The sequence below is a fragment of the Lygodium microphyllum genome, unplaced genomic scaffold (genome assembly GCF_053477565.2).
Source record: "Lygodium microphyllum isolate KBCC unplaced genomic scaffold, Lygodium_microphyllum_v1.1.10 scaffold_32, whole genome shotgun sequence".
In the NCBI taxonomy this organism is placed as follows: domain Eukaryota; kingdom Viridiplantae; phylum Streptophyta; class Polypodiopsida; order Schizaeales; family Lygodiaceae; genus Lygodium; species Lygodium microphyllum.
The window spans coordinates 3,020,226-3,092,314 of record NW_028229515.1 but is presented as its reverse complement, the minus strand read 5'-3'; the positions used below and the strand labels follow the sequence as shown (position 1 = coordinate 3,092,314).

General features: G+C 40.9%; 1 pseudogene; it reads left to right on the top strand.

The window, feature by feature from the left end:
- Nucleotides 1–31,362: 31,362 nt before the first annotated feature.
- LOC148009230 (mitochondrial succinate-fumarate transporter 1 pseudogene) lies at nucleotides 31,363–39,764 on the top strand (annotated as a pseudogene).
- Nucleotides 39,765–72,089: the final 32,325 nt, after the last annotated feature.

The window sequence follows — 72,089 nt, the reverse complement described above, 5'->3', positions numbered from 1 at the left end:
GGCACCTAAATCAAGCCATTGGCACTTGAACTCTTTGATTATAGCACTTCATCTCTATAAAGACTATGTATTCAATACAAAGATCTCTCTATTTAACTCCCTGATCTGTCATAACATGCATACTATGTGTTAGCAAGGTATGTTCAAGTGATACCCTGCCTTTCTTATGTGACTTTTCTTTTAAAATTCATGAATTTTCAATGGCCAAAGCTTGATCTCTTCTTTCCCTACTATGATCTACCCTATTCAATGTGAGAAGTGCCACACTTTGTGAGCACTACCCTCAAGGAGTTAACACTAGTATCCCACTTAATCTTTAGCAATAGAAACTTTAAATTGTTTGCTACACATTGTCAATAGTCTCTACAACTTGATTTTGGTCCTGGAACTTAACTTTGGTTACTTATCTTGTTTGGCACGTAAGTTGACATTTAAACTCTTGTAATCCCCATCAATATACACTTGATGTGTTGCGTATATGCACATGCATAAAATACTCTACGTTTGATCAACTCAAATGTTTTTCTCTCTATAGAGATGGAGTGTCTCGATAGTAATGCAATGAAGGTGAGACTCTGTGTGTGTGTGTGTGTGTGTGTGTGTGTGTGTGTGTGTGTGTGTGTGTGTGTGTGTGTGTGTGTGTGTGTGTGTGTGTGTGTGTGTGTGTGTGTGTGTGTGTGTGTGTGTGTGTGTGTGTGTGTGTGTGTGTGTGTGTGTGTGTGTGTGTGTGTGTGTGTGTGTGTGTGTGTGTGTGTGTGTGTGTGTGTGTGTGTGTGTGTGTGTGTGTGTGTGTGTGTGTGTGTGTGTGTGTGTGTGTGTGTGTGTGTGTGTGTGTGTGTGTGTGTGTGTGTGTGTGTGTGTGTGTGTGTGTGTGTGTGTGTGTGTGTGTGTGTGTGTGTGTGTGTGTGTGTGTGTGTGTGTGTGTGTGTGTGTGTGTGTGTGTGTGTGTGTGTGTGTGTGTGACTCTATGTGTGTGCGCGTGCGCGTGCGCGTGCGCGTGCGTGTGCGTGTGTGTGTGGGTGTGTGTGTGTGTGTGTGTGGGTAGGGGGGGAGCCTCCCTTGGGGAAAATTTCCTCTCCCCTTGCCCTCAGCCTCTATTGTTTCCCCTTTATCATACTTTACTATCATCTCTATTCCACAAGAGTCAGATTCAAAGAAAATGAGAAGATGAAATTAGATGCTATAATAATAGATCCCTACATTTAATGTAGAGGAGAATATAGGCTAGGGTTTGGCAACCCTCTCATAAGTAAGATTTCAAAGGTAAGCCACTCACAAGGGGATTGAAGTACTAATTGTGTAAGAACTCAACCCTTGAAACTTGAAGATAAGCATAACTATTGTCAAGGTTTGGGAAAGAGCACAAAGAGCTTGGGGTGTGTGATGGCTCCCAAGAGAAGCACCTTAGATATAAAGCACACAATTGTGGTTATGGCATCCATTCCTGCTGTGTTGCAAACTTTTCAAGTGACTTCATATAAATCTCATAATTCTTGCACTAGGAATTTTGATTGGAACACATGTAAACCTTTAGAAAACATAAAGCTATAGATAAAATAGGATAATTAGTATTAGATTCACCTTCAAGTGAGTTTAAAAGGACATAGGTATTTAGTGTATAGTCAAAAGGGAGTAACTCTTGCAAGTTTTACTCAATAGAAGTGGTTATGATAAGATAGTAAAAAGTGTAAAGGTCAAAGCATATCTATATCTTTGAATTGTTGTAGATCATGGTTGGATTTCTTGGCAAGGGTTACTAAACCATATCTTAAATTGCTATTAGAAATGCATGAGAAAAACTAGAGATAAAAACTTAAGACTCTAAATCCATTAAGTTGTGTCATGAAAAATAGGATGAATCCACAAGGGACTTGGAAACCCTAGGATGTGAATAGTTAAAAATTTCACTTGAAGTAATTATATAAAATAAATTAATAAATGTATACATATTTTATTAATAAATAAGTAATTTAAATAGTAAAAATTAAAAGTGGATTATTAAGTTGCATTAGAAAAGATGTCACACTTTAGAATAATCATAGTAGTTGTAAGTTTAATTTTCTATGTTAGAGATTTTCTCACACATCAAGATAAACTTAAAAAATTTAGAGTTTTTTATTGTTCTATTGTGAGAGTATCTCATAATTTACTATTGTAGTGCTAGTATGAGTCTCAATCATTAGCGATACAAAGTCCAACTGAGTCTTTTGCTTATGTTATAGCAAGTCCAACTAGGTTAATCCTTGGATAACTATAGATTGTATTATGATAGAGGATAAAACATATGTGACTAGATGTTATGCCCTATTCTACAAAAGAATGTATGATTCTGTTATCCTAAGATGGGAATACATAAAAGCAATCGCTTGAAAGTATTAAGACACTATGTTGATAGCTTGGAAAGAGATGATTTCCTAGTTTGAATATAGGCTATTTTCCTTTTTTTAATTTGAATCTTGAAAATCTCCTAGAGGGGGAGATCTATACTCATTCCAAGGGATCTAAGAGACGAGGGATTGACACATGGGTGGATCACCTCCATGATCTCACTACCAAAAATATATCGATAAAGGCAAGAAATTGGGAAGTTTATTCCCCCTTACATTAGCTAAAGAATGAGTTGTACAAAGGCCACCACAGGAACATTGGTTTGCTCTTAAGGCAACATATAGATCTAGGAGGCTTCAGATACTCCATGCTAGCCTATGATAGATATGGAAAACCTCCATGACCTAACACCTATAGGCATTGGAAGATCCTGTTGTAGATAAAGGGTGGATTATGGATTATATTGATAGGAGTTGGACATGGGTATCCAAATACCTTGGATTAAGAGATAGAATATTGACTTAGAATTGCATCTTAGAGAAGGTGTGGATGAACTTATCATTGAAACTATTTTCTAGCTATTGTTATGTGTTGAAGTAATTAGCAAATCCATCACAAAAAGGGAAGTCATAGAACACATCCTTGACGGATCATTCTATTGTAGGGGGTGGTCTCAATGAGTTGAGATGTTTCCCTAATAATGATAGACTAGTAGTAAGTAGGAATAGCCAAAATGTTGGCCATCATAGGAACATTATCTTAGAATGTGACTTTCTATCATTTTAGGAGCTAGGATGAGAGTTTGCCTCATATTCATAAGGATCGACACATTAGCTTCCCCTTATTCCTCACTCTCTTTGAACCAACTGTGACACAACTCTATTTTGGTTCAAGTTTATTTTCTCAAGCAGCTATAGTTTTGGTAGAAAAACTTCTGAATGACCTTAGTACTATTTAGGAACCTTATCTATGACTCAATCCTTATGCTAGGAATAGGGAAATAGACCTTCTCCTATGAGGTAGACTCAAGCAATCCTAGATTGCAAAGTTTATGATATTCCAAGGGAGTTTCGGATGGTGTCACTTAAATATTTGGGCTACTAAAATTGTGCCATCAAGGAAGTGTTAGATAGGCCATTACAACCTTCAAACGTACATATAATATAATGGATCATCAACTTACTCCTCAAGGTTTTCTTCTTCTTCTTCTTCTTCTTATAGCCATATAAGGTCAAGTGGGTGGCATATTATCTTTTCAATGGGGGCTTTAAGGGCCTTGATCTTTTTTTAAGATTTTCAACCACTATCCTTGGATAATTTTCTCTATTTTTTGGACATCTTGTTGTTAGAATATCGAGCTCACATTACTCTTCAGTCTGTCTATCTTTATGTGTGTGACCGACATTAGCTGGATATAACTGTACACCTATGTGAAATTCAATAAGTTGGTGTAGTCAGTGACTTAGCCACAGTTAGTCTTGGTTAGTCATACTTATGTGTGTAAGTCTCTTTCAGTTAGTAGGATGGAAGAATAATGGAAGAAGAACAATGAGCTGAGGCTCATCTTCCGCTCCACTCTGTCTCTCCCCCTCTCTTCCAACATGGTATTAGAGCTTGAACGCCTAAAGCCTGAAGGCTTGGCAGTGGCAATTTGACATCAAGACATCAGATTTGAAGAAAACGTCATCAAAGGAGATTGTGCTTGCAACCCATTTTTTTGAAGAAGCTATATCTTGCTACAAAAATAGTTTTTGGAGAAATGGCCCGCAGTTCCTCACCATTTTGATATGGTCTACAACTTTGCAACATAAAGTTTTTTCAAATTCCTCAGATTTTGAGATATTCAACACAGACTTGTGCAAACTTGTTGTTTACTGCAGTAAACAGCAGGTGATTCCAGGGCACTAGTGGCTTTCATCCTAACAATGTATATGCCCTTATTATCATGCATTTGAGCATAATATTGGAGTGTTAAATGCTCAATTTTGGAGCTTATTTGCAGGCTGGAAACAATGAACTGGTTGCTATCCTGAATTTGGAAACAATATATCTACAGGGTTGAAGTATATGTGATGCTTATTTGCTATTGACAAATGCTTGGATCATATCACTTGAGTGGTAGATGCTTTTTGGGATATTGTGAGTGCTAAAAGTCCAAAGTTTGAATTGATTTGTTGTTAGTTATACTAGGGTATTTACTGGTTATTGTTTGTAGGAAGGATACATATCATTTTCACTTGACATACATGCAATATATTCTAACTAGTTGGGCATGTATCAACTCATGCATAGAGTGGCAATTGAATGAGATGTTTTGGCACTATTTTTAGGTCTAAATAATATTTTTTTAACATAGAAAATAATGTTTATTATAGAAGTGGGTTGACTGTATTTGGTACTACTACTTGCATACAGTACAAACATTAATACTTGTATGGATATAGTTTGTTGCTGGAATATTTTGCCACTACCATAGAATGTTTTGAACTTATTTGAGCTTGGTTTATGCTCAATTGGCTATGTTTTTTCATTTCTGGAATATAGTTTACAACAAGTAGATTGTCAGGAAAACTATCATGAATTGCAGGGAACTGTCCTGAATAGCAGAAAACTGGTCCTGAACTGTAGAAAAAGGAGTCGGATACTTAGATTGTATAAACCACTAAATACCTAAGCTGCAACTATGGAAAATACTCAAGGCACTGACAATATCGCTCAAATTGTGGTAGAAAAGTTAAAATTTTGCTTTATGGAAGTTCCGTATGAAGAATTTTTTGGTTGGCAGAGGTTATTGGGACTTATGTACAGGTGATGAGGCTGAACCTAAAATGCATGAAAGGAATCCAACAAATTATCATAAAAGGGCTCATAAGCTATAGACTAAGAGAGCATACAAGGTGTTACATTGGTTTTCCTTATGTATATCAGATGCTATGGTTATACAGATTACTAGATGCATTTCTCCAAAGGATGCATGGGACATACTCATGAAGAATTATGGAAATGTAACACATGCAAGAAAGATTCAATCAAAGAAATAGTTCAATAACATGTCTAGGAATGGCAGAAGTATTCAAGCCTACACTACAAAGATCAAGAATGTATCAAATCAGCTTGCCGCCATTGAATCTTCAGGTGTCTGAGGATGATATGATTGCAGTGACATTGAATGGACTTGGCAAAGAGTATAAAGCATTTGTTACATCTATTTTTGTGAGAGCCGAATCCCCTGATTGGGATAAGCTGATTGCTTTGTTGCTGCATGAGGAAGTTAAGCTTGAGCTGAGTACAGGTTCTAGTATGTCTCAAAGCAGAGACATTGTTCTTTACTCTAGCTAGTGTGGTAGAGGCAACAGAGGCCGTGGCTCTTTTTGAGGTTGAGGAGACACTCAAAACACTTATGGACAGCATCAGCAGAATGCCTAGCATGGCACAAATACATAGGGCCAGCATGGATATGGCGACTTTAGAGACAAGAGGAGATCACCCCATGGTAGAGGTGGTGGATCTGGTTCATGGCAGTCAAATGATCAATCAAACAGAGATAAGGATTGTCATTACTGCGGCAGATATGGACACATTGCAAAGAATTGCTACAAGAAGCAGGGAGATAAGAAGGCAAAGGGCAAACAGCATGGGCACTATGCATCTTCTAGCAGTGCTCATGATGAGCAAGTTGATAGATTGTTTGCCATGCAACATGTGTCTAAGAATATATCTAGGCAGAACAAAGATGAGAGATGGTACATTGATTCAGGGGCTTCAAATCATATGACACCCCATGGAGAATGGTTTGATGAGATGGTTGCAGGTTCACAAGGTTATGTATGTACTGGGGATGACACCCAACATGACATTCAGCACACAAGAATTGTTCCGTTGTTGATGCCTGATGGCAAGAAAAAGAGCTTGCATGATGTACTACATGTATCTACAATAACCAAGAATCTTTTGTTAGTTGGACAGATGACAGAACAAAATCTACATGTGAGATTTAATAGAGATGGATGCTTTGTTGAAGAATATGGTAATGGCTGCAAATTGATTGCTAGAGGCCTGATGGGACCAAAAATGGGCCGGCACTAGCTATGGCACTAGCCGGACCTCATGCACATAATAGACAACTCCACCACCACATGGCCTCGCGGGCCAGGAGCATCTATAATAACTAAATGCACACTAGATACTTCTAATATTGCATTTGCAGCTCCAACAGCACCTTTCCCAAAACCCTCAAAGGGGGTATCCCACACATATTGGCAATAAGTGCCATGTATCACAAACATAGGAGGCACCCCATCGACTAATTGCCGTGATCCCACTGCAGCTCTCCTACATCTTGAGGATTGGCCCCTCAATGCACTGTTTTTACATATAAACACATTCGCACAAGACTCCTCTCTTTGTTAGCGAGATCTAGGAGATACCATGTTTCCTCACCAATAATTTCTCCCAAGAAACGAACGGCTAACCTACGAAAAGGGGAATCTCACCCTCTCAAGTGTGGCCAACTGTAATTCAAACAACTGCTATGCATTTCCAAGAATTGATACCACATGTATTATCAATGCAATAGTGGATGTCTCATCATGCACAAACAGTTATGTTTTGAAATAAGAAGTTGCTCTTACTAATTTATAGGAACCATGCTCTTACTAATAGGATAAGTATCGTATGGGTCATATGTATAAATAGGATGGTTGCTCTTATTAATATCCTATTTATAGGAACCATCCTATTACTAATTTATATGATACTTATCCTATTTATAGGAACCATGCTCTTATTAATAGGAACAACATCTACTCGAAATCATGACTCATTTAAAGATGGCAAAGGTCTCTTTAGAGCCTTTCCATTGGCAAAACCAAAACCACCCATACGATACTTATCCACACTCACAGGCCCAATGGTTCTATCAATGTTATTGTCACAACTACCTCTCATGGGAGCATTGCAAGCCTTGATGGGACTTACTGGGCTTGGAATCTTTTTATCCCCCAGGGGTATATTATCCCTACTATTGCCATTTTTTTCTTGGAGATTTTGGCTACCAAGGTTCCCCTCATAGGCTACCTTGGTGTTAACAAGCGAGTTATCTCCTTGTAGAAATGGTTGGAAGCTAGGATGCACTTGCACTGAGTGGGGAAAACTCCAAAAGTTTCCCCAACATCTCTGAATATGTCCCTCATAATCAATGGCATGCATCTTTTCTTCCCTTAATGACTTAGGATTTTGCATTCCCACTTGGATTTGCATGTTAATCTCCAAGCCACTCAAAAGGAGCTCACATAGCACATCACCTGGCAATGTAGTAGCTCTTCTTAGCCAAAGCCTCAAAATATCATCAAAGGCTCTAGCGTATTCTTTAACAGAAGGATAGGACTCATGCCTAATCTGCATCAACTGCCCTAAAACTTGGGTACACCTTCTTCTCATATTCATCTAAAAATTGATCACTCAACTTCTTAAAGGATTTAATAGACCCCCTTGGGAGGCTCCAGTACCATTTTCTAGCTTCTCCCTTCAGGGTGCTAGAAAATACAAGCATCCAATGAATATCATTGAACCCACTTGCAAGGCAAGTTAGGCCATATTCTTTTAAGTGCAACATTGGGTCCTCATTTATCAACCCATTAGATACTGGGAGATCCCTATAAGGAGGAGGGCATTTAGTCCTTTCCTTTGGGATTAGCACTAAGCCATTAAAATCCTCGTATTCCTCTTGACATGGATGGACATAGCCAAACTACAAGAGATGATGAGACGACCAATGCGCCCACACATCTAATGTGTGTATTGTGGCAGAAACCACTTGCAAGTTGAGTGTCAGGACCCTAGGTCACGACCTTATGCTAATTGTGGTAGGTTTGGCCATGACACCATGCATTGTCGATCACCTCGGAGGCTCCCATACCCACAACTTTACTGTCAACCCCTCCTTGCGAAGAGGCCACTGAATGTCTTTGGAAGGGAGCCCTGTTGGTCCTTCTAGCACCAAATGATGCTAAACCAACCATCCCTAGGATGGAAATAAATCCTACTGGTATCCCTAGACCACCTGAACCCTACGTGACCCATCCATTGAGTAACACTCCATTCCACTATGTGGACAAGCCTAGCAACAATGAGCCTCATGTAAACCCGTAGTACGGGTTGTACAATGAGGAAGGCAATGTTGTCCTCATGGACTATCGACCAGTACCGGTGATGGTATTGGGTAGAGGAAGAGGCAGAGGCCTAGGAGGGCAAACCCAAGAACCAATCGTGTGTTGGAATTGCGGTCATCAAGGACATTTTTCTTCGCGCTGCCTCGAGAAAGGGAACAAGCAAACAGAGATAAGGCTCACCTGAAATGTTCTGAGTGTGGAATCACTCATCTCTTTGTTGACTAACCTAGGCGAAGACGATCCTCTAGTTTGGCAAACAAGCCATCGGTTCCATTGGGATTATTCAGTGTCGAGACACTTGACGGGGAAGCCACACCTATCCCGTCACATGTCTTGACCCATGCGCAAATGAAGTAGACCGACATATCATTGCCAGGGCCTAGCAACCTTGATGCAACCTAAGTTGGAAAGAGGAGCTGAAGACAAAGGAAGAGGAGACTAGATGCTAATGACAGCCTCAAAACCGAAAGTACCACGACTCTGCCGGTTGGAGGCAAAGCCATTGACGCAGAAGAAGAGATGTTGGTGCCTTAAACAACTCAAAAGAAAAGTGCTAAGGTTGGGGAGTATCCCAACCCGAAGTGCCAACTCGAAGCCATCAATAGGGTGAAAGAATGGGTAAGGGAGGCCCAGGAGCACCTAAAGGACGCTGAGCCCAAACTCAAGAACGATTTCACGAGCATAGGCACCCTAATCTCTCCCCCACAACCAAAACCAAGAGATATAATGGAACCACAAGCTAAACCACTGGACAAAGTCTAACCGCCTCAAGCTAGCAAAATAATCAAGGCCATTGGCTGAGAACCACAGACCTAGAAGAGAGGTGAGTGACTAGAAACCTCCTCAATACATTGGTGACCACTCCAGTAACTCTGAGCTTAGGCAACTTGCTTAGGAAACACCCAATGCTATGGCGGGAGCTTAAGTAGTGGGTTGAAGAACCAAATGAGCCAATTGCCATAGACTTGCCTAAGCATGATGTAGAAACTCAAATATCAAGCTTGACTCTGCACTCGATACCTAAATCCTTGCATGTCAATGCCTTTTGGGAAGGCATAGAAATGCATGCAGTCCTGCCAGTCCTAGCATTGGGAGACATCACTAGAAAGGAGATTGTGGACACAGGGGCAGCAATGAGTGTACTAAGCCATGTTTGAAGTGTGAGAGTAGTTGGAGCCAACAGTACTGAGTAGAGAGCTCACACACACTCTTCTTAAATTTTCATGTGCATTAATCATCACTAAAAACAAGAACTACAACCTTAGGTCTCAATAGGACCATTCACATCAAAGACATAGAAGTAGAGCTTGAAGTGCTTGAAGTCTAACACTCCCCCTCAAGCTCAAGATAGCATGTGTACACCAAGCAACTGTCTAAAAAAATTGAGTTTATCTTTGCCCAAAGACTTAGTAAAGATATCTGCAACCTGTTCATCAGTCTTCACATGCATGAGATCAACTCTTCCTCCAAGAACCCTCTCTCTGATGAAGTGGTAGTATACCTCAATGTGTTTTGTCATGGCATGGTATACTAGATTCATGGCTAGGAGTACACTACTAAAATTTTCACATAGCAGAGTCACTAGAGCATCCACTTGTATGTCCAAATCAGCCATAAGCTTGAGCAGCCATGCAATCTCACATGCTGCCAATGCAACACCCTTGTACTCTGCCTTGGTACTCAATAAAGCAATTGTAGGCTAATTCTTACTGCTCCAGCTGATCATTCCACTTCCAAACCCAAAAGCATAGCCACTCGTAGATCTACGGTCATATGAGAATCCTACCCAATCTGCATCCATGTATCCAACCAATTTCAAGGGCTTATCTCTCACATAGAACAGCCCATAATCTACAGTGGACTTAACATATCTCATAATGCGTCTAACTGCATCCAAGTGCGGCTTTCTGGGCTTCTACATAAACTGTCTTCTTATGAGCCCTACAGCATAGCTCAAGTCAGGCCTAGTGATGGTCAAGTAAATCAGATTGCCAACCATCTACCTGTACATAGTCACATCCTCAACTTCAGCCCCAGTGCTCATGTCTAGCTTTACATTTTGATCAAGAGGTGTATCTAGTGTTTTGCATTTAGCTATGCCATACTTCTTCGGCATTTCCATGGCATAGTGCTTCTGCATCAACCATAAACCATTTTCAGCTATAACCACCTCAATGCCCAAGAAATACTTCAAATCACCTAAGTCTTTCATGGCAAATTCAGTTTTCAGCATCTTCATTACATGATGTATGCCCAAGTCATCATCACCACTGATTATCAAATCATCAATATATATGACCAGCACTACCAAGCCACTGTCAGCCTTTTTTGTAAATAGGCTGTGATCAACTCTGCCAACAACAAATCCCAAGCTTTGCAAGTAGTTACTGATCCTTTCATGCCAGGCTCTCGGAGCCTGCTTCAGCCCGTACAATGCTTTTTTCAGCCTACATACATAGTGCAGAAAATCAGAGTGTACATACTCTTCCAGCTAATCCATATAGACATCCTCTGCTAAGTCACCGTTGAGGAATGCATTCTTCACATCCATCTTCTACAATTTCCAGCCTCTAGCAGCATCCAAAGCAATCACAGTGCGTATGGTTGCCATCTTAGCAACAGGGTTGAATGTTTCCTCATAATCAAGTCCATACTGTTGGTCATACCCCTTAGCAACCAGCCTGGCTTTGTATCTTTCCATACTACCATCATTTGATTTTGTAGACCCATTTGTAGCCAATGGTCTCTTTCCCTTCAAGCAGTGACACAAGATCCCATGTTTTATTTTCAGCCAAGGCATTCATTTCTTCATCCATAGCTACACACCAATTCTTATCTTTTATTGTTTCAGCATATGTACTTGGTTCTTTGATCTCCATCACTTTTGTCATGTAAACATTGTGCTTTGCAGAGTAGCCACTATACGTCAACCTGTCAATAGGATATCTAACCCTCTATGAGCATCTAGGCTGTGGTACACTATTCGATTCCCCTCTCTCATGAGGCAAAATGTACTTGTTGTGCCTCATGCCCAGGCGTATAGACAGTCAGAATACCAAGCTCATTGTCTAAAGTGTCAATAGACTCATACCCAGAAGTCATCCTACCAGGTTTCATCATACCAGATGCATCCTCAATAGCTTTTTCTTTTCCTTTGCTATCCAAGATATCATATCACCCCCTCACTGACATACCAGTGACAGTGGATGGTGAGCCAAAGCTCCTCAATCTACCTATCCAAGGAGATACTGTCTGACCACTAGAACCTGTCATAGCAGTACTCTGCTATAAATCAGCTGTAGATACATGAGTAAAAGGCATATCCAATGGCATTGCAGCCGATGATACATACCAAGAGGCCATCTCATCAAAGATAACATCCATGCCCACCAAAGTCTCCCTGGTAGAGGGATCATAGCATTTATATGCCTTCTTCTTCTTAAAATATCCAATGAAAACACACTTAAGCACTTTTAGATCCAGCTTCTTCCTTTTCTCATCTAGGATGTGCACATAAGCAAGATAGCCAAAGACTTTCATGTGACTTACATCCGACTTATAGCAATACAGTTTCTCAAACAGTGTCATCTCATGAATACCTGCAGTGGGAGTATGATTCAAGATATACATGGCACAAGCAGCTTCCATCAATACCATGTTCTTATGTTCAGCCACTCCATTCTACTGTGGAGTATAGCTGCATGTAAGCTACCTATGTATGCCATTTTCAGCCATTTGACACATACTCCCCACCACTGTCTGATCTCAAGCAAGAGATATAGCAGTCAAATTCCTTTTCAACCTACTTTTTAAACTGTTGAAAAACAGCAAACACCTCATCCTTTGTCTGCAAAATATACACCCAAGTATAACGATTGTAATCATCAATGAATGTCACATAGTACTTCAAGCCTCCCATAGATGCATTATGCGCTAGCCCCCAGACATCAGAGTGCACTAACTACAATGGAAGTGTACTCTGCTTTACATGCCTAACAAATGGCAACCTCGACCACTTACCAAACTGGCAAGCATCACATACATGACCAATGTCTGTGTATTGGAACTTGGGTAAACCTATAACAAGCTGTTTTTTCTGCATAATTTGCAGCCTCTGCAAATTCAGATGTCCCACTCTCTTATGCCAATTTTCCAAATCTTTGACAGTGCTGCCAGAACCATGGGCAAACATAGCTGAATTCAACTCTGGCAAAGTGGCATCAAGAGTAAACATTCTTCCATTCCTGTGACCGTGAGCAATCAACTTGCATCCATTTCCAAACTCTTCAATAAAGCAACCATGCTTGTTGAACCTAACCTGCAAGTTCTGCTCCCGTCATCTGACCGACAGACAGTAAGTTCTTCGTTATCAATGGGACATGCAATACATCATGCAAATTTTTCTTTCTGCATCATGAACCACAAGAGACACTTTGCCTTTATGCTGAATGCTATGCTGTGTGTCATCACCTATGCATACATAGCCATGTCTTTCAGCTCTACCATGTCAGTGAACCAATCACCGTGAGGGGTCATGTGGTTCGATGCCCCTGAATCAATGTACAATACTGCATCATTAGTGGATTTTTCAATAGCCATGTCTTTCACATACTGCATGGCAAATAATCTATCTCCTCAAGCATCATCTGCCTGACTGAACGTAGCAAAATGTCCATGCTATTTGCCCTTTTGATTGCCTTGCTTCTTCCAGCAATCCTTGGCAATATGACCATACTTCCCACAATAATGACAGTACTTATCCTTATTCCGATTGTTAGGTGGATGCTGCTACTGCTACCAGGAGCCTTTGCCTCTAGGGCTAGATCTCCCCCTACCTCTAACATTTCCACCACCGCTTGCATTCAATACCTACTGGTTGTTATTGCCATAGGATGCATTTTGATGGCCTCATCTGCCAGAACCATAGCCTCTACCATGGCTGCCATGACCGTGTTGATTAGAATAAAAACTACATCCTTACTTTTGAAACTGCTTGACCCTATAGCGAAGCCAAGTTTAACCTCCTTGTAAATAAGCAATGCAACCATTTCATTGAAATCGGGCATTTCAACCCACACAGACACAGAAGTATCAAAAGACATACTCATGCCCCAAGCCATTCAAAGTCACAGCAATCATGTCTTCATCTTCAACCTGTGATCCAACAGATGCCAGCTGATCTGCAATGGTCTTGATCTCTGTGACATATTCCTGTATAGATCTGCTCTTTCTCTCCATATTGTTAAATTTCTACTTTAATTGGATCTTTTTGGCACTTGTGGTCATGCCATAGTACTTGACTAGGATGTCCCTGTCAAGATTGTGGGAGAGAAGGAAGGAGTCTCACTTGTAGCTTTCTTACTTGCACAACGGGGGAATACACACATAGGTGGAGGCTGAAAACAGTTTTTCCTCTTCTTAGTTGTGTAAGCCAAAAAGAACTCAAGTACATAGAAATAGAAGAACCCTATATATGGGTCTCAAACCAAACTCAACTAACTAAGGTGGCATACTAACTGAGCCAAAAACTAGAATAGATAAGGATAGATGTCATCTAGCTATTATTCATGGGCAGTGTACCAACCGCATTTGCAGCTAACAAGTCGATGACATAAATGCACAACGGCCACCCTGGCATATCACGAGTGGAGCTCGATATCTCAACACTCCCCCTCGAGCTCAATCCCAATTCCTGCACACCAAGCAGGTATCTGAACTTGCTCAGCTTCTCTGCACCCAATGCCTTCGTGAATATGTCAACTACCTAATCCTCTGTGCTGACATAAACTAGATCAATAAGACCTAGTAAAACCCTCTCCCGCACATAGTGATAATGCACCTCAATGTGCTTTGTTCTAGCATGATAGTCTGGGTTATTTGCCAAGTGTATACAGCTCATGTTGTCACAATAAATGACAACTGGCCTATCTGTAGGCTGATGCATATCATAAAGTAGCTTATGCAACCAAGCTTCCTCACATGCAGCCATTGTTGCACCCCTGTACTCAGCCTTTGTGCTCGACAAGGCAACTGTAGGCTGTTTCTTGCTGCTCCAAGTGACTACAGCACTCCCAAAAGAGAACACATATCCATTGGTAGATCGTCTATCAGAAATACTACTAGCCCAATCAGCATCAGTGTATCCATGCAACTGTATCTGAACCCCAATCTCATAAAATAGTCCATACTGCAATGTGGACTTCACATACCTGAGTATGCATCTAGCCGCATGGTTTCCTTGGAGCCTGCATAAACTAACTTACCAATCCAATAGCATAGCTCAAATCTGGCCTGGTAATAGTCATATAAATCAAACTTCCTACTATGCGTCTGTACATAGTAGGGTCTTCCAGAAGCTCACCTACATCTACGCTCAGCTTCACATTCTACTCCAAAGGAACTGAAATAGGCTTATAGCCTATCATCCCATATTTGGACAGCATGTCCAATCCATACTGCCTCTGCAAGAGCTATATTCCACTTGGTGATCTAATCACCTCAATGCCCAAGAAATAACGCAGCTCTCCCAAATCCTTCATCTCAAACTTCTGCTTTAGTAGCATTTTCACATGAAGGATATCTTCATCACTATCACATGTCATAATCAAATCATTAATATAAATGACAAGTAGCATAATACCTTTCTCTGTTTTTCTCACATAAAGTGAGAAATCTGCCTTGAAAAGCCAATAGTGACAAGATATTGTCCTATCTTGTCAGACCATGCTCTAGGTGCTTGCTTCAAGCCATACAAGGCTTTCTTCAACCTGCAAACAAACTCAGGATGAATAGTATGCACATAACCTGGTGGCTGCTCCATATAGACCTCTTCTTGCAAATCACCATGTAAGAAGGCATTCTTTACATCCATCTGATGTGAAGACCATCCCTTTGATGCAACCATAGCAATGACTACTCTTACGGTTGCCATCCTTGCAACCGGACTGAATGTTTCTTCATAATCAATGCCATATGTTTGTGCATACCCCCTGACTACTAATCTTGCCTTGTATCTATTCACAGAACCATCTGCATTGTGCTTCACCTTATAAACCCACTTACAACCAATTGCATTCTTATCTTTAGGCAAAGGTACCAATTCCCATGTAGCATTTGCTTCCAAGGCATCCATTTCTTCATCCATGGCTTTCTCCCATTTTTCTTTTCCCATGGCTTGCTCAAAAGAAGTGGGTTCTGATTCCTGTATCACTTTGACCATATAGGCATAGTGAATGGCTATATAAATCCATCATATTTCAGCCTATCCACAGGATACCTAGCTCTGGTAGACCTGCGCAAAGTAGGTTCACTCCCAGGTGCTCTCAAAACATCCCAAGTCTTCCTTACTCCAGGTGTAACAATAGAAGGAATACCCAACTCATCATCAATGCTCTATTCTGAGCCACTAGATTCACCATCCACATAAGAGTGACCTGCATTCACATCAAACATGGGCTGATCTAACTTCTCTTTTCCTTTTCATGAAACCTGCATACCACTATCTACATTGTTTTGAGGGGATTCTCGTGATCTCAATCTACCTGTCCATGGTGAAGAATGTGAACCACTGCTAGAGGACACTCCAGGTCCACTAATATTTTGTGACTGCTGCTGTGAATTCTATGCAGCATTACCATTTTGTGCATCTACATCATCAATCACATTTCCTGGTTTATACCAGCTACTCATCTCATCAAAAACAACATCTCTGCTCACTATAAACTTACGAGTAGAAGGGTTATAGCATCATACCCTTTCTGCTATAGAGAGTAACCAATAAAGATGCACTTCTCAGCTTTTGGATCTAGCTTAGACTCAAATCATCTGGCACATGAACATAGGCAATGCAACCAAAAATCTTCAAATGAGAAATATCTGGTTTCCTACCAGTATACCGCTCCTCTGGAGTCATCCCATATATTGCTGTAGTGGGAGTCTTGTTCATTATGTAGACTGCTGTAGCAACTGCTTCAGCCCAATCAGGCAAGTCTTTTTCGTTGAGCATAGCATGAGATACCTCTCCAATATGCATGTGTTTCCTTTCTGCAATTCCATTTTGTTGTGGGATATGACTGCATGAATATTGTTGCTTTATGCCATGCTCCTGCAGGAACCTTGCAAACTCACTTGAGAGGTACTCTCCCCCTCCATCTGACCTTAGGCATTTTATTTGCAAGCCTCTTTCTTTTTCAACCATAGCTTTAAGAGTTTTGAAATGCCCAAAAACTTCACTTTTCTTTTTCATAAAATACACCTAAACTTTTCTGCTATAGTCATCAATAAAAGTGACAAAATAATGACAGCCTCCAAGAGATGCAGCGTTAGTAGTCCACACATCAGAGTGGATTAATTCCAATGGCTTCTTACTCTCTTGAACATGCCTAGGAAATCGTTTCCTTGCCTGTTTTCCAAACTGACAAGCTTCACATACCTTATGCATTTCTACAACCTTGAATTTAGGCAATCCTGCAACAATATTTTGGGCTTGCATTGATTTAAGTCGATCTACATTAACATGATGAATGCGTTTATGCCAAATATCAATATCTGCAACTACACCGGTCCCATGTGCAAACATTGTTGCACTCAATTCAAGCATGTATGCATCCAACGTAAACATTCTGCCCTTCTTCTTTCCTTTTGCTATCAAGCGACCTTTATTTTTCATATCCTCAACAAAGCATCCATGAGAATTAAATCTGACCTGCAAGTCGTGCTCAACCATTTGACCAACAGAAACCAGGTTCTTGGTGATATTTGGGACATGAAGTACATCCGACATGTATTTCTTTTTCCCATCCTGCATCGACAAAGGAATTTTTCCAATCTGCACAATAGGATGTGCAGTATCATCACCAGTCTCCACAAATCCTGATTTTTCCATTTTCCTTGCATCCTGCATCCATTATGCATGACCAGTCATGTGGTTTAATGCACCTGAGTCAGCATGCCACACATCGTTGCTTTTTTCTATACTCGTCACAGAATTGGTCATGTGCTGCACCATAAACAAATGCTCATTTCTGTCATCACCCTCTCTACTACAAGATGCATAATTCCCTTGTTGCAATTTTCCATTCATGATGTCATTCTGCTTTTTATAGCAGTCTTTAGCCATATGACCCATTTTACCACAGTAATAGCATTCAACATTGCCGTTTGCATTTTGGCCTCTTTGCCATCCACCACGACCTCTTTGGCTCCCCTTGCCTCTAGAGTTACAACGTCCTCCTCCATAGGACTGGTTTTCTTGAGTTTGTTGCATATTCTGATTTCTACCACGGCCTCCAGATCGGCCTCCTCTAACTCTGCCTCTACCTCTTCCAGCATTTGAGTAGAAGATAGCTTCTTTTGAAGTTCCTCCTGAAGAAGATGCATCACCATTTCTCCGCTCCTCAGATATTAGAAGAGCAATCAACTCCTCAAAATCAAGAAATATTTCACACATGAAAATGGATGTTCGGAACTGTGCATAATCCTTTCCTCGACCATTCAAGGTCACAGAAACTAAATCATCATCTTCCACTAGCGACCCAATGGAAGCAAGTGCATCTGCAATCTTCTTCACCTTCATGTGGTAGTCATTGATGCTCATACATTCTCTTTGCACATTGTGCAACTCTTGCTTGAGCTACATTTTCCTGGCTTGTGTATTTGTGCTATACATTTTTGACAAAATATCCCATGCCTCCTTTGTCGTACTTGCATCCTAAATATGCACAATCATAGAGTCTGAAATACTGATAGACATCCAGTACATAACTTTTCTGGCTCTCTCATGCCATCCTTTAAATGCCTGCATTTGTTGTTGATTGGGAACATCAGGAAGAACTAGTTCTTCTTCATTTCATGCAACAAATTCCCAATATCCTTTTCCCATAAGGAAATTCATCATTCTAAATTTCCATGCTTGGAAGTTGTTCTTGTCAAGCTTTTCAGTGACAATCTGTGAAAGAGAATCAGACGCCATTATAGAACACTGCAAAAAATTCTGTCACTACAAAAAACACAACTTCAGCCTCACAAGGGCAAATCTGCAAAACTGACAAAAGTGGTATTTGACCATACAGTCACTTCCTAGTGATGATTTTGCATCAACAGACAACAAGGACGATTCTTAACTCCCAATATCTCTGTGCGCACAGACATACGATGCAATTTCTACGGTAACTTTTCACCGACCTGTAGAACAGTGGTCGCACAGCAAAAAACAGGGCCTTTTCCTGAGTGCATGTGGAAAACTTCCGCCTCCAAAACAGGCCCCGAAATGGCCTCAAATCAAAAAAACAGTGTAACTGAGGGCTAAAGCCTACACCCATAGCATATCTTGCCCTCTTGCTCCACAGTGAAGGGCGTCTCAATCTGAGACAATGCACTCTTGCACTTTCCGACTGTGCTACCTGCAGAGACTTGCTCCCAAACTCGAAAAATAAAAGCAACACTGGTCCTCTTACCAGAACGCCGCGAAGTTGGTTTGCTTCCTTGAGCTCCTTACCACGAACCAGGATTTGATACCATGTCAAGATTGTGGGAGAGAAGGAAGGAGTCTCACTTGTAGCTTTCTTGCTTGCACAATGGGGGAATACACACACAGGTGGAGGCTGAAAACAGTTTTTCCTCTTCTTAGTTGTGTAAGCCAAAAAGAACTCAAGTACATAGAAATAGAAGAACCCTATATATGGGTCTCAAATCAAACTCAACTAACTAAGGTGGCATACTAACTAAGCCACAAACTAGAGTAGATAAGGATAGCTGTTATCTAGCTATTATTCATGGGCAGTGTACCAACAGCATCTACAGCTAACAAGTCGGTGACATAAATGCACAACGGTCACCCTGGCATATCACGAGTGGAGCTCGATATCTCAACAATCCCAAGCATCCTTAGGAGAGCTACAGCTCATTATCTGCATTACCATGGCATCTAGTATACATAGAGATAGCTAGTGCAACACCCTGCGAGCTCTTTCTATTCAAGCTCGGTGTAGTCATCTTTGATCAGCAATAGGTCTCTCTGGGAGCTCAGGTTCGACTTCTACTCCAGTCACCAACTCCCAATATCCTTTCCTGATTAAGAAGTTCTCTTTGCTGAACTTCCATATGGCATAATTATGGTTGTCCAATTTCTCCCCCACAATCTGGGTAATATTGTTTGTCCTATCAACATTTGCCATAGTGTAAACCTTGCCTGGCTACCTGCAAACCAAACCTTTTTGAGAATTCAGTTTCAGCCTGCAACTGTTTATGATAGTTTTTAGCACACCCTCTGCTCAGAACAATTATTATATTCACTGTATGTTTAGGATAGTTTTAGTCCTATTTTCTATTGAGAATCAGCAATCACACTCACTAAACAGCCTCTTTGTATGGAGCTTCAGGGTCAAGGATATGCAGGCTAACTTATCCCATATGCACAATGGTGCCTACTACGGTTTCCTACCTTCCTATAAAGCATTGTACTTGCTTCCTTTCTTAATGCAATGATAGTACTCTTTTCTTTTCAGTGAAGTGTCCATGTCATTGTCCACATACACAAGATTGTGTTTATGAGTCCAAGTCTCAATCTTGGAACCTAATTCACTTGTGTAACAAACAGTGTCTTTGTCTTCTCCATCATGAGTCCACACTTCTCATTTCATCCTCCATAGCTTTCGGTTTTGCCATGCTCTAGATCTCGCATTTCTCACATGGTATCAGAGCCCAGTTGGGCATGGCATTGCTTCTCTAGCCTCTCTTGATTCCTCTCAACCTCAGTCTAGCTCAATGTCAGCTCATGACTTCATCTCCCAACTCTACTCTCACTGAAGCTTCCATGGCAGCCATAGCCAGCAGCAGCTTATATCTCACTCCACAGGTCAAATCTCTTGGATCTTCCTTCTGGAAAAGTATTCCCCAACTCACAAAGCTTCCCTGTATCACATCAATCTAGGACATTGGACCATTTGGAGCTCAGCATTGTGAAAATCCTCAATCTCTGCTCTGTGTCTGCCATAGCCAGACAGGACCTACCTTACTTGGAGCTTCAATAACTCCTCAACCAGGCCATTTCAGCCCACAATTTCTTCTAGAGAGTTGTTTCTCTACTCAAGGCGCTTCATCCTGGCACGAGAATCAACGACATTACTGCGCCTTGACTCCAGCATTACGGAAATCGCGGAAATCTGTCAGAATTGCGCCTGCTTACATTCGAGCTGCTGTCGCCATCGCTACAGGTTGCGATGTTGACGACCATGATAGGGCATTGATAGCCCATCACTCAAGCTTCATTTTGATAAAAAAAGTTTTGAAAATGATCCATTGTAGCTCCTGCAATCAGCAAAAAACCAGGCTGCCCCCAGAAACCCTAATGCAAAAGCCATAGCCAAAGCTTCAAAATTCTGACATTTTTCACTGTTTCTCTCACTGAAGTTATCAACAGTGATTTTAATCTGAGCAATACTCTCTGAAGTTCATTAAATACTGTCACTCAGATTTGAAGGTATCAGCATCAAATCAAGAAGGGGAAGATTACACTTGGATTTTAAAAGAGTAAAGGACTTTGTAGATTTGATATTCATTGACACTCAGATAGTGTTTTTTAGCACTTGTGTCCTCTTCTGCTACTCAAATCAAATAAGTCTGAAGTTGATTTGCTACTATTCCCGTAAGTCTAACATGGGCAAAGACTCTCCAAATGCTCGATTCAAAGGAGTTGGGTTCCACACCTAGCAAACCCGCATCAAGCTCATCTTGATGAAAAAGGGTCTCTGGGCCATCACAAATGGCAAAGAGAAGAAACCTCAGGACGCGGACCTTGCAACTACTTGGCAAAAGAATGATGACAGAGCCCAGGCCATTATCAAACTAGAGCTAGATGACAGTTATATCCACCATGTGGATAATTGTGAGACCTCACAGGATACATGGAAAAGACTTGACACCCTATTCGGTGCACAATCTAAGTCATCAAAGTATGGTCTCCTGATTGAGTTCTTCAGACTTGAAATGAAGTCCAGCACATCACTTGCCACACATCTAAATTACATGGAAGGACTCCTAACCCAACTTGTAGGAATCAACATTAAAATGGATGAAGATGTTTGCATCGGTTTTCTACTTAAGAGCTTGCCTCCTGAATATAATAATGTATCAACAACTTTAATCAACATGCCAAATCCTAAACTTGTTGATATCCAGGCATCACTGTTAGAAGAGGAAAAGAAGCTAAAAACTAAGGAAGAACCAAGTACCTCTAGAGATGAGCATGCATTATATGTTGGCAACAGGTACAAAGGCAAGAAGGATCAGCTCTTCTGTGACTTCTGCAAAAGGACCGGACACACCGAGAAGTTCTGCCATGCAAGAAAGAGATCCCAAAAGGCCTATCTAGTCGTAGTCAAAGAAGAAGAAGAAAATGGAGCAAAGGAAGAAGAAGATGAAGATGAAGACCACCAGGATCGGAAGGACAAGACTCATCAGTCCTTGTACTCTCATAATTCTGATAGACTATTTTAAAAGCCTTGTACTTCCTTGCCCTAATGCTTCCTGCCAGAAGCTTTGTAAACTCCTTATGTAACTTGGCAATACAGTCCATGTACACTTTGTGAGGCCCCTGTTACAGCCTCTAGATGTCCACCATGTTTATGGTACCCACACTTAGCCTTTTCTGCGACAGCCTCTGGTGTTTTGCCATGTTTGTGGTATGCCCACACTTTGCAGGTGGTTCTCATTACAGCCTCTACACACTTTGTGCCTTTCAAAGTTGTGATTGAGGAGGGGTGTTGAGAATCAGCAATCACACTCACTAAACAGCCTCTTTGTATGGAGCTTCAGGGTCAAGGATATGCAGGCTAACTTATCCCATATGCACAATGGTGCCTACTGCAATTTCCTACTTTCCTATAAAGCATTGTACTTGATTCCTTTCTTAATGCAATGATAGTACTCTTTTCTTTTCAGTGAAGTGTCCATATCATTGTCCACATACACAAGATTGTGTTTATGAGTCCAAGTCTCAATCTTGGAACCTAATTCACTTGTGTAACAAACAGTGTCTTTGTCTTCTCCATCATGAGTCCACACTTCTCATTTCATCCTCCATAGCTTCCGGTTTTGCCATGCTCTAGATCCCGCATTTCTCACATTTTCAGCAGTAAATTCACTGCAATATACACATTATCTAAGCTTCCAAACTTGTCCAAACGTGTTTCAATATGTATACTCTTAGCTGAGCATCAACACTTAAGCATTGTGATCATAATAGTAACACAAGCTTCCCATATTTATGTATAAAGAAACTTTTAGCAATCTGAAATTTCAGAAAATTGCAGTATTCATCACAACCTTTTTTCACAATTTGTGCCCATTGCAACTCAAATAACAAGACATAATCATATAGCAGCATTCACGCATGTATGAGCATCAAGACATGCTATAATGAGCTATTTCCAATAAAATAACAACCTGTCCAAGCTTCTTTACACCATATGACATGCAACTATTCTTTCAAGTTGTTTGCCCAAATATTGAACCACATAAGTTGCATGACAAGTTCAATGCCAACATTTGTGCTTACCTTCCAAGTTCTATTCCTTTTGCATTTACCACTGAATATGGATGAACCTTTCAAATTCTGGTCATATCACTCTCTTGAATTATAGCCATTGAGCTCTAACAGGCTTGCAATAATGCCAACCAACTATTGACACATATATCGATTGTAGACAAGGAGAAACTTGATGATATCACATCTGTCCAGATTTGCCACATTCTTTCTGCAAAACATGTTTACACAGCATCTTGCCTTTTGCTGGTAGCATCAGCTAATGGTAAACACATGATGCATTTCATCTGTACACCATTCAAATAGCTTTTCCATTTCAAGTTGCCTTGCCATCACCTTCTTTCAATGTCTCTTTTAGAGCTTCGATCAATTCATACTCTGGGTCAATGTAGGCGCCATCTCTGCTTCAAATCACGCTATGAACGAGAAATAGGTGCACTGTATGAAATCCACACTCATGTCACGCTACTTTAGATTGGATACGCTGCAATCCACACTAGTTCTAGCTGCTCACATTGTCAACCAAGAGAGATAAGTGTACTCTTCAGATGTTATCCATGCTGTCAGCAACCATGAGAGATAAGGGCAATCTCTGAGTCCAAACACTGAACCACATTGTTATCCATGCTGTTCCATGATGAGATTGCCATTTACTACAGTCCATATTCAGCTCTTGGTTATACTTACTCTCAACCAAAACCATGCTCTGATACCATGTTTGAAGTGTGTGAGTAGTTGGAGCCAACAGTGCTAAGCAAAGAGCTCACGCATACTCTTCTTAAATTTTCATGTGCATTAGTCATCACTAAAAACAAGAACTACAACCTTAAGTCTCAATAGGACCATTCACACCAAAGACATAGAAGTAGAGCTTGAAGTGCTTGAACTCTAACAAGCCATGTGATACTCCAAACTTGGGGCAACCCGCTGGTCGAGACTGCTAGATTTAACATCACATTGGATAATGGAATGAAGATGAAGCCATTCGGAGTGTTAAAAACTAGCAACAAAGATCGTAGGGATCCAATTCTCTATTGAATTCATAGTCATGAAGGAAGTGGACTATGACATCCTACTAGGCCGACTCTGGATGCTCAACATGAGAGTCGTAGAAGACTAGGGCAACAGTCAACTTCTTGAGCAATCGAACAGAAGCTTTGAGAATGGAGATGAACACTTGGAAAACTACCCTAGTCGACCTAGATGCCATCTCCACCATGCTAAAGGGTGATGGACAGACTAGGGGATCCTATGGAGCCCTTGTCAAGTATATCCCGTGCCCTGCGGACAAATGAGACTGGATGCACCTTCTAGCTGCCATTGACCTACCGTTCTCTCAAATACTAGTGTCTGATCAATTCACGGACACACCTTCAATACCAGTCCACATGATGATCGGGAATCTACATGGAAGACACACTCATATTGCATTCCGAGTCCCAAGCAATAGATGCAAGCTTCAAGAGGTCCTAGGATACTTAACCAACAAGTTGGCTGGCAATCCAGCGACGACCCTTAAGCCACTCCTAGATGAGCCTGAATGGCGATGGTCCAAGGTACAAAATTTGAACTTGAATTACAATTGTGCCTTACTTCTTGACCAACAAGAAGGGAGTAGTCAGAACTAGGAGAATCAGGAGCAACCTAACGAAGACAGCTCCGACGATGAGTATAAGGAATATTGTTCCTTCAGTGGTGAGAGCAAAAAGGAAATCGATATCCTAGAGTACAACACTAGGGGGGCATGTAAGCGAACAAATACAAGCATACCCCAGACCACGCAAGCAGAGTGCACTTAGAGATGGAGTCGAGACATGAGGACTACAATCGAACTTGGTTAGAGCACATAGGTGCAATCGATTGCAAGCAGGCAGCCCAACCAAGTGATACACCACTGTTGCGAATGAACCCACCTTCAGAGCTACGACCACCAAGAGAGAGCCCCTCTTCTAGCAAAAAGGGAGAGTTCGATTCCAAATCAAAAGTCACCTCAAATAGTGATCCTGAAATACCTTGGCCTCCCAAGACTAGACACACTAAGGGGGACCTACCCGTTCACCTGCAATGCTGATGATTAAGGGAGGAACAACAAATGCCGAGCAAAGAAACGTGGACAGAGGAACAACAAAAACCACAAGACCTACCAAAACGGTTCATGGCATTCAAAAAGGGAGATAGGGTGGTGATCTCGCTAGGAGCCAAACAACAAGGGCAAGCAAGCGAACCCATTGAGGGACTTGCCAAGGTCAAGGAGGTCAATTTAGCCAGGGAAGGGGAGACCCCACAACTTGTCTTAATAGCCGATGACTTGGATGAGCAAGATGAGGCAAGTCTCATTACTCTCTTGCGAGAGTATGTAGACATCTTTGCTTGGTCCCTAGAAGAGCTCAAAGGGGTAGACCCAAGTGTAGTGACTCACAACATACCCATGACACCTAACACAATGCAGGTATCCCATGCTCAAGCACCAGTCAAACAGCGGAACACACAAATTGGGTCTCACCCATAGTCGTTATCCTAAAGAAAAATGGGAAGATTTGAGTGTGTATCAATTATAAGAAGGTAAATGCAGCTACAAAAAAAGTTAATTACCCACTGCCGTACACCGAGCACATGTTAGAGAGAGTGGTTGGCAAAGAGGCCTACAGTTTCCTAGATGGCTTCTTGAGATACAGTCAGGTGCAAGTGTATCCTAATGATAGGCATAAGATGGCATTTGCCACTGAATCGGGAGTCTTTGCCTACATAGTCATGCCTTTTGGATTGACTAACACACCAACCACTTTCCAACGACTAATGTGTACAATATTCAAAGGCATGCTGAGGAAGGAGTTAGAAGTCTTCGTGGACAACTTGTGTGTTCACTCTACTTGGCAAGAACACTCAGGCTGGCTCCGAGCAGTCTTTGAACAATTTCAAGGGGTCAGTTATATTGCTGCTCATTGAACCCCTTGAAATGCTAGTTTTGGGTGAAGCATGGATGTATCCTAGGACATGTGGTGTCAAAGAATGGCATTGCCACATATTTCTTGAAGATCAAGGTCATTGTCAACCTTGCACCCCCAGCCAGCTGATTACAAGGGTGTTCAGTGCTTCTTAGGACATACCGGGTACTATCGATGGTTTTTGTTAAACTACACATTGATTGCTAGACCTCTATATAAGCTGTTTGATTGTATTTTAATGGACCGCGGAGTTCCGATGCTGCACATATGAGGAACCAAAAAAGGCTCTAACCACCACTCTGATACTACAAGCCCCAGATTGGACACTCACGTTCCATGTGCATATGGATGCTTCAAAATTCACCGTAGGAGCTGTGTTGTGCCAATCTGGTGAACACAACTTAGATTATCCAGTGAGCTTTGCTAGCAGACAACTCACTAAGACTAAAATGAATTACTTGACAACGGAAAGAGAGGGCTTGGCAATGGTATTTGTTATGAAGAAATTCTGACATTATCTTTTGGCTATGCATTTTACTTTCTTTGTTGACCATCAAGCCTTGTTGTATCTGGTTAATAAACCATGCGCCACATGACACATTGCCAGATGGCATCTTCTGCTTTTGGAATTTGACTTCTCTGTGGTAGTGCGTAAAGGGAAGCAGCATTACATGGCTAACCATCTATCTCGTATCCCAACGAGAGAAGTAACTGGACAAGGCATTGAGGATGAACTACGAACACACACCTATTCTGCTTATCCAATGAAAAAGATTTATTTAAAGCTGACTTGACGCCATATTGGGCAGAGGACATAGTTTAAGTGCTTCAACATGAACTACTAGAACGACCGATAGAAAAGGCCCACCTTAGGCAGCTTATCATGAAAATCCAACCCTATTAGTTGATAGCTGGCCAATTTATAGGCTAGGGCAAGACGGGTTGCTGTGCAAATGCATCTGTGAGCATGAGATGCATGATGTATTGACAAAAGCACACGGTGGAATTGCAGGAGGACATTTCAGTGGAGATGCGACATCCGACAAGCTGCTGCATTCCCAGCTGCAGTGGTTTACCCTCTTCCAAGATGCAATGCAATTCGTGAAGCATTATGATGAGTGCCAACAAACTAAAGTCCCTATCCGTAAAGATCACATGGAGCTAACCCCAATCATCGCACAAAAACCCTTCAAGAAATGGGGGATTGAATTCATCGGACCCATTAGTCTTGCGGCACAATATTCACAAGCTAAATATATCATTGTAGCCACCAACTATCTAACCAAATGGGCAGAAGCATGAGCTACGAGAAAGAATGACACTAGGACCACCAGTAAGTTCCTATGGGAGGAAGTGATCTCATGATTCGGCTGCCCCATTGAATTAGTTAACAACCAAGGCACACACTTCATCAACAAAGTGATAGCTCACTTCCTATCCTCCTTCCTAATCATCCATCAGAAATCCTCACCTTACTACCCTCAGGCAAACGATCAAACCAAGTCAACAAATAAAATCATGGTAAACGGTCGTCTCTGCGTCACGCAATGATTGGGATAACAAATTGATGGCAACCTTATAGGCCTACTGCACGGCTTACAAGACGGGAGTAGGATAGACCCCCTTTAGATTGACATATGGTATAGAGGCAATCCTTCCCTTGGAATTCTTTGTACCAAGCCTCAGGATCACCATTCAAGAAAGATGGGATGGGAAGGGGGCATGGACGAAATGCTTGATTGAACTCAAGCATTTAACAAAAATCCGCCGGCTTCTAGCCACCCATGTGATCATATGTGAGAAAGCACGACACAAAAGCTAGTTTGACAAGCATGTCAAGCAGTGCATCTTCAAATAGGGTGACTTAGTTTGTTGTACTCAGTCAAGGGACATAAGCAAAATCTAAAGTTTCGAGGGCTATGACCTTTTAAGGTTCAAACCATCAGTCGAACTCGCAATGTCGAGCTAGAAACCCTAGAGGGTGAGGGCATAGGCTTCTTTAATGGCAACTGCATAAAGAAGTATTTCCCTCCCACGGACCCATTACATGAGTCCCCCAATGCTAGCACTCCCCATCCACATACGAGTAGCCACTATCACTAAGGTGGATGGTGAGGATGAGGAAGCAATACCACCAACTTACCTACACATGACAGTCACTACTAAACGCACATGCACCATCAACTCATTGATCAATGAGGGAGTCAATTTTAACATCTTGGCTCATGACCATTGGACCCAAATTGGCAAACCGCAGTTGCAACCCACTATTGCTAACCTCACCCCTTATGGAGGCCAACCCTACACTTTTTTGGAAAAGTGTAGGGTTGCGGTTTCTATTGAGACTGAAAGTGTGCCAATAATCTTCTATGTGTTGCCCAACACTAAGAATGCAGGCATAGAATCGCTATTAGGATGAACTTTCAATAAGCAAGCCTCTTGCCATGTCGACTATGAGTCGCAGTATATCCACCTAGCCATGGGTAACATCTGCATAGTTAAGGCTTTTAGCAAGGGCAATGTGACTCTTTCCAAGTCCACAAAGCCACTGGTAGAGAAACCCACCGCCAAGTCTCAGGAGGGGGGTCAGGACTTGTCACAACCTACCCAGTCTCAAGGCCAAAAACCCACTAGAACCAACACTGAATCCCATGAACCCCGGTTCAAATGGGTACCTAAACAGAGAGCATAACCTAGGAATAGAAACACGTGGCCTCGCAAGGCTAAGGATCCATACCTGAAACCTAGGAGGCCGAGACGAAACTATAAACATCAGCGTACGATGAAGTGACAATGGGTTCCCAAGGCCTTGTTGCAAGCGCAAGGTTATCATGCAGGTAATACCTAGATTTGGCTGCCTAAAGCCCAAACATCCAAAGGCACTACTCAAATGCCATCCTCAAGCTTGCCCACACAAAATATCCCATCATAACCACTCAAACCATAAGCACCTCAAGCCGCTAAATCCATGGAACCTCTAAAGCCTAGCTCAGCAAGGCATAAGCCAATATATCGTCCAAAACTGCAACATGTTACTAACAAATCGACCCCATCTAGTCCCATTGATGCCCCCCCTCAACCCTCAAATGCACCAAGTAGTGCGTCCCCTGCACCCACAACCATGCCCATCAAACATAAGGCCAAGCTACAAACTCATGAGTAAACCAAGTGACAACCATTAGCTACTGACCTCTCTAGCGTTGTCAAACCTCAACCACCCTGTCGTGCTTAGACCCTCTTATGAATGGCGCTCAATTCTAACTGAAATACTGGGGACGACTTGGTTGCTTGCCTCCAATGCTTGGACGCTACTTTCATGACATTGGCTAAAAGCTACAATCGACTAGATCTAGGACTCTTGGAAGAACCTATAGCGACGGAAGTGTGAGCGCTCCCTTGCTCTTGGGAGGAGTTAGAATTTGTATTCATTAAAGCTTCCGAAGTAACTACGGAGTTAATTGCAACCGAGGTATCCAAGGATCAAGCAACCAAACAGTGTCTCATCACATCGTATATCAAGAGCACAATCATGGCCACAAACTAGAAAATCAAGAAGTTGCAACGGCTTGCTGACAACAATTCCCCCTTCTTGTAGAAATGGTATGCTCTATGATTGCAATGGGGAGCTAGAGGGAGGCCAAATAATGTCCAATGCCGAACAGCGACGTACAATTAAAGCATTTGAATATGACCCAACCTATGTCACTCCAACTTCATATAGGGTGTTGACTACCCTCCGTAATCGACCCATGGAAGACCACATTAAAGAACACCCTTATCTAGACCACATCCTCACCAAGGAGGAGCTGCATGTTGCCAGCAGAGTGGCCTCTGGTGACTTCTTACTTGATGTCCTCACTTATATTACACATGTGGGCATCCGCCCTTTCGATATGGACCGCTATGCTTGGTTAGAATATAATCCAAGTTTCTATGCCTAGCTCATGCGAAAGTAAAACACTAAGATCGTGCACTAAAGTCCCTTCATCCTCTAACCATTTCATCCTAAGAAGGATTCTTTTCATTGTGAAGGGGGAAGGGGTAAGGTGAATCAAACCAAACAGGGGTAAGGTGAACCAAACCAAACACATAAAGAAAACAATAAAGGAAAAGCACACATTGCAAGGGTAAAATGCAACAACTTGTGTTTAAGGAAAAGGTTGATAAAAGTTAAAATCAATAGACTACTGGAAGGAAAAGTCTACTTCTACACACAAGCATTTCAATTCAACAAGCATGTAGTCGTTTCCTGTTGCTTATTCTGAAAAACACTAATGGTGAATATGGCTTCATGATAGGCACCCATCATGGCAAGCCAAGACAAGGCTAGCAAATTGCCTTTTTCAAAGGAAGAACAAGCACAGTATGGACTTTCAATGGAAACGCGAGCCTTCAACCTGTTCAAATTCTGGCATATCTTCAACCTAGATGACGCAGCCATTGAAGAACAGGCAGTAAGATAGATCATCGAGCAATTCAATCTACAAAAATAAGTGAAAGCAGTGAGCCGGGGGGTGGACTACTTCCACTATGCAGAGTTCCTGAGGACTTTCCATAGAAACCACAGCACCATAACCGTGCATGAGGGGAAGGGAACTCACCAAGTGCAAATTGAATTGACACCGGAGCTAGTGGAATAGGCATTGGGCCTGGCAAACAAAGTAGAAAGGAAGCCAAAAAGAGACGTATATGCCTTACTAGGGATGGACAAGGTAAAAGTCCACACCAATGATAGCATCAGCTTGGCGAACATTCCTAATCCTGAAATCAAGCCAAGATGGTACACGAGCTATTTTCTAGCCAAAGATACAACTCCATCATGAGCCACATTAACATCCCCCTACTAGAGAGTGTCACAAGAAAGTTGCTAGATGAGGTCAACCTCAACGGGTTTGTGAGAAAGACCATTGAAACCTCAACAAAAGCCTTGGCAACAAGAGGGCAGCCCACTAAAGGAGAATCTCTTGCCACCAAAGCTAAAAGGAAAGCTCCGTCTTCAAAGGTTGCAACCATTGGATTCTATGGGGTCCTCACCGCAATCATCAAGGAAGCCTTGGGACAGGAGCAGGAAGAAGGAGGAGAGAGGGTGGATGAAACATCAAGCAAGTTGCCACCTCACCAAGAATGGGAGGCATAGTCCAATGAGATGATGCTGAGCGAAGAAGAGGAAAGCAAAGAACAAGAAGAGCAAACTAGCCGGGGAAAGGCTAAGAAAACAAAAAAGAAAACTGCACAAGAATAGCAGGAAGAGAAGAAGAGGAGACAAGAAAAGGCGAACTTGCAAAAGGCTTGCTGGGAGTCCAGAAAGGCTAAGGAGGAGAGGAAGAGAAAGCAAGAAGACGAGGAGGAGGAGCTGAGAAAAAAAGAGGAGGAAGACATGGCCCTCTCCATGTTCAAGCTCATTGAGCAGCAGCCCAGACACGATGAACCGGAACCCACGAGCCCCATCAAAGATGAGGGGCTTAACTCAAGCACCTATGTGCCTGAGCTCATTCCACCTGCAGTGCAAGAAGGCAAGGGCAAGGCCCTGATCACGCCCATACCCACCCTCATGACGCCCACCATCACCACCACCATCTCCACTCCCAGTTCTATGACCCAAGTGGATGCCAACAGCAACCTAATGGCTTGGGTCCATTACTTTGTAAATAAGGAAATGGGCCAAGGAGTAGGAGAAGGAACCCCCCTGGTAGGGACCAAAAGACCATACAGAAGCTGAGTCAAGGTGAGACCCTAAGAAGCAAAAGGTGGCAGGCTCTACAACCTCTGTCCCCACAACAGAGAAGCCCTGCCTGAAGACTATGAACAATACGTCAAAGAGCTCCTCTCTCAACTAGAGAGAGCTAAGGAGGAGAAGAGAACCACGATAGCAGATATTGAAGTTGAAAAGGAGGCCATGGTGGCATTTCTAGCTGGAGAGAACACGCCAAATGGCCATGGCCCCCCCAAAGGGAAGTGAATGAGCTGAAAGAGCAGCTACAAGCTAAGGAAGAGACAGAAGCTGAATGGCAGGTGTGCTTGAATGGAGAAATCGAGGCCACGCAATGCCTATGACAGCACAATGAAGAGATTGTGGCACTCTATGAAGGTCTGCAAGCTCAAATGGAGAAGCTCACTAAAGCCATAGAAGAGTTGGAGGAGCTGAGGGAGGAAAGAGCTCGCAGGTGTGAAACAGAGATGGAGAGACTAACTCAAGAGGCTACTATGGCACAAGAAGAGCAACAACAGCTAAGGGCAGAAATGGAAGACCAAGAACAAAGGCTGATAGTGCTAGCCCAGAGACAGGGGAAAGCCTCGAAGACATGAATAAGAGGGCAGAGGAATGGGCCAATCAGAATAAAAAAAGGGTCAAAACTTTGGCGCATCGCCTTGCTCAAGCCAAAAAAGAAAATATACTTGCTGAAAGCAGAGTGGAGGCTGCCCAAGTGAGCTTCCACACCCAACAATGCGCCTTTCTAGAAACCCTATTAGACGTCACCCAAGCAAAGGAGCGAGAGTCCATAGAGGCAATGAAAAAGAAACTGGGAATGGCTCATAGGGCGCTGAAGGCTGGACTACAGATGCCACCACAATCTACTAGAGTTGGTCGAAGCCTAGAAGAACAATGCCATTATCTCCTATTGGTAGGATTAACCTCATATGAAGTGGATGCACTTGCGTTCCTCGAAGAGGAGTAGCAAGAGCCAAGCCAAGAAAGGGAGGTGGACATGAACTTTGAAATGGGACCACATGAAGATGAGCTTTTCCCACCGCCTCCTTCCCTAGGGCCTGAAGAGCAACAACACACAAACACCTTTGCGAAAAGAAAGGCCGCACTAAGAGAAAGAAGAAAAAAAATGGTGGAGGAGACAAGGAGAAAATGGAATGCCAAGGGACTTAGGGCACCCATGCACCTATCCCATCATGTGTGGATGACACCCCAGCAAGCTTTTACGCCAACCTCTTAATCTGGGAGAGGCAAGAAATGTCTAGGAGCCCCTTTGACCTCAACTTCCAATTCCCCACCACCCTACATAGAGTGTCACCTATCAAGGTGGTGGAGGAGGTGATTAACATCAAAAGCAGGCTCGGACAAAGATGGTTGGAGGAGAGAGAGTTGAACCCCACATTATGGGCCACAGAAGATGCCAAATTTTGGCAAAATAAAGTTTTTGAAGTATCACAATCTATGCCCGCCTACAAATGCCAACATGGAGAAGAAGGGTCTACGACACCAACCTGGACACTTGGATGGCTTTTTGCAACACTCAGCCCTTCGAGCGGAATGACCCAACCTTTATGCCTTACCCTCAAAGGGTGGGAGTGAATTTTGACTCCGGTGCCCACAGCCTTTATGATTTCCATGTAATCTATAATCCTCACTGTACTACATATGAAGATGCCCTCGTCTTCATGTCAAAAAACTTATATGATACTCTTATCCAATTCACTAACCAATTCTCGTCATGCCCTGACCCCACCTTTATTACCACTTGTAATTACCTTAGATTGCTTAGGATACTCCTTAGGCAATACCCCACCCTGTAGGAGCGTGGCCTCCCAATGCTCCACTTTGATCCTAATGCTATAGATAGTTGCGTGATGGATCAGCTAATGATGCGACATTAGGGCCAAAAACGCTTCAAAAAATGCACTTTTGTTAATCACGCAATTAAGGAAAGGGCCAAAGAGAGTTCGCCACGTGTGCAAGAATATGGTATTCTTGTCTCCTCTTTTTTAGAGATAGTGGAGTCCATTTCGTGATTCTCTCTTCTTTTTTAGCCAAACCCCCTAAAGTCTGACATGTTTTGGAGTCCCAAAGACGTTATTTACTTACAAATCTGACAAAATACGTGACAGAGATGTGATGAAATTAATAATGAGTTTTTTGAAAGTCGGAAGATCTTTCAATATTGTTTTTGGCGCCCAATACATACTCATTTGGGTTCTTGGCGCTACTTTTTAGTTCATTCACCCCTCTTTGAGCTTCTTTCTCTGCGCTTTCTTTCTTTTCATGGCTTCCTCCAGGTGCCCTTCTCGTTTAATACACTCTTGCACAGTCTATAGCCAGGGAGTAGATGGAAATTTTGAGTCCAAAACCTTTGCTGTAAACGATTGGGTTACCATGCTGCCTTCTTGCAAGGGCTCTCATAAGGTGAAAAGAAGAAAACGAGAAGATATAAAACATCACTGGAAGGGGCGTATCATTGCCTTCAAAATTATGCCCGAAGGCTAGTTTGTCAAGGTGCAACATGTTTACATGGCCAAGGATATGCACTTGCCTCCAAACGAACGTGTTCCCCAACAAACACATTGTAAGTTATAAGTTGAATAACGTATATAATTCTTTTCCATTTATGTAAGTTCTAACAAACGGTTCGTCATTGTAGATATCTTTCCGTCAACAAGTATTGAATGGCAACCTGTGGAAAGCCTAAGTGGGACTTTCCATGCCATTCATAAGGTATTGGCAGACATTATTTATGCCAATCAAACTGTGTCTTTTTATAGTGAATGCAAGGTTTTTATATATTATGCACAGTATGTGGTTCCCTCTAAAGCGGATAGGTATGGGAATATCGAAGATTTGCCATTGCCAAGTCTTTCATCTCTAAACTGGGAGATTCTTGACAAGGTAACGGTGCAGAGTTTCAAATTCAAAATATCTCAGGATATTAAAAAGTCCATGACAACTGGAAGGATCTCAAGAAGAATACGTTTATCATGGTTTGTACCCCTCCATATCTTCGTGGCTTGCTTCAAAACAGCAAATTTACAAAGAACGAAGGTATCCTGGCTAAGTAGAAACTTTTCGGAAGAGGATTTGGACAACACTATAGGGATGCATTGGAAATCTAGAGAGTGCGATCATAAGGGTGATATCTTGAGGTGTAGTGCATGCCCTCAATCCTTGGCTTTGGCTTACAGTATCCCTCGCCAAACTCTTGCTTTGGGCTTTGATTACAAGAGATACAAACTAAGATTGGGTATTTGGGTTCCCTTGGATTCCGATACAGATTACACACCATATAAACTTGCGGTGCACGTTTTGCCGCCTGAAGAAGTAAAGAAGGTGAATGTTACTTCCAATTGGAGTCTGAAATATGTGAGGGATACCTTGGAATTGCTAGACAATACATCCCCTAGATATAAGTTCAAAGTGAATGGTGTAACAATTGGTAAAAGAGCCGAGCGCTCTTTCTTTTGTACGAGTTGTTTGTCTCCCACAATTGTGAGTTTTGAGCCTTAAGAATGAAAAACTTGGCAGGAATTTATCTTAATAGAATGTCCTTAATATATTTTTTAATGGGAACTCATAAGGAAGCAAGTTGCCTTTCGAATGTGTATAAATAAAATGTACATTACATTAGATTTACAAGTGAAAATTTTCATTACACAATGAGGTACAAAAATTGCATAAAAATGTACAAAGCCAAAATAATAAGGCTCGTGTATGCTTATGTTTGCTATTTTCATTCTTTATCGATTTCTTCAAAGATATTTTTTCTCACAGGGCCTTTCTTTGATTGTTGAAAAAATTTCACCTTTACAGGTAGTCTCTTTTCTTGGGGCTTAAGAGGGGATGGATCAAATTTAAGAGGAGAGAGCATTGGCATTCCTTTTTTCTTAGACTCTGCAGCAGTGGTCCCATTGCATTTGCCCTTGCCTTTACCATTGCCATTGTCCTTACCCTTTCCCTTGACCTTTCCCTTGCTTGTGCCCTTGGCCATTGAAGTTTTGGGAGGAAGAGGGGAGTCAGGATCATACAGTGTGATTGCCTTGTCCAGAATCAGCTCGATGCATCTCTCCCTTATCCACCAAACATATGATTCGGGATAGTCCTTACACTGTAAGAATAAATGTTATAAGTCAGTGAAAAGAAATCATGATAAGGGTTGCACAAACATCAAATGAAATTAACTTACATTCACTCCTTCTATTTGTAACAACTTTGAATCCACTGTTCTGCAAATGTTTGAGATTACTCTCCATCCACAAGAATGCGCATCGCTTTGCAATGGAACTTCTTGTAGAAGAAAAGTATAGGGCCTTTGAGGATCAGCAAGATCCTCGTATGTTGTATCCAAAAATGTAGAAACGAGTCTACCAGCACTGCAAAAGGAAGCTTTGTAAGTTCAAAATATTCTTTATAAATAAAATCAAAGTAAGTAATTTTCTTTCAACATACATTCGTGCTTGACCATGAACACCGCTGAGAGAATTCATAAAGATAATTTCCCTTGAAAGACAATTAATGTAGATGAGACTCCAATGCCCTCTGCAAATTCATAAAAGAGGTGAGTAGAAGGGTGAAAGCAAATGAATATAAATTTTCCTCTACAGAAAAAGAAAAATACCTTTCTACATAAGGGAAAAAGATGTGGTAATTTGTCACACTATCGAAGCTACGAAAAAATGGTGAAATATTAGAACCAGATTTTGCAAAAAGTTCCACAGAGAGAAGTGGATCAACAATGTATATGGTTCTTCGGATATCGAGAGTGAGCGAGGAGACCAATGCCCTGCAGACAATAGCAAAAGCTATTCAATACAAATTTCATCCAAAATATACTTGAACCAAAAAGACTTAACTTGCGCAAAAAAAATATATATAAACCTTACCTTATGCAACAAAAAACCACGGAGTCAGATAGTTGGACATCCCTTTTTTCCAACATGGGCTTGTCCTTGGGAGATATACTAAGATATTCCTCCTCAGGTTCCGCAGAGACATTCACAAGAATCTGCCCATACACTTTGCCCATCCTCTCGCTGTTGACGGGAGCAAGTAATGCGGCTTTCCTCTTGTAAACATCGTCTTTAGTTTCAAGCACCTCCTGATTTTTTTCACTCAAGAAAGCCTCCTGCTGGGTGGCACCCCTTGTAGGGTAAAGGTGAGTAACATCCTCAACATTTAGCTTTTTCTCTTTCCTGGACAATTTTGGGGGAATGTTAAGGATTTCAAAGGCTTTTTTATCATTGGATGGCAAGGGCCTCAGCACTTTGTCAAACCTATACCTGACTCTGCTGATGATGCTGAAATCTTTATTCATAAGGGTGATCCTATGAGCATGGGCGGCAGCAATGTAAGCGTCGTTCATGAAATCAATAACAAAATCTTCTGCGGTGTCGTATTGCTGCGCATTCGAGGTGTGTAAACCACCCAAAAGTTGTGCATGAGATTTGTTACTTTGTACATACTTAGTTGTTATGTTTGCTCTTTCATTCTATGCCGAAGATGGAGAAGAATAAGGTTTTTGATAGATTGGAAACTCGAGATGCAATCTCATGGGCTACACTTATTTCAAGATATGCCGAATATGGACTTTGTGAGGAAGTACTAAACTAATTCCAAGAGATGCAAGTCGAAGTACATTGGTGGATATGTTTGCCAAATGTGAGAGCTTACTTGATGTTTAGCATACCTCAGAATGGTGCAATATAACTAGTAGGAGCATCAAGACAGGCTTGATTATGAGTGTCATTGTATCACAGTGGACTTGGGCAGCTACTATTTTGCAAAGCTCTAATGTTACATAGGAGCACGGTGGCCATGGTCATGAGCACACACAGGTGCATGCATATGTGACTACACACGCATCGGAGGAGAAGGAAGAAGCTAAAACTCCTACAAGATCTAGAATAGATGGTTTAAAATTGAACCAAGAATAATAATATGGGAGTTACAAAGGTTAAAGAGGGGATTTTGAATGGTTAAAGAAGATGTGGATCAGGCTGGAAAAAGAAAAGCTTTTGATCTATTTTTGAAAGAGGAGCTTTTTGAATCGGGAGAGAGAGGGAAAATAGAAAAAGGAGGAAAGAAAGATGGGAGGAGGAGGCAGAAACAGAGGAGGGAGAGAGCGGAAATAGATGAGGGAAGAAGAGGAGCCTATTTTGGAGCAAGGAGATGACATCGGAGCTCACCAGTTTTAGAGGGACACGGGAGAAAGGGACGCTGAGAAAGGAGGATGTGAAGGAGGGAAATAGACGGGAAAAAGGAGAAACAGAGGATTAGAGAGGAGGGGAATGTTTTTGGGAGCCGACGAGAGGGGGGGGAGTCCGAAACTGATCCTTCGAAGAACAGACCTCCAACGAAGTCAGAGGATGTGCACGGACCAACGACTTGCGCTAACCAGCAACTCACAATTGATAAGAATGTGATAACAAGTGAGCAAACAGCTGGAGGTTTATCTAGACACAGCCCTGGGTTATCTGGAAGTCCAATTCAACCACCTGTGAGAAGCCCTTACCCCCGTTCAGGCTTGATAAGCACAGGATCTCTTGGTCCCCCTCAATCAAGTGTCTCACGCTTCAAGCTCGATAACCGCACGACAGTATTTCGCATTCTTCCACCTCTTCCAGAGGGCATCTCAGATGTCAAAATTCTTAAAGAACACTTTCTGAATTTCGGAGAGTTATCAAGTTTAGAAGTGGAGGATAAGGATCAAAAGTCAGAGGACAGCCTTGCAAGGAACAGTTCAATTCGATTAACATTCAACTCCAGGCGTGCTGCAGAAAATGCCTTTATCCAAGGTAGGTGGTTTCAAGGGACATCTTTCCAGGTAGCATGGGTCAATCCTGCAACACCTCCAGCTACTAACAAGCAGGAGGAAGAAAGGATAAGGGGAGAAGAAAGGCAGAAACAGGGGAGGAGAGTACGGGACGGAGAAGAAAAGGATGGATCTGACACAGGATGGGGGAAAAGGAGAGAACAGGTACAACAAGAGGGGAAGATAATTTCTGCCAACGAGTTTGATAAGTCTGGGGGATACATACAATCGCAAGTGCAAATGCTAGTAACATGAAAACTGCGAACAGCTGAAGTGCTTTGCCGTGAAGTGTGGAAGTTTCCTCTTCGTCTTTCACCACAGAGTAGTCAGTGAACGGTGCTGAATTCTGGATATAGGAAGGAAAGGATTTCGGGGGAACTGGCGGGATTGTGGAAGCATGCTGTCTGCAGCCAATAGATGTCATTAAGACACGATTTCAGTTAGACAGAGGTGGTCATTATAAGGGAATCTTGCGCTGTGGAAAGTCAATTGTCCAGCAAGAAGGAGTAAGAGCTTTATGGAAGGGTCTCACTCCATTTGCAACACACTTAATCCTGAAGTATACTCTGCGGATGGGATTAAATGCAGCTCTGCAGATAGCATTCAAGGATCCTGAGACCGGAAAGATTAGCCATATTGGCAGATTGGCTGCGGGATTTGGTGCAGGTGTCCTGGAGGCCCTTGTGATTGTGACTCCTTTTGAGGTTGTGAAGATCAGACTTCAGCAGCAACGAGGATTGTCTCCACATTTGTTACGCTACAAAGGTCCTATCCATTGTGCTGCAACAATTATCCGGGAGGAAGTGGTTCTTGGTTTGTGGGTTGGTGCTGCTCCTACAGTCATGAGAAATGGTGTAAATCAAAGTGTAATGTTCAGTGTGAAAAATGCATTTGACGCAGTCGTGTGGAATAAACACGAGGGTGATGGATGTGTTATACAACCTTGGCAGTCCATGATCTCAAGTTTTGTAGCAGGTTTTGCGGGGGGTGTGTGTACTGGCCCTTTGATGTTGTAAAAACTCGGTTAATGGCTCAGAAGACTGATGAGTTGGGAAGGTTACGTTACACAGGCATGATTCATGCAATTAGATTGATTTACAAAGAGGAGAGTTTACTTGCCTTATGGAAAGGATTGCTACCTAGATTAATGAGGATCCCACCTGGACAAGCAATCTGTGGAAACAGTAGCTTTCTTCGGCAACACCATCATCGAATGGCAAAAATGATAGTCCTTACCTTTCTGAGATAACCTTTCGGATGATAATGCAGGCTCCTGTTTTCCTTTCCCAGAAAATGGAAATGCTTCCTCTATGCTCACACAATATGACATTGAGGATGTTCAAGAACACTGTAGACTCTTATAACAGTTTCATAGCAGGAAATTGTCTTCCTCTATGGAAGATTTTGCCTTTCTCTCAGTTTTCAATGATGTAATGGGAAAGACTTCTTCTCTACTAAGAAGTTACTATCAGTTCCAGAGTTTATTGTTATGTTACTACAGAAAATGATAAAGGAGTTGGTTGGCTTGAATTTCAAGGATTTTGTGACCCTTCTCTCAGTTTTTCAGTGTTAAAGCAAACCTTCGAAAAGAAAGTGAAGTCCATTTGTTTAAAGTCTATGATGCAGATGAAGAGGGGAAAATGATTCGTGAAGACATTTTGGAAGTTCTCTATGACTTATCAAGCTTTTTCCTTTCCGAAGAACTAGGCCAACAAGTCTGTTTGCTACATTCAAGAGACTAAAGGCTTGAACAAATTGATTATAGGGTCATTTTCTGACATTGCATTCACAAATTGAATCTTGATCTTGTTTGATTGATCTTCTATCTTGGACCAATAACCTCTGTGGTTGCGACATTACTTTCACAAAACCTTCGACATCTTTGGTGAACCCGACGTGAAAGCGTCGCAGAAATTTCAGGATGGGAGACACTTCAGCCTCTATTTCAGCTTCCTCTACAACTCCAGCTGCCTCTACTTCAGCTCCATCAATGACTGTTGCGTCAAGTACTTCAACGGAGGATCTAAAACAGATTTTGCAGAATATGTCCATGTATATGCAGCTCCAAAATCAGCAAACACAAATGTATATGCAGCAGCAACAACAATTGCATCAACAGCAGTTGTCTCAGCAAAGGCAACTCTATTCAGAGCAGGAGAATGCAAATAGCGCGACTAAGGCTATTGAAGCAGTTGAGAGTGAGAAGAAGCTATTTGACGGGCGTAATGTTTCAGCATATTTGAAGACATATGAGATCAAGATGGGGTTTTTTGGAGTTCCTGCTGGACTTATGAGTAAGTACTTTCTTCGTCTTGTCACACCTGCTTTGAGAATAAAAGTGACTGATTTGTTTATTCAAAATACACATTGGCAAGATTTTAAGAAGGCTCTTAAAGAAGAATATTTCCTTGAGGACTTTGGTATGGCTACTCGACAGTCATTCCGAGAGTGGGTTTACATGCCAAACAAAGGTCTTGCTGCTTCAGAGTTGATTCGAGAATTTGAAGAAAGGTATAGTCAGCTTGATGCCATTGAACAAAGAGCATTAGATGTTGAAAAAGTTGAACTTTTCTTGCAAGCTGCAGATCCTGCTCTTCAAGAAGAATTGGGTGAGCTTCTTGAAGATCGCACGAAGCCTATGGGTCTTAAAACTGATTGGCAGGATGCTCAGGATGCAGTCTCGACATTGACTAAGAGGAGGATATGGAAGACTCGCCTACAGAATGGTTCCATGACACCTACACCATCATCTGCTCATATGCCTACTTCTATCCCTGTTATTTCTTCTCCTCCTCAGCCAGTTTCTTGGCCTATGCCAGTGCCTACTGTTTCTACTCCATCTATTCCTCCTGTTCCACGACCGATGCCTACACCTTCTGCTCCAAAACCATCCGCTCCATCAGTGCCTACTTCTATTGATGACATAATCAAAGGTATCACAGATTTGACACTTGAGTCAGTCAAAGCGGAGTTGGTGGGTAAGTTGAAGGAGCAGTTTGCTTCGACTGTGCCTACTACTTCTTCCAGTGTTCCTACTGCACCTAGGAGTGCTCCTAGTGCTCCTAGGAGAGATTGGAGATGTATTTGGTGTGATAGTACGGAGCATCAGCATTGCAGGGATTGTGACTCTTTCTAGGATGCAAGGAGGCAGAATTTGGTATATTGGGGGCAAGATGGTAAGATTTGGTTGACTGAGACAGGAGCTCCACTTGCTACCAACTTTGGTAAAGGTGGAATGAAGAAGTTAGTGGAGGACATGGCTGCGCGTACTTCTTATGTGACGGCTAGAGGTGATGCTCCTGCATATGGAGTACAGATTGAGAAGGGATTGGAGACTCAGTCCGCACTATGGACTTATGCTATGGAGACTGCAAACAAGGGGAAAATTCAGCAAACTGTTTTGACTAGCGCAGGCTCTAGCATCAGATCAGAGACAGGATGGGACTCGCCTGTTGACAGGTATTCTATTTATGCTTATTTGGCTAAATCTCATGGTGCAGATGTATTTGTTGAGGAGAAGCGTAAGAGGGATGAAGAAAATCCAAGTGCAACTAAGAAGACTAGAGGGGGTGAGTTTGTTACTCCACCTACTGCAGGACCATCTTCAAAACCAGGGCCAGATTGACAGATGGAGGATGCTCAAAAGAGAGAAAAGAGGCAAGAGCCTAGAGAGAGAAAGCAGCCAGGATTCAGATTGATGTCCGATATTGAGACATCTACAGACATGAAGAAAATCTTTAATGATAAGATACTTGGCAGTGAGGTGACTTTCACTATTTCCGAGATTTTGGGCATCTCAAAAAGAGAGATTCAGGATCAGTTTCAGGAGGTCCTGAAGAGGAAAAGACATGCATTGGCTACCACTGATATACAGGGAGTTTTGATTAGAGAGTTGGATGATGATGATGATGAGGTTATGGTTGATAATGCTTCTGTTTTGCCGCAGGTAGAGAAGAGGGTTCAGCCTATGCATTATGCTGAAATTGATGAGCCTGTTTTGATACCGCGTAGTCACTTTTCGCGGAGCCATTGGGCTAGGGCAACTACAGAGACGATGGTAAAGGTTGGAGAAAAACAGGTGCCTTATGTTGCATTGGTTGATCATGGGTCAGAGATTAATCTCATTGTTCGTGGAGTTTATGAGAGTAACAGATGGCCTATGGATGTAGAGCATGGGTGGCGTATGAGAGCCGCCAATAACACTGCAGGTGATTTATATGCTGCTTGCCCTAGTGTCAGGGTTTCTATTGGTGATGTAGAGGAGGATTTTCATTTCTTTGTGTAGGATTCATGCTCGTATCCCATAATTCTTGGACAGCCATTCATTACAGAGATGCGTATGGAAACAAAGGTCATGGATGATGGATCTGCTTATGCACGGATTCGCAGTAAAGATGGTATGAGAGCAGTTCAGTTTATGACTGTATGTGTGAACCATGTTAGAAACAGGGATACTCTCAGAGATGCACCCTTACCCACTGTGAGGGATTCGGGTTTTCATTAGGTACCGCCGTTTCGCGAGACGACGGTGGTACAGAGGAGAGGAGATTGGAGTTCTCGCCTCCTGGCAGCAGTGTTTTCTCCTCCGGTTATGTTGGGATTTCAGTAAACAGTTCGATGAGCTATCAGAAGACTTCTAGATTGTCTAGAGCTGCCAGGCAGTATATATGCAGGAAGGAGAAAAATTTGGAAAATGCAGGAATTTTGGAGGATGATGAGCACATAGATGGTATGTATGACAGTGTGATTTGTGCAGATACGATGACAGAGATGGGAGATATGCTGAAAACTGATATGCTGAATTGTCATGGTAATGTATTAGTGCAGTCCCTGGACATGTTTCATGAAATTGCAGATTTTGTGTCACAGATTGAGTCAGAAGCTGAGGAAACTCAGCAAAGAGTGTTGAGTGCTGAAGAAATTCAGCAAACAGAGTTTCCAGCTGGCTATGATCAGCTTTCAGAGAGACAGAGGGCTGAAAATTTTCAGCCAACAGAGTTTATTGCTGAAATATTTCAGCATTCAGAGTTTGGGGCTGTTCCTATGCAGTCCATAGAGCAGAGGGCTGAGAATATTCAGCCATTGGAGTGCAGAATTACTGATTTACAGCAAGGTTTATGTAATGCAGAAGAACATAATGAAGCCAGGGTTGACACGAAATACAAGACTGTGGATAAGAAGGTGGATTTTATAGGCAAGATTATGGAGTATTGTTCTACCACTTCAGAGATACAGAGATTCATTGGAGCTTGTATGTTTTACATGATTTGGACACCCCATTTTGCACACATAGCAGATTGTTTATATGAGCTGTTTCGAAAGGGGCAGAAACTATTTTGGGATGAAAGCCACACTAGAACCATGCAGAAAATGAGAAAGTTATTGCAGATTTTTTGGAAGATGGTGAAAAGATGGTTTGGGCCGTACATAGTCAGACATGTCTTTGACAATGCAACATATGAGTTGACAGAATTGGATGAAACAGTGCTTAGAGTGCCTATTGCTGGGAAAAGAATCAAGATTTTCAAGAAAAGAGATGATGAGGATTATGCATTGGAAGAATTTTCAAGAGAAGAGCAACGACAAGAAATTCCAATGGAAGAGACAGATGATATGACTGAAAATCTTATTGATCTACTGGAAATGCATAACGAAGAGATTGATTTGTTTGTGGATCTTGATGATAATGATCATGGGTAGTTGGCCCATCCGGAGGATGCGCAGGATTAGAGGGGGTGGATGTCGTATTGCTGCGCATTCGAGGTGTGTAAACCACCCAAAAGTTGTGCATGAGATTTGTTACTTTGTACATACTTAGTTGTTATGTTTGCTCTTTCATTCTATGCCGAAGATGGAGAAGAATAAGGTTTTTGATAGATTGGAAACTCGAGATGCAATCTCATGGGCTACACTTATTTCAAGATATGCCGAATATGGACTTTGTGAGGAAGTACTAAACTAATTCCAAGAGATGCAAGTCGAAGTACATTGGTGGATATGTTTGCCAAATGTGAGAGCTTACTTGATGTTTAGCATACCTCAGAATGGTGCAATATAACTAGTAGGAGCATCAAGACAGGCTTGATTATGAGTGTCATTGTATCACAGTGGACTTGGGCAGCTACTATTTTGCAAAGCTCTAATGTTACATAGGAGCACGGTGGCCATGGTCATGAGCACACACAGGTGCATGCATATGTGACTACACACGCATCGGAGGAGAAGGAAGAAGCTAAAACTCCTACAAGATCTAGAATAGATGGTTTAAAATTGAACCAAGAATAATAATATGGGAGTTACAAAGGTTAAAGAGGGGATTTTGAATGGTTAAAGAAGATGTGGATCAGGCTGGAAAAAGAAAAGCTTTTGATCTATTTTTGAAAGAGGAGCTTTTTGAATCGGGAGAGAGAGGGAAAATAGAAAAAGGAGGAAAGAAAGATGGGAGGAGGAGGCAGAAACAGAGGAGGGAGAGAGCGGAAATAGATGAGGGAAGAAGAGGAGCCTATTTTGGAGCAAGGAGATGACATCGGAGCTCACCAGTTTTAGAGGGACACGGGAGAAAGGGACGCTGAGAAAGGAGGATGTGAAGGAGGGAAATAGACGGGAAAAAGGAGAAACAGAGGATTAGAGAGGAGGGGAATGTTTTTGGGAGCCGACGAGAGGGGGGGGAGTCCGAAACTGATCCTTCGAAGAACAGACCTCCAACGAAGTCAGAGGATGTGCACGGACCAACGACTTGCGCTAACCAGCAACTCACAATTGATAAGAATGTGATAACAAGTGAGCAAACAGCTGGAGGTTTATCTAGACACAGCCCTGGGTTATCTGGAAGTCCAATTCAACCACCTGTGAGAAGCCCTTACCCCCGTTCAGGCTTGATAAGCACAGGATCTCTTGGTCCCCCTCAATCAAGTGTCTCACGCTTCAAGCTCGATAACCGCACGACAGTATTTCGCATTCTTCCACCTCTTCCAGAGGGCATCTCAGATGTCAAAATTCTTAAAGAACACTTTCTGAATTTCGGAGAGTTATCAAGTTTAGAAGTGGAGGATAAGGATCAAAAGTCAGAGGACAGCCTTGCAAGGAACAGTTCAATTCGATTAACATTCAACTCCAGGCGTGCTGCAGAAAATGCCTTTATCCAAGGTAGGTGGTTTCAAGGGACATCTTTCCAGGTAGCATGGGTCAATCCTGCAACACCTCCAGCTACTAACAAGCAGGAGGAAGAAAGGATAAGGGGAGAAGAAAGGCAGAAACAGGGGAGGAGAGTACGGGACGGAGAAGAAAAGGATGGATCTGACACAGGATGGGGGAAAAGGAGAGAACAGGTACAACAAGAGGGGAAGATAATTTCTGCCAACGAGTTTGATAAGTCTGGGGGATACATACAATCGCGAGTGCAAATGCTAGTAACATGAAAACTGCGAACAGCTGAAGTGCTTTGCCGTGAAGTGTGGAAGTTTCCTCTTCGTCTTTCACCACAGAGTAGTCAGTGAACGGCGCTGAATTCTGGATATAGGAAGGAAAGGATTTCGGGGGAACTGGCGGGATTGTGGAAGCATGCTGTCTGCAGCCAATAGATGTCATTAAGACACGATTTCAGTTAGACAGAGGTGGTCATTATAAGGGAATCTTGCGCTGTGGAAAGTCAATTGTCCAGCAAGAAGGAGTAAGAGCTTTATGGAAGGGTCTCACTCCATTTGCAACACACTTAATCCTGAAGTATACTCTGCGGATGGGATTAAATGCAGCTCTGCAGATAGCATTCAAGGATCCTGAGACCGGAAAGATTAGCCATATTGGCAGATTGGCTGCGGGATTTGGTGCAGGTGTCCTGGAGGCCCTTGTGATTGTGACTCCTTTTGAGGTTGTGAAGATCAGACTTCAGCAGCAACGAGGATTGTCTCCACATTTGTTACGCTACAAAGGTCCTATCCATTGTGCTGCAACAATTATCCGGGAGGAAGTGGTTCTTGGTTTGTGGGCTGGTGCTGCTCCTACAGTCATGAGAAATGGTGTAAATCAAAGTGTAATGTTCAGTGTGAAAAATGCATTTGACGCAGTCGTGTGGAATAAACACGAGGGTGATGGATGTGTTATACAACCTTGGCAGTCCATGATCTCAAGTTTTGTAGCAGGTTTTGCGGGGGGTGTGTGTACTGGCCCTTTGATGTTGTAAAAACTCGGTTAATGGCTCAGAAGGCTGATGAGTTGGGAAGGTTACGTTACACAGGCATGATTCATGCAATTAGATTGATTTACAAAGAGGAGAGTTTACTTGCCTTATGGAAAGGATTGCTACCTAGATTAATGAGGATCCCACCTGGACAAGCAATCTGTGGAAACAGTAGCTTTCTTCGGCAACACCATCATCGAATGGCAAAAATGATAGTCCTTACCTTTCTGAGATAACCTTTCGGATGATAATGCAGGCTCCTGTTTTCCTTTCCCAGAAAATGGAAATGCTTCCTCTATGCTCACACAATATGACATTGAGGATGTTCAAGAACACTGTAGACTCTTATAACAGTTTCATAGCAGGAAATTGTCTTCCTCTATGGAAGATTTTGCCTTTCTCTCAGTTTTCAATGATGTAATGGGAAAGACTTCTTCTCTGCTAAGAAGTTACTATCAGTTCCAGAGTTTATTGTTATGTTACTACAGAAAATGATAAAGGAGTTGGTTGGCTTGAATTTCAAGGATTTTGTGACCCTTCTCTCAGTTTTTCAGTGTTAAAGCAAACCTTCGAAAAGAAAGTGAAGTCCATTTGTTTAAAGTCTATGATGCAGATGAAGAGGGGAAAATGATTCGTGAAGACATTTTGGAAGTTCTCTATGACTTATCAAGCTTTTTCCTTTCCGAAGAACTAGGCCAACAAGTCTGTTTGCTACATTCAAGAGACTAAAGGCTTGAACAAATTGATTATAGGGTCATTTTCTGACATTGCATTCACAAATTGAATCTTGATCTTGTTTGATTGATCTTCTATCTTGGACCAATAACCTCTGTGGTTGCGACATTACTTTCACAAAACCTTCGACAGCTGCCTCTTGTAGGGCAAGAATGGCTGAGAGTTGCCACTTCTTATTTAGACCAGAGACAGTTGCCACTTGAGACAATCTATCAGAGATCTCTTTAACGACCCTTATAAAAGCACCTTTTGGAATGACATGCTGTGTAGCTCTCTGGGCTTTCCTTATCTCACTGAAACATCTCTGCATATAGAAGAACCTGGACTTCCTCTTTCTCTTTTGTGGCTTGGGAGGTTCAGTAGCTTCAGCAGATGTAGCCTCAGGTGCCATTGTAGGGAATGAGTCTTTCACAGGGCAAGAATCACCCTTTGCTTCCTCAACTTCAGGAGAAGAAACATTTATAGAAGATGTAAGGCCAACACCAGGTGTAGGGGGGATTTCTGTTGTAAAATGCTATGGGGCCTGTGATGGACCAGCTTCAGTAAACTTGGAAGAGGGCTCCTCCGCAGATTCATCAAATTTTAACTTTCTTTCACCCCCACTGTCCTTCCCATCCAGATACACTCTTCTTGCAGTTTGCTTTGTCCTTGCCATCCAGAAATGCAAAAATAACAACCAGAAGGACAATTCCAGAAATAGTAAATCAAACAGGCTAATTGGCGCGAAAAGGGACGAAATGAGCAATTCCGATACGGTGCGATATGAACAAAACGAGCACAATGGAACAGCGCCCTCGCTCCGTATTGGACACCAGAATGCCGATACGGAGCGATTCGAAGAAAACTAAGACTGCGTAATGACGCCCTCGCTCCGTATTGGCAATGCCATAAGGGTGAGACCGAACTGCTGATACGGCGCGATATGGAGCAAACGAACACAGCGTATGGACGCCCTCGCTTCGTATTGGCAGTGACAAAAGCGGAATGTCAATAGACTTGGTCCGTATTGGTGAGACCAAACTGTTGATACGGCGCGATATGGAGGAAACGAGAACAGCGTTCGGACGCCCTCGCTCTGTATCGGCACACCTCTTTTTTACTAGCGAATAAAGAGCCGATACAACGCGAGAGTTAAGAAACGGAAAAGAAGCAAGACTTGAATCGCACCGTATCGGTAAGCAAGGTGGGAAGAGCTCGAGAAATGAAAAGTGTACACGTAGGAAAAATCACCACTTATATACCCACGTCAATCATGATACGTGTCGCGGACACGTGTCCGATGCTGATTGTGCCACGTATCTGCATTTATGGTTCGTGTGCTACGTGTCAAGTAATGACCGGTCCACTTCTTTGCCACGTGGTTATCGACCACGTGTTGGCCAACGGCTACTGCCACGTGTCGAAAACCAACGGATACTGCCAGGTGGCATAATTCCGCGCCTACATAAGGGCGTGTTCCTTATCCGTACGTTTTTTTTTTTGTTTTTCGGGAGCTCTGTTTGTATTGCTAATACGGCTCGAGGGTGACTGTTTGCCTTCTTCGCTTTTCTCTCTTCGCGTCGTTTTGGAGGTTCTGCAGAGTCTTCTTTCAGTTCTCCTCTCAAGCTCATTCTGCCCAAGCTCGTGTGACCACCGTTGTGGCATTCACGCTTCTTACTGGAATCACCGATACGGCGCGAGGGGGCCTATCCGTCTGATTCGTTTCTCTCTTATCGCACCGTATCGGCAGAAGTTGTAAACATGTCTGAACCCATAGAATTCCTAGGATCCAAGGTTTCTCCAGGAACTGGTAAAAGAAGAAGGCTTTCAAAAGGCTCAAGGGCATCAACATGTGATTCTTTTTCCTCTCCATCCTCTGCCACCAGTGTGAGAAGGCCAAGTACATCTCCAGGGAAGCGAACGTCAGTAGTGAGAGGTCAAGGAGTATCAGAGCTCACTGATATCACTCCATCAGAGGCTACTTGATTTTATGCTTCAGAATGGAATGGATCTCTCATTCTATGGAGTTGTGAAAAATGTGTTTAATCCTGATTGGGAACTTGACAAAGTTCTAAAATCTTGTGAAAAATATATTGTGGTGGACTTTTTGGAGTTTGAAAATCTTGCAGGTCCTTCTGTTGAAGTTGGCACAATTGAATATGTCCATGTTCCCATTGGGTCAACAGGAAATGAGAATTCAGTATTTACTAAAAAGTGCAGGGCCCACTCTCTGGAGAGGTTTTATTCAAGAGACATATTTTGCTGCACTCATTCCAAAAACTGCAAGATGATGAGAAAATCTGCTGCTTTTATTGTTTTCAGCCTTGTCAAATACCCTGTGAAAGCTGAGGAGCAACAGTTGGAAGGAGCAAAGTCTGCGAGCTTTTGCATGTTAGATGATCTGGTAGATGAAAAGGAAACAGAGGAGGTTGTAGATACAGATTTTGAGGCTTCTATTGCTGAGAATTTGGATGTTTCTCACTTCAAAGCTGAGACTATCATTGAGGAGAGCCAAGGAGATACAAACCCTCAACCTGATGAGAGTTCTCACCATTTCGTTCCTTCCCTACCATGTATACCTTTCAAGGACAAGGAGTACATTTTACTGTCAGATATTCAAAAACTTTTTAATCTCAGGGAAGATTATTGTCTTGCAATTATTGTAGAGGCTTCTGATGCTGCAAATGGAATAATTGACACAGAAAATGAATCAAAGGAAGAGATTCTGAAACTTGATAAAGAAACTCTAGATGATAAGTTTATTGATGCTGGTGAGGCCCTCTCTCTTTGTTTTGAGAAGGCCAAAGAAGCTGAGAAAGAGTTGAGTATTACTGATGAGGACTTCGATCGCATTCAAAGCGAACTCGAGATTTCCAATTTTGGAAGAGAGGAGCCTGAATATGTTAAAGAATTGACTAACACCAATGAGACGGCATCATCAATTAATTTATGGAATCCATTTAAATTGGAGTACGATGAAAATCAAGTGGTAAGATAATTTTGAATTTGCGTTTACACATTGGTAGGTTTACATTTCATGCTCATTCAGTATGGGTTTTATTTGCATTTGGAGATTGCTGATACAGATAACTTCTTGGGGCCTAGTAAAGGATCGAGAGCTGCTAGTAACACCACCAAAGACATTGCACTCGGCCACTACTTGGCTAGGATTGACCCCGATTCCTTTTTTGTACTTCATAGTAGTTTCTCAGAGGATGCAGCATGGCCGATACTTTGTATTAAAGCTATTACAAGGCTTCTAGGTTTCTCAGGATTACAATATAATGCCCACAAAGTAATGTTTTTCGAAAAGACTGCAGCAATTAGGATTTTTGGCTACGGTCCAGGTTACTCTGCTTCTAGAGCAGGATACTTTTTGGCATTTTCATCCTACGCCTTAGCTGCAGACCGAACTGATGTAAAATCTATAGCTGGCTACAAGAGAAAAAAATTTCTACGATATAGAGGAAAGATTCCTGAGGAGGAAGAGAATGTGAGAGTTTTGGAAAACTAGCTTTGTATATATTCTTTCTTATATATAGAAGTGCGATTGCTCATGTGTCATTGTCGTCTTTTATTTGCATTCTTTGAAGTTGTCGTCGAAAAAACCAGTTGAATAGCTCCTCCAAAGCATTGCTTTTTGTAACTCCTCCCCCATGCCTTGTGCTTCGAAAATAACTTGTGCGTGCTTGATAGTGGGATTTTTCCATGCCTTGGTTGCTATAAGTTGCTAAGGGGCCATGCTCCTCCACAAAGAAAGGTCCATGAATATGAAGAATATGCTGCAATACAAAGTAACACAAATTTTATACCAATTGAAAAACCTATCAAAATAAGCCCATATTAAATCATTATTACTTTACCAGATAAAAAGTGATATCTTTTTCTCCCCATGCCTCTTTTATCGCCTGAACAAGCTTTGTGATTGATCTTTTGAACTCTTCTGCATATGTATATGTTGTCTTATGTTGCCTGAGGAGTTTCAGAAAAACATCAAGGTGTATCCAGACCTCCATTCTAAGAAACGCAAGCCTCGGCGTACTTGCAACATTTGTTGTGATCTCACATAACTCTCTCCAACACTCCCAAGCCGCATTCACCTGCCTTCCTGAATGGTTTCCTAAGAATCGTCTAGCTTTTGAGCCTCCCATAGAGACATCGGCCAATATATCTCTTGTTTTTCCTGAAAGTATTGGATCCTTTCTCAAGTGAACTTGGCCCCCATGAAATCCCATTTTCGATAGCAATGCCTCGCATTTATCAATACACTCATCTGATAAAGATAATGGCTTAATGGAATATGCATAGTCAAGATGCAACCTGAGAAGCTTATCGATTATTCTAATCTCTGCATGCAAAGTACAAATATGAACATTCTTAAGAGAGATGGAAAGAATGGGATCCCAGATGTCTTCTATGTTTTTAAATTTACTCAAATCTATAGAGTCTCTATTTGGGGCTCTTCTTACTGGTCGCAAACTACTCCAATCTTTGGATCCAATACTTTCCATGCAATAAATGCAATGATATTTTGCATTTGCACCATTACATATTCCAAGCATACATTTGATAGTTTTCAAATCAACACTCATATGCCATTCCACATTAAATTTACCAACCCCATCAACTACTAACATTTCGCCTTCACTTTGAGACTTAATGATATTTGGAATACCTGTATGGTTGAACAACCATTTCAACGTTTGATGATTTTGAATTGGTACCTGGGCTGCACCAATCCACCAAATCTCCATCTCGGATTGGATCTTATGCAATGGAGCTTTGCCCTCGCCATTGCCATGGTCCAATGGCATGTTCATGAGGCAAATGCTAATTCTTTCCATCTTCTGTCCCTTTTGAATCTGTGCTTCATCCAACTTCAAGGCAAACTTTAGAACACCATAACTTTCTTCTACTGTGATTTTATACATGTGAACCATTGCAATTTGCACCTTTTTTAGATCAACCCATATATTGTTAAACTCATTGTAATCAAAAATTGCCTGTTTTTTTTGTTTTTCATATGACATAGACCTTTCGATGTGAATGTAATGTCCAAAAACATGTGGAATCTTGTGATTCATGGAAATTCTTGCAGTGGAAACTGCAAGGGCTCGGGGCAATCCAAATGTAGTTACCCTATTGCGTTTAAGATTTTTAAACCATAATCCAGAGATAGCACGATAACCTTTTCGACTTATACCCACAGTATCACATGTCTCTACGATTTCATTTGCTTTCACTGTGCCTTTTAAATCCTTCACTAACTCTCTCAGAGTTGGACCTCTCAAATCCACATTTTCTGGTGACTTAAGAATCCTCAAAATGTCTTTCTTATTCATGGTTTCCTTCAAAAGTTTGATTCTTTCCTCATTCTCTCGGATATTTATGCCTAGTATGTTAGAGACATATTTCTTTGTAAGATTTAGTCTCATTTTCTTTGCTCTCTCACACAAGCTGGTTATATTTTTTAATGGTCTCTTCCTCTCTCTAAATCCTATTGGAGTTTCTCTCAAGCGTGTTAGCTTATCCTGCAATGAGTTGTTAACATTTTTCAAAATATCAATTTGACTTGTCAACTCTAAATATTTGTTTGTGTAGTTTCTAGTGCTTTTTTCATTTCGTGCACTTGAGCTATATATGTGTAAGATGCAGAGTATAACCTCATACAGTAGCCAAGCATTCCATTGTAACCTTCTCCAGCATATCTTATATAGTCATGGACATTCAAAAAAGGAGGTGGTTTACCTGTAGAAGGATCCCTGGGATAGATATTTCCATCCACCCACAAATCTATATGCTTCATTCCTTGTGTTCGCAACCTGTTGGCTTCAATCTCATCTATCAATACTCGATGATGTATACTTCTCCAAGATTTGTAAGTCGGATCTAGCTGAATAGATAGCTTGTATTTACGTGTGCTTGTGCCTGTGTTATTTGAAGTAGTATTGCTAGACATTCTAGCAAATGAACCGAGCAAGAATCTCACAGTGGTAGGAAGCAAGTGTAACAAAAGGAATGGTAAAAGAGAATAGTGTATAGAAAGAAAACGCGGAAGCAAACAAATGCGAAGTTCGTACGAAAATCTCGAAAATACAAAATCTCTCGAGTTCCAAGACAATAAACGGCCGAAAAGGTGACCCCTGACCTGGATTAAAAGATGAGGGCAATTAATGGCCGGCCTCTTCAATGAGCCAAATATTCTCTCATTAATTACATCTAGACAACCAAATTTAGAGGTTTTATTCTTCCTAAACCTCAACTAATTAGCAACTTAATCACTTTCTTACAAGTGCCATTTTTGAAGCGTTTTTGGCCCTAATGAGTCACTCTATTGCCTTCATTTTGCTTAACTCTACTAGAGGACATGAATGATAGCTGCTTCACCTACTACAATCATCCATTCCTCTCCACCACCACCCTTCAAGTTTGCCTAAACCTCAAGGGGTATCTCCAAAGCTGCCGATTCCTTAGTAAATCTATTAAGCCCCCTTCTCCACCTCACTCCAATGACGAAGATTAAACTTTTGTCTATGTAACTTTATTATTATTATTATTTTTTTTTTTTTGTGTGTGTGTGTGTGTGTGTATATATATAAACAAGAGAAAAAGGAAAAATAATATTTTTAAAGGAAAAAAATCACGCTTTGCCCACTGCAAGTTGCACATCCACCACAGCCATTGCACCTAAGGGTCCTCAAGTTAGGTGCATCCGGTGGGTCCAATGGCCAGCTTCATCCCTAATCCCCTAGCCTCATTTTGACCTCCCACGTCACGCTTAGGACACATCAAGGGTAGGACACACCCAAGAAGGTAATACTCGCCTGTGGTTAGACGTGTCACCCTAAGCTCCATCCCACTAGCATGTGCACAATGCACCACACGACAATGGCACACACCCACATGTAATGCACAACCAAAGGCCCCCCACCAACTTCAATGACACCATCATCCATGCAATGTGCTCCCCATCTTATGAAACATCCTACCATGCTAACCCAAAAAACCAAGGGGGTGGATGCCACAACCCCAATCAAAAAGTGAATGAAGAAGCTCATTTCAAACAGTGCATAAGAAGATCACCGCAGAGGGCAATGCTAGACCCGCCAACCAGCATCTCTCCCCATGACCAAGGCTCAGTCCAAAGTTAAGGGCCTTTCAAGTCCACAAATCCCTCCAAGACAAGGGATCATCTCCAACTCAAGGGCCTCACAATTCCATAAATCCCTCCAACACACCTTCCAACTTGACTCATACACAAACTCAAAGAGCTACTTGTCTACTCCAGCAACAGAGTCCAACTCATCCCCCAACAAGTGCCATGGGACTGGCGCTCAACTAGGAGGGGGGTAATTTTAACCCTCAAATGAACAAGGTGGAAAATTGGGAAAATCTAAAGCAAAAGATAGATCCAAAGACAAAGCCCAAGGCAAAAGTGGAATGGAGAACAAAGGCACACCAATAAAAATTGGAAAACACTAGAAGTGTGAAAAAGTCCTAAATCAAGGAGAGGCACTCAAGAAAAAGCACAAGTCAATACTTTTGTAAAAGAGCGCAAGGTACACTGTGATTTATTTTAAGAGCGTCAGGCTCTAACATGTGCAAATTGTAAATATAGATGGGCAGTAGAAAGAAAGCTAGGAAGATAGGAGAACAATGGGAAAAAGGGCCTAGGCTATGGCCGGTTGTGTAAAAAGGGCATGACTACCCAAATGGGATTTAAGGCTTTATATATAAAGTTCAAAAGAGGAATGAGAACTCATTCTTTGGTGTGTGGCAAAGTGAACTCTTCTTCTTCTCTCCTTCTCTTCTCTTCGCTTGCTTGTGTGTGCTTGAGGGAGGGAGTGTGAGAGTGTGAGGGAGTGAGTGTGTGAGGGTGAGGGATCAAGGAGGTGAAGCTCTCCACCATCCTCTCTCTTCTCTTCTCTTGTTTCACATGTGGCTATGGAGGATGGAGCTTGGAGGTGGAGGCTTGAGGATGCTTGAGCTTGCATCAAGAATCGTGGAGCTATCGGAGTGCTTGAGAGAGGAAGCAACTCAATCGGGCATCAAGGTAAGCTCACTACACTCATAGAAAGGGATAGGGCATTAGCTATGTGAGAGGTAGCCATTAGTGCTCGCTTGGAATGCTTGAACAATAAGTGGTCCGTGGGTCTTGGCGGTTGAGCTTGTGCTCACCTCTACAGTTGACCCTCTAAATCATGACACACAAATCTGAAATAAAAAGATAGAAGCCGCTTCAAGACACTCTCCCACAACCATGATATCACTTTGCCAAGGCATAATACCTTGAGACTAGATATGAAAATAGAGTCTCCACAAGGCAAATTGCATAAACCAAATTTGAATATCATATAGTGCCACCACTTCATGAAGCTGCTTTGTACTTCTATCATCACCAAAAACAAGTCCAAAGAGCCTACACTTCATGAAGCACTATGGAAATTTGCATATTGTCTTTAGGAACTCCACAAGTAATGTATAAGATAACATCATCTTCCAATATATGACAAGAAAATAATGATTCTTTGTGTAAAGAATGAAACCAAGAAACCCTAAAAGTAACTAGAAGATTCAAAGAATCAAAAACTGCTCCATGGGGTAAAATCCCATGACTTGCTCCATGAGGTAACACTGCTGAATTTTGAATCAAATTCACTGCAACTGTGGATATACTCCGATCTTCACGGAATGATTCATCATAAACTGGTTGCACTAATGTTCTTAACCAAAACCCATTCATTGCGGGCTTAATTACTTCACCTTGCAAAGTAGCCAACACAAAAGTACCTTGCCCAACATCTTTTACAACCTCATACAGACTATTAGACCATAACTTTAACTTTCCCAGATGCTTCCTAAGCTGTGAATTATACACCATAACCAAATCTCCTTCTTTAATTATTTTCTTTTTGATGTGTCTATTAACACATACTCTATCAAAATCTTCCTCTATTTTTTATAAAGGCTTTTGCTGCTTCTTGAGTGTCTCCATATCAATTCTCTTACTCCCCTTAGGATTACCATTGCTTTCTACAATCAAGTTGATGTCTAGCTATATGAAATCATTGTCATGCTCTATGGGGTAATTGTGTTGCTGCATAGAGTGACTGTATTGCTGCATGGGGTAACTGTGTTGCTACAAGGGGTTATTGTTTACTAACAATGTTAAACCTATTGCTTGGAGTAGTAACCATATTGCCTGTAGTAGTAACCTTATTATCTGTTGCAATAACCTTGTTTCTTACTGCAATAACCATGTCTCTCATAGTAAGGTTACAATCACCTTCATCAAGATTGTAGTTTCCATTGCTGCATGAGGCACTGCAACAATGACTTGCATAAAATTGATTCCAACTACTGGATGAACCCATGAATCCTTCTGTGGCTCATCATAACTAACTTGAACAATGTCCCCTTGCATTATAGCCAGAATGAAGGTATATGCAACTGCTGACAAGTAATGAGCCATAGTTCTATAGTACAACCATTTCAATGAAATATGCCAGGGCTGAGAACTCATCATATACAATGACATCCATAGTATTTCATAGAGAATGAAGATATAGAACCATAATAGAATAAGTAGATTACTACTCCAATGGCAAAGAATAATTGCATTGACTTAAAAATATATCAATTGTGCTCTAGCATTTTCATTATAATAAATGTATGGAAATGTACCTCTCAATTTGGATCTTGAATAAGATATTGCATCTTGAAAGAAATATGTAAGATAATCCACAACAACTTGCAACTATTGATTTTCAAGTACTTGGAACTAGTAATCATCATATGGTTGTCATATTTGTTGTTTTTGAGGTTGTTGTAGCACTTCTAACTGCATTTCAGCTTACTGTAGTACATTTTGCTGCTGTAGGAAGTACAAGAATTCAACTTGCTGCTATAGGTATTGCAAAAATTCAACTTGTTACTGCATGAAGTTTGGTTGTTGCTGCATGAAGTTAAGATACCATTGTAGGAATTTAGAATTCAACTATAGGAATTCAACCATTCCTGCTGCAATATAAACTGCATAGATATCCACTGTAGATACTTGCATACTTCCAAATACTGCAACTTCAGCGATAGACTGATCAGAGTCCTCAAAGTCTTCAGAAATAGTAGTTTGAACAAACATCAACAACCTGACCATTCAATGCATAGAGTATTATAGAATCCAAGTTACATGGTCGACTTTCTTATATACTTAAAATATATATGGCGAATATTATATTGGCACAGAGGGAGAATAGATGAGAGAAAAGAAAGATGGAGAGAGAGAGGTAGAGAAATTGGTAACACACTAGGGTCTGGAAGATGGGCCAGTCCCCCCCCTTGTGGAGCTATATTATTGACAAGGAGCAAGCTCCTCTGTTACACATAAGCCAGTTCTTACTTGTAGATCTTGGAAACAAGATCACGGTTCCTTGCATGGTATACAACCGGCTAACACATGCACAACTTGGAAGTTGGCACCTTTTGATCCTTCTTGAGTCTCCTTCTCTCCTACACAATATGTGTAGGGCTCTCCTCTTGGCGCTTGATTTCAATAGAGCTTTTGCAACACTTGCACCTTCTCTTCTCCTGTTGGACACATGCAAAGTGATGCTTCATTCACCTCTCTCTTATACCCAAGGAGAGACTCCTCTTTTATAGGCTTTCAAGAGCTTCTCTTCTTAGAGAGAGAGCTGAGTTGATCTTCATGCAAGATTTGGTTGTTCCACTCTACAGCACCAATTTCGAGATATCTCTTTGTGCATTGTTTAAATGAAAAAACGTCCAACATGAAAGTTGTAGATCTCGCTGTTTCCGATAACTAATGCGGCCCATTTTTAGAGACCGTTTTTCTATTGTGATATATTTTTAAAATGGATTTTTCAAAAAAAAACTTTTTAAACTATACTCTTAACTTGTGGTCCATGCAACCAGCTTGAGTCATAGATAAGGAGAGTTCATTAGATTGCCTTGGGCTTCAACCTTAAGATTGAGTTCCACACAAAAGCTTATGTCATTTTAGACCTTAGAAAGAGAAAATCACTTCTCTTCTCACTTCTAGAGGATCATGTCTCTCATCTTTCTTAGTGAGAGAATTTCCTCTCTCGTCTTTCTTAATGAAAGAAAAGACCTTAAACCTTGACTTGTAGGGGAGAGGAAGACCCCAAATGAATGCAATGCTCATTACACACAAGTAAACATTCCCAGGCATCCTTGGATGCACACATAAATACATATACACAATGATAATGCATTTCCTCTTCTTAGAACCGAATCCATCTTCATTTATGTGTAACTCCTTGGTTCTTGTGTACACTCTTACACTTGGCAGACACTTCTTTCCCCCTTCATAATTGTACTGCATGTACCAAATATCCTCGTCACAGTGCTCTGATCACCCCATTAAGTGATGCACTAGGAATATTGGTCTCTAAATGGTCTCATGGCCATGCTAGATCATCAACAACACTTAAAGAAAAGTGAGTCATTAATTTATTTTCATGAATTTATTAAATAGAGAATGCGTAATAAGCAATCAATTTAGTGACATAGAGATCCTCAAGAATAACATCTTGACTTGAATCAGGAGAAAATACCAACTTTGTATGCAAATCAGCAATTTCATTATCCTTCTGCAGAACAACTTCCTCAAGATCATTAATGACTTCAAAACAATGAGAAAGGGCAAGGATTTTCAATGGGCAAACCATAGGACACATGTGGAGCTACTATGGGTTCCATATCTTTAACGCAGCCTACTTCTTGTTGAGGTCTAGCATGTTAGAATAAGAATTCCATGAAGAAAATGTCTCTGTGATAGCCTCCTCACATTGCCTTTGAGAGTATGAGTATTTTTTGTGTAACTAAAGAGTAGACTATGAGGTATATAATCTTAGAAAAACCTAGAAATTCATTACATTCCTTAGTTGAGAAACCTCTTGTTGTAGTAATGCTTTCTCCTCTTGGAGCCGATTAATAACAGACAAAGCTTCAATTGCTGCAACATTGGCTACATTTCTCTCCTTTTCAAGCTCAACAAAAAACTAATCAATCATCTCACTTGAAGATTAAAGCATGAAGTGTAACTCATGGGGAACTTCAGAAAAACCATGCAAATTGACTGCATTCTGCAATGCTTCATATTCAACCAACTCTTGCAAAGGAAATGTAGTGAAAATCTTGCAATCTTACTCTTCTTGCAACAGGATTACAATGCTAACCTTGCAATTCCGCAATTATGGGAGTGGAACACTGACTTGTTCTTTAGATCCAGCAATGAAATGACCTGAATATTATCTTGCATGTTGGAAACATCGGTATCCTAAACAAATACATCCAAAGATGGTGCATTTGGCACTACAAGTAGTGGCACTTCTTCAAATTCTGGCAAAGTTCCTTCATGAAATCCAACTTAGTAGTTGCATTATCTTCCTTAGCATCAATAAGAGAACCAAGAAAATCATGCACAATGACATCTTCATTGCAATAACCATAATCCTCAAACTTATCATCCATAACATCATCATCTTCTTGAATACAGGATTGATCTTCTTGATCACCAATCTGATCATCTTCATTGTTCATAACTATTGACTTGCTTTCTTCTTGATTAAAAGCTGACTAGAGATTATGACAATTTGCAAAATACCAAAACATGGAAAATACATTGAGATAATTGATGCAAAGTGTATGATGATCCACTCTCCCATTAGCAGGTTGCTCTCTTGGGTTTGGGGCACTCGAGGATTCTTGGCTTCTTTGGCTCTCATCCTCTCTCGCTCCCTTTACCTCAATCTTTGGCAAGACCATGGGTAAAGAGCACTAGTCATCATCATCATCACTTGAACTTGAATTAGATTTTGAATCGGAATCCAAAACATCTTCATATCTTTCCTTGAGCTTTTCAACTGCTATAAGCAATCTCCCAATATGCTTAATGCTTGAACAAGACCTGACTTTCTTTCCTTCATGATCATCATGCCATTCATAAGTATCATGAAGGATATCCTCAAAAGAAACCAACTTCTCCCATGCTTTATTAGTCTTTGAACTTGAAGCCTTCTTTATTGTTGATGAAAACCTCTTGCGGATACCATCACACTCATTGCATAAATCAAACATGCAAAAATACTTGTAAGATTTTCCTTCTTCACAAGACCCATGAACATGAGAACAATGCTTTGAAGTATGTCCAAACTCAAAGCAAACTTTGCACTACTTTTTATTTTCCTTTGATTTACCCATTGCTTCAGGTAGTTGTCACTGCTTCAAGCAATCTGCCCTGCTTCATCTCTTGACAAAAATTTTAGATTTTTAGGACATTCTACTTCATATAGAAACTCTACCTCATGCAGGAAACTACTTCATGCAGGAATTTTGCCCCACACAAGAATTCTAGTCCATGTAGGATTTCTACTTCATGCAGGAATTCTGCTTCATACAAGAAATTGCACTCCATGTAGGTATTTTGCTTCATATAGCAATTTCAAATTTATGGCCTCAATCTTTGCCTTTTTTAATGGTGTTTGAACACAGAATCAATGGTAACATATACCAACAGAAAACCCTTCGAACTCCATACATAAAATACATTTTTCATCCATAAAACAAAGTCGTTTTTCATAAATCTCAAGTACTTCTTCAAATCTCTACACAAATTCTGCACCTGAAAAGCCTTCCAAGAGAGAATGCTTCATGCAAAAAACTACTTCATGTAGCAACCTCTGCTTCATGCAGAAAAATCAAATTTCTAGCCTCAAACAGAGTCATTTTTTATTGGGTCTTTCACCACATGATCAAGAAAAGAATGACATGATCTATATGCAAAAAACCCTTTGAATTGTATACACAAAATTTGGTTTTCTTCCATGAAACAAGGTTGTTTTTTACAGAGCTTCAAATTTCTAGCATCAATTGAAGTCATTTTGCTATTAAACTTCCACACTAGAGATTCAGAAAAGCATGGTAGGATCACCAAAGTGTTGCTACCCTATCTATGCAGAATACATAACGAGACAGAGAATGCTTCATGGGGTAAATACTTGATATCACATCCAGAAACCATGGAAACTCAGAACTAACCATATAGAAGCATAGACATACTATATTGAGCACTACATATCAGAAAATAAGAAGCACAACATATGAAACAGGCTGCAAATGAGAAAAATACACCATGGATGATGGCGCCAACTACCAGATCCTCAATATATTCAGGTAAATCCATCATACATCAGGCATATACATCATAAGTGATCAGATAGACAAGAAGAATACACAAAATACCTCATCAGGTCACATTTTTGCAACTGCCCTAAAACTGCACTTCATGAGACAGCGAACTTCATAAGACATATAAAGGCTGCTTCACACAGGAAATAATAATGACTAAGGTAATACACCATTCTAAGAGTAAATGTAGTATCAAGCCAACGGTTAACAATAATGTTTACAGAGATCCAATTACCATTGGGGTTATTGTTCTAGATGTAGCACATGGAATTGAGGGAATGAAATGGGACTCTATAAAGTTTGGAAAGGTTGTATACACTCTACTACAATTGACATGTGAACCTAAACAATTCATATTGTTATCATTTCTTGATCGAAAGCAAATGATGGCTTTGAAAAATGCTCTTGAAATCATTTCTTGCAAATATCACATACTAGTTGGTAGTATTGACTTCCTATCAATGGTGGATAGAAGCTTTGCTTTTGGATCTATAGATTCCTTTGTGGATTTGACATTAGTGACCATGGAAAAAAGATTCATTAATTTTGAGCAATATATAAACAATATCAACAAGCCTTCCATTTTGGGCTTTGAGAGATTGGATAAGGAGTGCAATGATGAAGACGTGAAGAAGATCAGAGGATTGCAAAGGCTATTTTGAGAAAGAAAAGGAAAGTTATGGGGACTACAATCAAAGCATTCAATGATGTTCATGAAGTTGTATTTGATATATATGCAAGTGGACTTGCATCTAAGGTAGCATTAGTAAATTACAATGGTTTGCAACACTCAAGAGCAAAGAGAGGTTGAAACACAATTGTGGAGAGTCTATGAGAGTGCCAAACAAAATTCAAATGCCCAAGAGGTTTCTCCTACTGAAGTTCAAGTTCTTGAAGTACCACCTGAGAGCATAGAAGAATCAAACCAAGATATACCAAGTCTAAGTATGAAAGAGAAATTAAAGGCTACTTTAGGTCTTTAAACTTCGTTCCTTCTTCTCTCAAGGAAGACACATTGATGTAATTTTGGTTTTTTTCTTGAAAAGTTACCTCCATTAGCATTTGTGATTTTTTTCCTTTGGTGATATTGCTTAAAGAAACTATATATTTAGTTTTTTTTTTTTACGAAAGTACCAAGCATGTTTGGTTTTAAAAATCTATTTAAGTAAATCTTTTGCTAAAATAGTATTAAAGAGATCACTAAAATTTATCATCCTTTGTAAGGATAAGTATTTAAAGGAGATAGTGTAATCTAGTGTGTAAAAATGCTTAATCGTAATGAAAAGTTTGAGCTAGCTATGCAAAATTTACTCAAGTTTATTTTAGATCTTATTTCAATTAAACTCTCATTTGTGTTGTGATCTTGCCATGTTAGTTTTGGTTAGATTTTTCCACATGGTCAAATCTCTTATCTCTTATAATCTCTTTTACTACATCACTAGTGTATGTCTATGCATGTATCTTAAGATAAGAGAGCCAATAATATATTGCACACCCCAAAAAAATTCACTACACCCCCCAAAGGAGTTTTACCTCACTAGCAAGTATTACAACAAAGATTTCACCTCCAATGTGTCTTTTGAGATGTGTATATGGAATATTAAAATAAAATTACAATTCATAAGTTTAAATATCTATGGGATATAAGTAGTTCAAAAATAGAATGGTTAGTCCCTCAGAAGAAACTATGAAAACTTTATCCAGATAGAGTATACCTTATCTCAATCAAATTGTGATGTGACGTATACACATGATAGTAATTTTGGTCACATGGTCAAATGTATCATGTTTAAATTTTATTTTAATAATTAGGACTAATAAACACCTTCTTTGTACATGCCATTTCGAAGGCCTTTTTAGAATCTGAGTATGTTTAATATTATAAAGATAAGACAATTTTTGTGACTAATTACAATCCTCTATTGCTAGTATCCCAAGTATACTTATAATTAGCGATAAAAAGTAGGTATGGAAAAAAATGACTTTATTAGAATGATTTTTAGCTCAAAGAAATCATCATATATATTTTTCTTCACCTCATGATATTACTCTTGGTTAGATTTGTCCACATGGTCAAATGTCCCCTTTCTTAAGACATCATTTATTAACTAGTACCTAGGCATGTATTTGTCAATATGAAGTTGAATTGCTTTAGTGTTCTATGCTAGCTTATAACTCAAAAATTAAGTAGAATGATGAGGAAGTAAATGTATCTAACATGCTTCTATTTCTTCTTTATAACTTCAACTAAGACATCTATGGTTGGATATCTAATAGATTCAACAATACTAGAGCATGATTGTGTGATTGATGTATCCTTGATAAGAAATGCAACACAATTATGTGTAATACTTGATCTCCATGGTCTTCTTTTACAATTATGCTTTGCAACAGTATGCTGCTTTTGCAATTTAGAGTGCTACCTCAAGTTTCCTCTACTTTAAGTTGCCAAGTCCTACTCCTCTTGCCCATGCAGGCCGCACCTCTTTACAAGTGCAACTGAATAACCCATGAACTTGTCATCTATTTATGTAGCAATAGTGTGCTGCTTCTACAATTCAAAGTGCTAGCTCAAGTTGCCTCTACTTTAAGTTGCCAAGTCCTACTCCTCTTGCCCAGCAAGCCGCACCATCCTCCTCAGAATCACTATCAATTTATGGGCTATTAACAAGTTGATCAAGTCCTTGCAAATCTCTGTCTGTCTCATTTTTTACCGTGTTTGTTCTGTCCTGAAGAGCTATTGATAGCAGCCATAGCCTGCCTTCCAAAAACGTTCCTCCTACACTATTGTCATATTCCTTTCCTATAATGCTACTGTGTTGAGCACCACAAATCTCCAAGTCACAAAAGATTTCATTCAATTATGGCATCCTTCTTTGCCTGCAATATCTTTCTTCCAAGACTATTCTCATAGATGATAGCCCTTACAAATAGTGTCCAAATCCTATTGATAACTACATTTATCCAAAAACATTTTATATTGACCATGGAGACTCTATCTTGATCAAAGAACTTCTACCATACTTGACTTGCTAAAGAAAATAGTATGATGCACGTGAAGTCATCAAGTTTGATCGATATGGATAGGAGCTAGTTCAATATGGACATGAATTGTATGCACAATTCAAAGTTATCATTGGTGAATGGACTAGAGCAAAGAATGATGATATTTCATCTTCATCATTAGCACCGCATGAGACCATGATTGATAAAGACGAAAGATATATTCAACCTTTAATCACTTCTTGCTTCAAGAGACCATCTATCATACAAACATCCTCAATAAATGCCTCACTCCATCTATCTCTTACATTGAACAACTCACAATTATGCAAGTTAAAGCAAACTCCTTAAGTCTCTACTTTGAAAGATATGGAAGCAATGCAACTTGCTTATCAATTAGGATATCACAAATATTTCATAAATGGTAGTGCAACTAAATATTTTATACAAAATCTACAAAGGTTATATTTTTTCAACATAAATGATGTAATAAGGAAGTGACTCTATATGGTCTAATTTTAACTCCCATAATAAATACATCCCTTATATTAAGGGCTTTTGCATGGCTATGAAATATATGCTTATTAGAAATTTAAAATGTTTTATGTAGTTACCTTGATGTTTTTAAACACCACCAATATCAATGAGAGAATCTACTTAATATTTTTTATTCTTTCAATAACATCAATTAATTGTGTTTAAAATTCTTATAAAGTGATTTGAGTTCAATTTTGTACTTTATATCTTAGCAAACAACTAAGTCTTAATTAATAATAAAATTTATGTCTAGTTTTTTGGAAACACCAACCATTGATCAAATATTAAAACTTTGGTCTTAGAAAAACATAAACTTCTAGCTTGGTATATTGTGATGAATTAAGCTAAGAGGAGAGAGGAGAAGAGATGAAGAGAAAGAAAGAGAACAAGAAGAAGAGAAAAGAAGACTAGAAGAGGAGAGAGAAAGACAGAAAAGAGGAGAGAAGGAAGGCGAAAGCCATGGAAGCTAAAGGTGAAGGTGAAGAGTATGTTCTTGATAATAACTGATTGCCCTAATCTAAGACTCTTACACCTTATATACCCCAATCAGTGTGACTAGGTGTCTAAACCCTAGTTTCTATGTATCCTACTTGTTAGAATCTATCCCCAACCTGAAGGTTTTTTCCCTCAAAAACAAGGGGAACTGGAGGGAAGTGATGGTAGGGCTTAGGGAGGGGTGCAAAGTACTACTCTGCACCATATTACAATGAAAATGGGTGGGTAAAGAGACTGGGGACAGTATGTTGTCCATGATCGGCTGGCTGAGGTAAAATTGTCATAGCTTTTGGTAGGCTGCTCTAAATGGGGCATGCCACATGTCAAAACGAAGCTTATGATGAGTACTTTCAACCTAGGTAGGATGCACATGCCTGAGATTTGGGTAAGTGTAAAATTGTTCTAAAACATTGTGTTGTCTGCATGTAGAGGGTGGTTAAACAAGGGCATAACCGACTAGTCTTTAATCCATTGGGCCTCTTGGAGGTGGAAAAATTCATTAACAATGGTGGCTGGGAGCAAAGAGGCTTCTTCCAAGCATAGGCCTTGCCATTTGATGAGGTCTTCCTTAATGGATCGAGACCTTAAGTATTTATCTCATTGCCCAATGATTGCCTCAGGGATATATTGAATGATGCCTTCTTCATCTATGGGAGGGAGTTCTTCCACATAGTCCACTGAGATGCCCATGAAGGGTTTCAACTAGATAATATGAAACACGTTGTGGATTTTTGTGGTAGGGGGAAGCTCTAATCGGTAGGCCAAGTCACCAACTCTCTTTAGGATCTCATAGGGGCTATAGAAGTGGTGGGCCAGCTTGTTACTGCTGCCCTCCTTGAGAGTGGAGTAAGGGGACTTAGGCACTTTCAAGAGGACCAATTCCCCTTCCCGAAAGTCCAAATGCCTTCTTTTCTCATCAACATAGATTTTCATGTGTGTTTGTGCGCTAGATTTGCTTTGCGTTGCTGAAGTAGGGCTTGCATGCGATCCAACTCAGCCTGACTTTAAGGGTTTATCTTATCATTGAATAAGACTATAGAAGGGAGGGGAACCTTATACTCGTATAAGGCCTCAAAAGGGGAAACTCCAATGCTAGATTAGGTGGAGTTATTATAGGCAAACTGAGCCAAGTGGAGCCACGTATCCCAATTATGTTGTACATCATGGCAGAAGTGCCTCAAATATGTCTCAAGCCATTTGTTCACTCTTTCAGTCTAGCTATCACAGTTTGAGGGTGGTATGCAGTGGATGGGGTGAGATTGGTACCCATGGATGTGAAAATTGTCTACCAAAAGTTGCTCATAAACTTAGCATCCCATTCATGTACTATGACTTGTGGTAAGCCATACAACTTGAAGACCTATTCCATAAACTGAGTGGCCACCTAAGAGGCAGTGTATTGGTTCTTAGCGAGGATAAAGCGGGCAGCTTTGGTGATGTGATCAACTACCACATAGAAATTGTTCCACCATTTCTTGGTCATGGGGAGGCTGGTGATTAAGTCCATTGTGATATGAGTGCATTTCCCTTCAGGAATAGGGAGGGGCTACAAGAGGCCAGTAGGTTTGAGTGTACTATCCTTATTCCTGTTGGCATGGAACACATTTAGCCACAAAGTCCTTAACATCCCTCCATTTGTCCATGGAACTTTGACACATGTATCCATGTCTTTGGATACAGATCCCAATTAAGGGACGGAACACTAGATTAGCATTGTACCTTGGAGAACATGTAAATAAATACATAATTGTTACTATTTTCAAAAGAGTGTTTGAACTTGTCTTTGAATTTGTGCATAAATTATGTGAATGAACCTCATGCTAACATGATTAATTAAAGAAGTTGGTTTTACATATTACATTAACCATGCTATATAATTAAATAATTTGTATAACCCTTCTTAGATGGAAAGCACTAAAAATAAACAAGAGAGGAGAGAGGTAAAAAAACCCAAGAGCACACACACAAAAGTAATGGAGACTTAAGAACATAGCAAGATAAGGTTGAAATCTTCTTCTTCTTCTTGTTTTTTTCACACACAAGAACTAAGTCTACAACATGATAAAAGATTATAAAAGACTAATATGAAAATACAACAATGTATATGCATGTGGTCACTAAGTGTGAACCCACTAAGGAAAGAAGAAGTGGCACAATGAATGTGCCATAACCAAGGATGGACTATGTGGTTGTAGTCCAACTGTAGAATCACTGGCATATCCTCATGTCAATCACCTAATATGCCAATGAATAATATCCTATCACATCACCAAGATGCATAGGATGCCAACTAATGTGGAGCTCAATATCTTTATACTCCCCCTTAAGCTGAGCATGAGCTCTTGAACTCCAAGCATAGTCTTGAAGTATTGAAGCTTCTTAGCTCCCAAGGTCTTAGTGAAAATTTTAGTAGCTTGATCCTCTATGTTGATGTAAACCAAGTCAATACCACATGTCACAACCTGCTTCCAAATGACATGGTAATTGACCTCTATGTGTTTGATCCAAACATGATACACTAGGTTCCTAGCCAATTGAATGCCACTAAGGTTATCACAGTAAAATGATAATCTTCTTGTCTACCTGCATCCCAAAATCACCAAGTAGCTTGCGTAACCAAGCTACCTCACATGCTACAATTGTAGCACCATTGTACTCTGCCTCTGTACTGGACAAGGCAACATTCGGTTGTTTCTTGCTGATCCAAGTAACAACAAACTAACAAAGCCAAACATAAAACCACTAGTAGATCTTGTGTCTGAAATATTACCAGCCCAATCTACATCAGTGTAACCATACAAGTCCAATGGTACACCCACACCATAGAATAAGGCATATTGGATTTGATATAGCATAATGTGTGCCACATTGCATCCAAATATGGCTTTTATGGAAGCTATATAAATTGACTCTCCAAACCAATCGTGTAGTTTAGGTCTAGTCTAATTATTATTAAATAGATAAGGTAACTCACAACCAAGTCATCCAAAGGTATAGAAATAGGCTTGCAATAAGCCATACCATACTTCTTCAACATATCCAATGCATATTATCTTTGTGACGACCATAAATCCTTTAGATTCCTTATTATCTCTATGCCAAGAAAATAATGTAGCTCTCCCAAATACTTCATCTCAAATTCAATCTTGGAAAGACCCCTTACATGATCAATCTCTATCTCACTATCAAGCTTAATGATAAAATCATCCACATATATAGCATAACCACAATACCTGCATTGCTATCATAGACATAAAGTGAGTGATCAATCTGTGCTCTACAAAATTCAATGTTGACAAGGGATTCTACAATCCTATTATGCCATGCTTTGGGTTCTTGCTACAGCCCATACAAGGCCTTACGAAGCATGCATACATAATCTAGATAATTCTTATCCACATAACTAGGTGGCTACTGTACATAAATTTCCTCTTGCAACTCCCTTTGCAAGAAGACATTCTTAACATCCATTTAATACATAATCCAACCTTTGGATGCAACCAATGCTATTATAGCCCTTATAATTGCAATTTTAGCCATTGGAGCAAAAGTCTCCTCATAATCAATGCCATGATTCTGCGCATACTCTTTGGCAATAAAGCATGCCTTATAATGCTCAATAGATCTATCCAATTTATGCTTGACCTTGTAAAACCATTTGTAGCCAATAGCTTTCTTGCATTTAGTTAAAGATACCAACTCTCGTGTGTCATTATCCATAAATGTAGCCATTTCTATTGAGATGTCAAGTTCAACACTTGTGGACATTGATGATGGATTGCCTAGCTAGATGGGTCTACACGTCTACACTTAGCACATTGGTTGTCATAATGATGGTCACATGGCCACCACTGACTTATCATTTATTATATTTAGCTTGTTACACCTACCTACAACTTGGCAAAGATGTAGCGCCAGTTGATTACTATAGTCATGCACTGTTTGACTTAGTAGGCCACTTTCCTTTATGTTGGATCTTATCTATACTTTGTGTACATTGTATAGTGTGTGGAAGAAGAAGAAGAAATTAGCAAGAAAACATTTTTGGCCTCCATCTCTCTTCTTGTGTTGTTGAGTGAGCTTCCTCTCATGTATACAATGTGTGTTTGGTGCAGTACCTCAAGTAAGTCCCCCCACCATGCGATTCTTGACATGGTATTAGAGTTGCGCCACTAAGAGAGGCTGATTTTGAAGGCTAAAGTGAAGGAAAAGAAGCAAGGTTCGAGCAAGAAAGCAATGGGTAAGAAGCTCTCCCATTCTTCCACTCTTTCTCTTGGATAGTCCCTGTGGAGACCCTTTGGAGGCACTAGAAGCAAGGTAGAGTGAAAATCTCGTACTACTATGAGATTTGGTGTGCGAGCAGAGCACTATATATTATGAATTTTAGCCCTTTAGGGTTTCCTCGCAGTTTTTTTGGGCATTTGAGGCCATTTCAGGCCCCATTGTAAAGCCGCGAGGTTGCAGATAACAGTTTCAGGGTATACTGTGATTTCGACTGTATTGACCAAAAGTGGGTGCACAAGTTACATATTTTGAATCTGTCATTTTTGAGGTGTTTTCTAGGAAGCAAACATAAGGTTTATCTACAAACACGTTGCAAATAACATGTACTATTGAGCAATCAGTGAAAAAGGTTACTTGGCATATTACTATACACTTGTTGTGAAAGGTTGTAGAAGAATTGCTTGCTTTATTGTATCCTTTTTATGATAATGGCAGAGAACAATGGAAATCCCATTATTGAGAAGCTCAACAAGAACAACTACCCTTCATGGAAGTTTCATGTGACGAACTTCCTCATTGGAAAGGGCCTTTATGGTTTGTTTTAGGTGAAGAAAAGGAGCCAGAGCTAGGTATCCCTCTAATTGCAAATGAATTAAAGGCATGGAAAGAATGGAATGCAAAAGACAAAAAGGTGATGTACTGCCTATCTACAGTCATTGATAATACTATGCCAGGACATATCAGGAATGCAAAAACTTCACATGCAACTTGGACAATTTTTGAGAACATGTTTTGAGTAAATACAAAGGCACAAAAGATTCAACTCAAGCAAGAGTTGAATACCTTGAAGAAAGGGAAAACGTCTATCAATGAGTGTGTTTTGAAGGTGAGGAGCATTGCAAATGCTTTAACAACGACAACTGACAATGATAATTTGGTTTCATCCACTTTGAGTAGCCTTAATAATGCGAAGGCGTGAAATGCAAGGTGACTCATTTGAAAGAAATGGTGAATAGGTCCAAGCATTTTTCTCAAGTTCAAGAAGGGAACATGGTAGATCCTCTTCCAGAGGCCATGGTATGGAACGTGCTGGCAATAACCAACAAAATAAGTTCAATCAGCAATTTGGTAAAATGCAAGGAGGCCGAGGAAAATTTAGAGACAGGGGGAGCTCTAGAGGAAGAGGTGGATGGCAGAACACAGGTTCTAAAAATTCTACTATTGTTTGTTGTTATTGTAGCAAAATAGGTCATATTACAGCCCATTGTTATGCTAAGAAGGATGATATTTGCTGTGGTAAATTGTAGCAAGGAAACTATGTATCGTCTTCATGACAAAATGAAGACAAAAATGAGTTTTTGTTTGTTATGCAACATATGATGAATGTTGTGGGAGCTTTTGCTTAACCATCAAGACCCATGGACCGCTTATTGTTTCAAGCGTTCCAAGTGAGCTCTAATGGCTATCTCTTACCTAGCCGACACGTTGTCGATCCTACGGGTGTAGTGAGCTTACCTTAGTGCCGATATGAGTTGCCTCCTCCCTTCCACATACTGGTAGCTCCACGATCCTAGATGCTAGCTCAAGCATCCTCAAGCCTCCTCCACCTCCAAGCTCCATCATCCATGGTCACACGGGCAAGAAGAGAGAAGGGAAGAGAAGAAGAAGAGGAGGAGATGGTGAAGAGCTTCACCCTCTTGATCCCTCACTCACACACACACACACTCCCTCACACTCACACTCCCTCTCTCAAGAGCATACACAAGCAAGAAGGTGAGAAGGAGAGAAGAAGAAGAAGACTCCTTTTGCCACACACCAAAGAATGATCTCTTATTGACTTTTTGAACTTTATATATACAAACCCTAAAATCCCATGGGCACCCATCCCTTTTTTACATGACCGGCCATTGTGGCAAGGTCCTTTTTCCCTTTTCCTCTTTTAGCCCCATGCCTCTAGCCTATACCCGTCTAATATTTTACAATGGGCACAGGAGGGAGCCTGGCGCTCTTTTACAAGGATTTTTTGAGTTTTTTGAGGCACCTTTTCTTTTAAGGTTGCGCTTTTTTGCCCCAGTCCATCTTTAGGGGCCGCTTGCATATCTTTGCTCTTTTTTCATCTTCCTTTGCTTTTTCTCCATCTTTCGCCATCTTGACTTGGGGTTAACATTACCCCCCTCCTAGATGGGTGCCAGTCCC